The 69,564-nt window shown below is 47.9% G+C and overlaps 4 protein-coding genes across 7 annotated transcripts in view; 2 read left to right on the forward strand and 2 right to left on the reverse strand.

Moving 5' to 3' along the window:
• Positions 1–7,882, forward strand: part of FBXO10 (F-box protein 10) — a 41,410-nt gene extending 33,528 nt beyond the window's left edge. Inside the window, exons 8-11 of the mRNA XM_012721518.1 lie at positions 687–956; positions 2,325–2,638; positions 3,718–3,899; positions 5,759–7,882. Coding sequence (XP_012576972.1) covers positions 687–956; positions 2,325–2,638; positions 3,718–3,899; positions 5,759–5,933 — 941 coding nt within the window. The 3' untranslated portion in view covers positions 5,934–7,882. The remainder of the gene's footprint in view (positions 1–686; positions 957–2,324; positions 2,639–3,717; positions 3,900–5,758) is intronic.
• A 79-nt stretch (positions 7,883–7,961) lies between these two features.
• On the reverse strand, positions 7,962–21,412 carry POLR1E (polymerase (RNA) I polypeptide E, 53kDa). The gene is made up of 12 exons (XM_004677503.2): positions 21,250–21,412; positions 20,589–20,692; positions 19,798–19,874; positions 18,168–18,253; positions 16,426–16,481; positions 15,563–15,707; positions 14,583–14,690; positions 13,621–13,717; positions 12,889–13,022; positions 11,333–11,414; positions 10,478–10,609; positions 7,962–9,427 (listed from the first exon to the last, which is right to left on the reverse strand). Exons 1-12 carry the CDS (start codon positions 21,323–21,325, stop codon positions 9,268–9,270), a joined length of 1,257 nt encoding a protein of 418 aa, XP_004677560.1. The 5' UTR covers positions 21,326–21,412; the 3' UTR covers positions 7,962–9,267.
• Positions 21,413–26,622: 5,210 nt separating this feature from the next.
• ZBTB5 (zinc finger and BTB domain containing 5) lies at positions 26,623–44,179 on the forward strand. Of its 3 annotated transcripts, XM_012721651.1 has the most exons (3): positions 26,779–26,855; positions 39,785–41,697; positions 43,489–44,179. In XM_012721651.1, the coding sequence occupies exons 2-3, from the start codon at positions 39,789–39,791 to the stop codon at positions 43,584–43,586; spliced, it is 2,007 nt and encodes a 668-aa protein (XP_012577105.1). In that variant the 5' UTR covers positions 26,779–26,855; positions 39,785–39,788; the 3' UTR covers positions 43,587–44,179. The 3 variants fall into 3 exon arrangements, with proteins under 3 accessions (XP_004677561.1, XP_012577105.1, XP_012577104.1); XM_004677504.1 differs by lacking the exon at positions 43,489–44,179 and having other exon boundaries at positions 26,623–26,855; positions 39,785–42,096; XM_012721650.1 differs by lacking the exon at positions 26,779–26,855 and adding an exon at positions 32,739–32,884 and having other exon boundaries at positions 39,478–43,569.
• Positions 44,180–45,019: 840 nt separating this feature from the next.
• GRHPR (glyoxylate reductase/hydroxypyruvate reductase) lies at positions 45,020–55,935 on the reverse strand. 2 transcript variants are annotated; one of them, XM_004677505.2, is made up of 9 exons: positions 55,799–55,935; positions 53,698–53,828; positions 52,856–52,928; positions 52,244–52,360; positions 51,015–51,103; positions 49,388–49,492; positions 48,559–48,694; positions 46,995–47,125; positions 45,020–45,345 (listed from the first exon to the last, which is right to left on the reverse strand). In XM_004677505.2, exons 1-9 carry the CDS (start codon positions 55,879–55,881, stop codon positions 45,224–45,226), a joined length of 987 nt encoding a protein of 328 aa, XP_004677562.1. In that variant the 5' UTR covers positions 55,882–55,935; the 3' UTR covers positions 45,020–45,223. The 2 variants fall into 2 exon arrangements, with proteins under 2 accessions (XP_004677562.1, XP_012577121.1); XM_012721667.1 differs by lacking the exon at positions 55,799–55,935 and adding an exon at positions 54,924–55,169.
• Positions 55,936–69,564: the final 13,629 nt, after the last annotated feature.

Consider the following 69,564-nt stretch of genomic DNA (forward strand, 5'->3'; position numbering starts at 1 on the left):
GTTGGATTTAAGCTCTGGCATCAGCATCTAACTCCTCTCATCCTTTCTTTTGATCCAGAGAACTGAAAAATATCATGGGGAAAACAGAATAATCAGAGAGGAAACTGTTCTCAGTCATTTTGGGACTGTGGAGCAAACCTTAATCTTTCTGAACTGTATCTAATCATGAGATAATAGGATGACATATGTATTCAGCCCTGACGCTCTGCTAGGCCCTGTGTGTGCATCATTGCACTTACTCATGGCTGCTTTCTGAGTTGGTACCGCTGTTAACCGTGTTTCAAAGATGAGGGAAGCACAGTGCAGATTCGCCCCCTGCTCAGGGTCGCAGAGTTAGAGCACGGTAGGGTTGGGCTTTCGACTGAGGCCACCTCTGTTTGTGCCAGGAGAGATCGGACCCCTCTGGACTGTCACGATGGGCCCTCACGCTTCTGACCTGAAAGTGTGGCCCTGACAGTCCAGAGCACTGTCACACTGGACTGATGCTGGCACGGCTGAGCTGGCTGCTGCTGCCCTCTTGTGCGAGAAGCCTGCACCCAGAGCCCCCAAGTAACTTGTCCAAGGCCAATAGCAAATCAGGGACAGTCTTCTAGACTGATGTGTTTTTTGTTTCTCCACTTGGGGAGACACTGGGTGCTTCCTCACCCATTACTCAAGGTGATAACTAGATCCTTTCATTGTGCCAGCTAATAAGGGCTGTGGTGTGTGGATGATGTCGTCCAGCCTGCCCCATGTCACCAGCAACCATGTCAGCTACAATGGCCTATATGGAGTGGCAGTGTTTAGCCAGAAGGATGGCTCCAGGGAGTTCCCTGGAGGCCATGGGGCCCAGGAGAACTTCAGCGAGGACGGCGATGCTATTCTCTGGGAGACAGAGCTGGAGAAGGATGATGACCCACTGCGCCGTCCAGTCACCATCGCCCTGGTTGAGTCTAACAGTATTAACCACAATGGAGGTGAGTGCCTCATTCCCCTCAGGGCCTCTGTGCACTCTCACTGCCTTGTGGGCCCTTCACAGCCCCATCAGCACTGACCTGATACCCCAGCACCTTGGCTGTATGTTCCCTGAATGTGACTACATTCTTTCTTGACCGCTCAAGTTCTGCCTGAAATTCCTGATCTCCCCTCCAGATGTCCCAAACAACATGACCACCTCAAAGCCCCTTGGCACCCTCCATCCTTTCCTCCTTTCAACTGTGCGGTCTCTGCATCCTCAGTGGTTACAGGGTCTGAGACGGTTATTTTGTGGGCATTTCATCAACTCTGATTGGCTGTGAACTTGAGGGAAGGGACTCATTTATAAGCGATTTCTGAGGCATGTTTTTCCCACTTTAACATTTCTGATGACCTGTCTTGTAGTGGCATGTGATAGTTTAATTGGCAATGGTTTTGTACTGGATTATGATTTAAATTCATATTTGATGTTTATTAAATTGAAAAAAAAATGATTGTGGAGTTTATCTCCAGAGCCCCCAAACTTGGCTGGCTACCAGAATCAGTAGGGGGCTGGTGGAGGAAGGCCTGGGAAGTGGAGCTCATTTGTCTGGGAGTGGCAGGGGACAGAGGTGACCAGCAGCTCCGGCCCACTTGTCTGGAGCTGGGGTCTGTCCCCTCCCAGCGCAAGGTTCCCTCCACAGAGCCATGCTGTCTGCCAGGCTGGGCACAGCTGCAGGTGCCATGCAGAGGTTTGAACTTACAGACTGGAGGCTTAAGCCGCTCCCAGAGAGACCCAGGCATCCCACAGCCTCTTCCCAACTCCAGGCCCTACTGTGCTTTCCCGACCATGTCCTGGGGCTCTAAGGCTGCTGATTTTGTGCTTTTTCCCTATAAACATGTCTCTACACATACACAACCCCAACATAATTCTCTTCCCAAAATTTCTAACACATTTTAGGTACATGTTACTTAGCTTAATGAACTTTTCTACTCAAAAAGTACAGATTTCTCTTACGAAGAAAATGTCTCAAAACAGCAGGGAGGCAGGTTCTACCCTATTGTGGGAAGGAATACAAAAGCTCTCTCTCTCTGGCCAGTTGGTCCTCTGTGTAGTGTGAGTGGGCAGCCGCAGGCTGGTGGCTTGCCATAGGGAGCTGGTGCTGCAGGAGGCGTTGACACAGACAGCGCGTGCGCCAGGTGTGCAGCTGAGCTGGGTAGGCCCCTCTCATCGCGTTTCCCTGCTCCCCTTGTTATCCAGCTTGGAGGATGCAGTTCCTGTGGGCTGGCTCTGATTGGTGCTGCCTCTTCTCCCACACCTCTTTCCTGGACTGAAGAGTTCCAGGAAGGCTTTCCTGACCACCTTGTGCTCTCTCTGCTCCCACCTGTAGCCTCAGGACTCTATGTCCAGAGCAGTGAGGCGCTGCACGTCATCACCAACGTGATCCACGCTAATGGGGACAGAGGCATCACTGTGGCTCAGAGCAGCCAGCTCACCCGTGTGGCCAGCAACAGCATCTCCTGCAACCGCCAAAGCGGGGTCAAGGTCGAGGCCCAGTGCAAGGTGGAGCTCCGGGGCAACGGTATCTATGACAACAGAGGCCATGGTGTCATCACTAAGGGTGACAGCATAGTTGTGATCGAAAACGACATCATCGGCAACCGGGGCAGTGGGCTGCAGCTGCTGCCCAGGTCTGACACTAAGGTGTGTGTGCGCGTGGGTGTTTCCCGGGAGAGCCCACACACCCTCTGCGCTGAGAAGCCGGGCTTTAAGCACTCGGGCTGCAAGGGATACCATTCCTCCTGCCACATGCAACCTGGGAGATGCAGGCGGGGCTTCACACAGGAGGAGCACCTGCCTGGGTCCTGAAGGATAGGGGAGTTGCCACCTGGGATAGTTCTGTGGTCTCCAGGTCAAGGCTGTTTCAAGCTCCTTCCCCTAACAGAATAACCCTGTGGGGGAGCTGGTATGCAGTAAGTGCTTAATGAGAGAAGCCTTACTTTGGGGCCGTTACACACCCTACCTCCTCTATACCCCGAAAGACCCATCTCCCCTGTTTTCTATTGGGTTGTCAGAAAAATGTGTCATGACTTTTCCGACGACCCAATACTTTGGTCCAACAGCTTGACTGTCATTTCTGTAAGCCCCTCCTGACCACCTGCCACCCCAGGGTTTGAGATCACGTCTACCCCGGTCACAGAGCACTTCCCACAGCGCTCTATTTGATCCCCTGCTTGTCACCCCGTTAGGGCACTAAGCATTGAGCTCCATTTTTATGCAAAGCACTGTGCTGGGTGCTAGGGTTCAGATGAACTAAACAGACCCACCCCCACCCCCACCCTTGTCATGCGGTGATCCCTGAGCCTCGCTTTGGTTCCGTGGCTTCATAAGTCGGTAATTTAGGCAAGAAGTAAAGAATTCCTTGACTCTGCATCTGAGCACTATGGGAGCAGAAAGGGGAGGCAGGAGCATGCTGTCGCCTCAGTTGCGTTGCCACTGGCCCTGGCTTCTGACACCAGCTCCCCTCATTGCCAGGGCTTTGCACGCAGTTCCTTCTTCCCAGAACAACTCTCTCCCTCTGCACCTGATAAACTCCTGCTGCTTACCCTGTCACCTTCTGATTGCCCTCTCAAACCCCCCGCTGGCCTCAGTAGCCCTTCCTTGGGCTCCCATGGATCACTGCTGTTTTCTACCGTTCAGTTTTCTAACTAGAGATTCACTTGTCTGGCTCCTCCAAGGCTGGGAATCTCTGAGACGTGACAAGCTCTGACTACCTCTCCTAGGTCATAAAGAACCGGATCCATTCATTCCGGGCTTATGGCATCGCAGTGCGGGGCCGTGCCAAGGCCCTGGTACAGGAGAACATCATCTTCCAGGGCAAGACCAGTAAGACCATCTTTCAGCAGATCTCAAACAACCGAGACTGCATCATGCAAAACAACAAGTTCTTGGTCTTCAAGAAAAAGTAAGTATTGTTAGTGCTTAAACCAAACTTCTAGAACTGTGAGTCACAGACCCAGTGACTGCAGCTATGCCTGTTTCCAGCAGCCCTGCCAGTCTTGGACTCTGATCAGATAAAGCCCTGGGCTGAGGAGCTGTGCCTGCCTACATGGGAGGGAAGGGGCTTTGAATCAGAATTATGATCAGCTCTGCCAGTTACTATGTGACCTTGGGCAAGTAACTCAACATCTCTGAGCCTTAGTAAAATCTAGTCACTTATATTGGAGCACCAAGATAAAAGAAGACCGTGTACTTATAACAGGATGAGGTATCACAAAATGTTCATTGCTGCCACTACTGTTGCACACACCTTCCCTAAAACCTCTGCTCCCATTCTGATAGCATCACTATTCATTCTGTTCTGGCAGCAAAACCTTTGACTCCTCCACCTTCAGCCCTTTACCAGGTCCTCTTGATTTGCTTCTGAAATGTTCCTGTATCTGGCATTTCTTCTCCCCAGCTGCCACCACCCTAGTTCAGGTCTCAGTATCAGATCACCCCCACCCACCCCTACCACACCCCCCAAAGGAGTGGCTAATCCTTTGCTAAACTCAGTTATAAAAAATAATTATAATTTTCACTGTTGGTATTTCTCCTGATCTGTGCCCGCAGCCTCTTACCTGATCTCCCTGACTATAGACTACCCTTTACCCTCTGCTCCACCTCCCCTAGATACATATAAGACATTGTTGCTGACCTAAGCAACTTAGGATCTTGTGTATGAGGAAGGCGATTCCTTTTAACTCAAACAGCAAGCCTTGACCAAAGGTTCTCTATCATTGGTTTTCCCTGACCCTTTAAGAGCCAGAGGACCTAGAAAGCCACCAATTCAGTCCCCTGTAGATATGCGTATTCCAGTCTGCCCTATAAAAAAAAGCTCTTACAGAATGTAGTCTCTTTAAGTCTGGCTTCTTTCCCTTAGCCTGCTGCTAAAAGACCTGAGTTTCACCCATGGCGTTCATGTTGTTCTTTTTTTAAAGATTTTATTGATTTATGCATATAAGAGCTGGGGTATAGGCCAAAGGTGTGGGGGTGGGTAAGAGGATTCACCAGAGACAGAGTGGGGAGCAGAACAGGCAGATCTACTGAGATAAACTGCTGAGGGCAGCAGCTGATGAGACAGGAGAGGTCTGCTGCGCCATGTGGGTCACCTCCCACATGATTGAACTGATATGGCAGTGGCTGCTGCTTAGCTTCAGCTTAGCTGTCTCTGGTGAACAGCTCTTATATGCATAAATCAATAAAATCTTTAAAAAAAGAACAACATGAACGCCATGGGTGAAACTCAGGTCCTTTAGCAGCAGGCTAAGGGAAAGAAGCCAGACGTAAGCCCTAGGACTTAACTCCTCACTCGTGCGTCACCCAGCATGCCTTCTCTCCATCTACTGAAGAGTGGTATCCACTACATGGAGGTACCAGTTTTATCAGTTTATGAGCTGAAGGACACTTCAGCAGTTTTGGGTGATTATCAGTAATAAAGTTTATGTAAACATTCCTGGTCATACTGCCTAGAAAATGAAAGAAAAAAAAATTAGCCTTTTACCTTATCTACATCTTTATTTAAAGATGAGAAAATTGAGGCCCACAGAAGGAACTTGTCCAGGGTTCATGCCGAATTGAAGGCAGGCTGGAACTAGCAAATGGAGCATCCCCCTTGGTTTCCCAGGTCCCCTTCCTTGGGCCCCCAATGACTTAAGAGACAGGCAACACTAAGATCTAATTAACACCTGGATCCTGTGGTCGAGTCAAAGGTGACATCGTACAGGACATTCAGCAAGTGCTCTGGACCGTGGGACTTCATCGACTATGCTTTTGTATTTCCAGGTCTGATACGTGGCGCCTGGTGAACCCACCGGCACGGCCTCACCTTGAAAACTCTCTCCGAGGCCCCTCTGCAGCTCACAGTGGGCAGAAGGGGACAGCCATGGCCACCAGGATTACGGCCCGCGTGGAAGGGGGTTACCACAGCAACCGTAGCATTTTCTGCACCATCCTATAAGGATGGGGGCACCTTGGAATGGGCTAATGGGGTGGGGGTGGGGGACACATTGTCCAAAGACTTTAGAGCAGTGGCCACACACACTGCTCTCAGGCTTGGCCCTGATGGGGGCTCAGCCATGCCAAGAGGTGAGACTTGTGCGATGCTCAAAGCAGTACCTGCCACGGTGCCAGGCCTCTTCATCCTTACTCACTACCCCCTGAGAAAACAGGCTCTCAGGCTCCTGGGAACTAGTGCAAACCTCCCACACCCTTCCACTCCTTAACTGCCTCAGTGGGAAGGAACTTGGAAGTGATTTTCAAGTAGAAAAAGGAACAAGAATGGCAGGTTTCCAGTCACTCAAGACTCTTGTGGAGTGAGTTGGGGAAATGGACACTGAAAGCTGTTCGGCCAGGGTTTTCTGTCTGAGTTATAGGGAACTGCACTTTACACACACCAAACTCAGACTCTTCTCAGGAAAGAGTAGATTTACTCCTGAAGGAGGGCAGGAATTCCAGAGAGGTGGGAGGAGTCACTGCTCCAGAATTTTCCCTTTCCTAGACCAGCCTGTGGAGGGCGAGGCGGCGAGTTTGGCTTCCTTGGGGACACAGTTCTTAGACTTGAACACAAATGTATCTGGAAGAAAGGACCTTGGGAAGGAAGCCCCTTTTTAAAGGCTGCCCAGGGATGATAAGGGGCTTGCTGGAAAGGGGCCTGTGGAGAAAGCTTCCTTCAAGCAGCCCTGCCGTGCAGACAGATGGGCCTGGGTACTGTGGGGATGAGTGGGACTCCACTACCCTCCTCAAATCCCTGAACTCAGGAGGACATTAGCTCCGCACCTGCCACGCAGGGATTGTTCCCCTAAGCACACCCCCACCAGATGTCCCTCCTGGGCACCTGACTGCTAGAGACGGAAGTGCCTCGGGCCCCACCATGTTCTCATGAACGACCATCGGCCTTCACTGACCCCACCGTGACTCCCCACACTGTGCCTTGGCTCGTGCTCTCCCTCTTCCCGGCATGCCTTCTCTCCATCTGCGTCCCAATCCCACCCCTCTTCAAGGTTCAGCTCAGACACTGCCTTGTTTACCAAGCACTCCCCACCCTCCAGGTAACAGTGCTCGCCCCCCTCTGAGCCTCTCTGCCCCCTCCTCTCAGGTACTGAGCACTTTCTGCCTTGCTTTGGATTCTCCAGGTCCATTTCTGTCCCACTCACCTGCCCGGGAGCACTCAGGGTGGGGCCACGTCTCACTGCCCGTACCCCACTGCTGGGACTTCAGTAAGGCTGGTAGCCGAGTGAGGAGAGGAAGGCCGGTTCCCAAAGGGCTTTACTGACTCCTACTGTGAATGTGTCAAGCTTCCAGAGCCAGGCAGGCTCAGGCCCCAACTGCTTGAAGAAGGGGGCTGGGCTGGATGCAGGATTGCTCAGCCTGAACACTCTCCTTCCCACTCGGCCTTTCATGTGGGGCTCTCGCCAGCCTGTTGTGGTCACTGCACTTGGCAGTGGCTTCCCAGGCTGGTTCTGCCAAGGCCCCTGGTGCTGCTCTGCCTGGTGGGGTGGGAGGGGGCTAGAGGGACCCGGGAGTTCTCCCTGAGGACTCTGGCACAAGAGTGCAGGCCCCCCGTCCCTGGCGATGTCCTTTGCACTTATCTGGTGGCCTCAATGTGAGTCGCTGTACAAAATGCTGCCTTTATAATTTTGTAAGAAATAACTTTTCTGTGAACAAAGTGCTTATGAAAATCTCAGCAACCAAAATAAAGTGGTGTATTTTAAAAGTGCCTTGGGGAGGACTTTCCTTCGTCTGGGCACAGGCTGGAGTTCGGAGGTGGCTGGGTGCTGGACAGGCACTGCTGGCAGAGGCATTCCCACGGCCCCACTGCTGCAGTGGGGCAGGACAGCACAGAGTGCCAGGCAGTTAGCCACACTGGTACAGTAGGGTGAACGTTAGTCCATAGCTCTTTCAGATCTCCTCAATTACTACTGAATGTTTTTTTTCCACCAACAATCTTATTACAAGAATACTTTATTGAACTAAAATATTTGCACCACTGCCGTATTAAATGAAGATATTCACCAACTGTGACAATTACTTCACATTTTTACTGTCCTCACTAAGAATTACGTACTCCTATCCCACTCATCCAGATCCCATAAAATGTGACTTGACTTAGCCAATGAATGTGCACAGAAGCAGTTTCTGTGGCACTGCTGCACAGAAGCTTAAGAGCCAAACCCACCCACAGAACTTATTCCATCTGTTTTTCTTTCACTGAGCCAAAAGAAATCTCCCTGGCTAAATGCTACCCACACCCAGGACCTTTCTCCATCATCACATCTGTGGAACTCCTTCCCTGCTTTTCATTGTGCTGAGTCCCTACGAGCTCATACCCAACTCCACCAGCCGAGGGCAGAGTCCTCTGCACCGAGTGTTGATTGCCTGATGGCCCTCCTACGCCCTCCTGTGGCGCCACGCCCTGTGTCCCTATGCCCAGCACAAAGCTTGCCCCTCCTCTGCTACAGACCAGCCACTGTCAGCTGAGGCTGCTCCCATCAGCCTGGATTCCTATGAGAAGCTGACATGTGTCTTGATGTTTGGGCCATGTGTGCTGATCGGCAGGTGGGTAGAACAGTTGAGTATTGCAAGTGGGACGCACTCACATTCCAGCGTCAAGTCAGCAGTCCCATGAATCCAAGCAGCAGCTGTGGGGTAGAAGAGGCTCCTGACGCCTGCAAACAGCCACTCCAGAGGTGGCAACCTCACCCCACTCCTGCAACCCTTCAACATTCTACCCATCTATTAAGCTCCTTTTCTGAGATCTGTAACAGTAGAGTTCTGCACTAAACTGTGACTGATTCCTCCACCCTAAAAAGTGTGGCTTTCACAACCTATCCCTATGTGGCCAGAGGCCGGCACAGCACCTGAGAAGCGCCTCCTGCCTGCTGGCAGGCTCCAACTAGATCAGCCTGTTTCGGCCATCTCACTGATGAGCTGCAGTCTCCTCTCTCTGGACTCCACTGATCTTTCCAGACCTAAGCACAGCACCTTACAGTTCTCTTTATTAATCTTCATCCATGAGAGGTGGCCCAGGCTCCAGCCTAGTGAGATCTTTTGCCAAAACCCCACCCCCCCCACACCCCCACGTGTGAACCAACACCAGGAACATTGTGGAGGAGAAAGTCCATGGTGGCGGTCACATTCTGTCTGCTTGAGACCAGCATGACAGACGCTGGCTTTTGACTTCATGCCTGTGCCCAAACAGGGCTTCTTCCTTTGTCTTGTTTTAAGAATGAAACTGGAAATGAACAGAACGAGCACTGCAATGTGGCCAAATGACCAGTCTGGAAAGCACACCTCTAGGTAATCTTCCTCCGCTTTGCCTGGCGATCTGCATTCTGGGCCGGAGGCAGCGGGATGTGCAGCGTGCCCAGCTTGTGATCCTCCTCCCTGCCGTCGGCCAGAGTCACCTTTTTTTTGGAGATCCTGAGCCTCATGGCTTTTGCTATCTCCATCATCCTAAGGAGAAATTACACAAAGATGGAGTCTCCACAATGTGCCTGCTTAGGGAGGTCTGACAGGGGCCCAGGAAGACAGAACCTGAAGCAAAGCCCCCAACAGAAAGGCAGACGGGGCCCCTGGCTCCCACCCTGCACCAGATGATTTCATCTCAACGGGCTGTCACCAGAAAATGTCTATATAAGAAAAGGAAACATACGTAGATCCTGTTAATAATGCCGTACACTTTTATAACCTAGATTGAGCATTTGTTCAAATTCTACAGGCTCCAAGTATGTTTCTTTTCTTTTTATCCTCACTGCCTGTGAGACTAGCCCTCCGAATAATACCTCCAAGGACTGCGAAGATTCCCAATAAGGGTGTTTCCAGTTTCTCAGGGTCCTTGGATATCAGATACCCTCAAACCACCACCACTAAGGAAATGAAGAAGTCCCGCCCCTACAGTCTGAACCCCTTACAACAAGCCAAAAGGGCCTGAAAGCCGAGTCTGGTCAGAGAAGCTGGGAAGGCACAGCCCTGCCAACAGCAGCCCCATCTTGTCTTAAATACGTCCTAACTGTCCCGTCTAGCCCCGAAAAAGCCTTTTTTTGCCATGCTGAAATGGGGTTTTCTTATAACTCCACCCCCTGGTTCCATCATCACTCAGGAGCATGAGTTTTCCTCTTCCCTTGAAGAGCGTACAGACTGCAGACTGCTTGGTTAACAAGAACAGATGCAATGGGAAGGCTTTGGGGTGAAGCCCAGGTATCCCACTCCCTGACTGTGAAGTACTGCAAAGGACTTCTCTGAAACTAAGATTCTTCAACTGTCTTTTAGAGAAATCACTGAAATGTTCTGTTAATAGACTGAACACCATCCCTTGTTCAGAAAAGGCAACGGAGTATGTGGGTGCTCATCCAATAATTCACTCACTGAAAACTGGCATCTGTGCCCCCGTCTTCCCCATACTCAACATCCCCAGTTCCCTTGAAGGTGCCTCAAGCTTCGCAGTGGTCCGGGGAACACATCAAGGCAGCACGGGGTGCTTGGCTCTGGCAGGCTCAGACTCACCTCCTCTCACTGAGCTTCAAGTCCCTCTGCAACACTGTCAGGTCAATCTGGAAGTCATGTATGTGCAAGGCGAGTATGATCACATACGCAGTGATCTTTGCCTTCATAGAATCCGAAATGAAGTTCCGTAAACTGCAAAATTGGTAGCAGCAAAGGAGAGACAACGTTAAACTCCAGGATGATTTCTCCAAAGTTAGAATAAAAACAGTCAAGTTTGCCGCCCTGCCTGCTCCCTGTTTTCCCATCCTGGAGAAAGGAAAAGATATTCAAGCAACACCTCTGTCCTCTAAGGAGCACGAGCCTTCACACAGAGCAGCAGTGAGCCAATCCCAGTGTTTCCTCAAGGGGGAGAGAAAGCCGCAGCCACGCTCTCCCCAGGCACAGTTAGTGCCTCACAAGAGAGGCCCTTCCTCAGTGTGGCTGCCGTGAAGTCATCCCAAACCCAGCTGCCTGTAAATCTGCCAAGCCCGCTCCGAGCAGCAGACACGTCCCAGGTAAACAGCAGGAAGAAAGCCCAGAAGTGGTTTGGTCTTCTCTCCCCCGTCATCGGGCGGGCAACAGTGTGCTTCCATAGAACACTGAACACTAGTTCTCTGGGACATCAAGGAGGGCTGCCAGAGGTGTCAAGGGAAGTCTGTGGCAGGACATGCCGGCGCCTCTGGGTGACTTCGTCAAAGGGGACAGGGTACAGTGCTCCCTGAACTTACTCAACCCCAGAGCCCCTCCAAATGCAGTGCTCTCTTCAGCACAGCATCTCTGTGACTACAGAAAAAAATCCAAACCCTCCTCACCATGCTCACCCTCCCTACCTGCCTTCACCTATATAAGCAGAACCCCAAAATCAACCCTACTGACCTGCCGTTTTTGTAAGTCAAGCAGGTAAAGTGCTTCAGCAGTTTGGTGTTGATGATGTGTGGGACTCCAGGCCCCAGAGCACCTAAGATACAAAGATGAATTTAAACATTTTCTTGCAAAACCCTAGGACCACATGCCTCATCCATGTGTGGGGAGAAGGCAACAGCTGAGGCACTATAATGAACAGAACCATGTGGTCAGAGAAGCAGGGCCCAGCAGACCAGCCACGCTGCAGTGAAAATCCACTCAGGTGTGCTTCAGCCTGCAGACCATATGCAGCTGGAGAGAGCTGCAGTGTGGTGGTGACAAGAAAGACAAGGAACTGACTCCACAAAGGATTAAACACACACACACTATATATATATACACACACACACACATATATTTAAAAAAAATTTTTTTTTAAAGTTCAGAAGTAACAGCACCAAAGTGGACAGTCTCTAAAAGTATAGGAAGACTTGCTACCATTATTATTTCATCACAAGTAAGTCACTGGCAGACAATATTGAGCAATATTGTAGGTGCTGTACCTTATTTTTTTTTTTTTACCATCGTAATAATTATTAAAATGTTTTTGTATCAACCAATAAAAGTATAGTAAAATCTTATTTGAAAGAATACAGGATTCCAGATTAAAAAAAAGGAGGGGGGCTCTCCCCAGTGGCGCAACGGGTTAAAGCACCGCATTATGAAGCCACTGCAGCATGAGTTCAATCCCCAGCCAGGGAGCTGACCCACATGGCCTGGCAGACCTCTTCTGACCCGCCCGCTGCTCCCTTCAGCAGTGTACTTCGTTGATCTTCTGCCTGTTTTGTTCCCCACTCTGTCTCTGGTGAATCCTCTCACCCACCACACCTCTGGCCTGTACCCCAGTTCTGCAAGTATAAATAAATAAATCTTAAAAAAAAAAAAAGAATACAAAACCGCTATAGAGAAAGTCCAAGGAGAGAAAGGAGACTAGAATGTGAAAATAAGAATTAAGCAAATACTGAAAAACATGAAGAGACTGTGGGTACCCAACCACTGCAATGACTGCACTCACCCAGCCCTAAAACTGCAGGTGCCCCCTGCTGGGCATCCACCTCTGTGTACATGAGGGCAGCAGCTGCTCTCAGCCCCAGCTACAGCTGAGCATGGGGTGGGCAACTGAACACTCCATGAAGACATGAAGTTCATGTCTCCTCTCCCGGGCAGATATGATCTGGCACAACACAGAAACAACCTATCCCAAGCTTTTGTGAGCAAGGCCAAAGTTTCTCGCTGTGTGACTAATGTTTACCTAACATGCTCCCCAATTGTACCTGTCTGGCTGGGAGCAAATCCTACCTACTGCAGAACAGAGGTAATGAATGTCAGCCCTGAACCATCGTGTCATCCAACCCCTCCCTCTTCTCAGATGGGGAAGAGCTGGGAGTCCTCTACGCCCATAGTAGTGCCAGCAGGAACCTTGCCATTACAGGTGAAAATAAAGACCTGGGCCAACATACCCATTTCCTCCTCTCATCAGAGTTGGTCTAAAACTACAAATAAGGAACTAGAAAAAACTGTGGACTTACTTTTCCGCTTAATTACTTTCTGTGCTCGAAACTTGATGAGGGTGTCCAGAAACCACAGGCACCGGGCCTGGCGGTCTCGGCGCTCCTCGTCGGGTGGCAAAGATTTCAGCGCTTCTATGACAAAGCAGCAGTGGCTAAAACAAGGAAGGAACGGGGTGAATGTATCTGGTAAAGAATAGCTCTGTCAGGAGCCAGCACACCTCATGGCTGACACACACTTGGCAGCTGAGCAAGAGTCTGCCGCCAGAGAAGGACAACGTGGGTTTGTGCAGGGGTGGTAAAGGACTTGAGGAGGAGGAAGGAAAATAATGATTTAAAACACATGATACGTAAAATATGTTTAACTTCAGAAAAAGCTCGCCCAGTATGTGATCACAGACAAATGACCACTTCAGCAGGCACCTCCTCCCAGACTAGCACTCCTGTCCCGCCTGTGACAACCAAACATCAGCGTGATACTGGGGGACTCCAGTGTCTGGCCCCAGATCACAAGGCCTCACCACCCCCTGCCCAGTCACAGGGTCCACGCACTCAGAGGCCAACTCTGTCCCTTGAATGCCACATGGCCTTGGGACAACAGGCCCAGAAGCCCAAACGTTCAAGACAACACCAGCTCATTGCGCTCAGGTGCCAAAAGACCTGTGTCCTCTCCAACTGAGACCTATGTCCACTCTTGACTATTGCTGTGGCCCACTGGCTCCCCCAGACACTCCACTGATCCAAGTGGGGTACCTGTTCTCCTCGATCATCTTCAGTATTTCTTCTGACGTGACATTCTTAAAAGCTTCAGATGGGCTCTGAAGAGCTTCATATTCCGAAGGGGAAAGAACTAGTTACAGGTGAAGAATACAATCTGACCAAAAATGGAAACTTCCAACTAGCTCGATCAACCCGTTGCAGCCTCATTTTAGAAGAGAAAACTGAGGCTGAGAGAAAAGAGCACTCAGTATATGAGCAGGGCTCAGGGAGTCTCAGGGACTCGGCTGGCCAGACTCCCAGCCCAGACCTCCTTCCTGGCCTGTGCTTTTTTGCCTTCTCTTATCACAAAGCCGCTGCCAGGCACTTTCCATCTGACTAGACCCACAAGTAGGGACATTCTATGTTCTAACCCTTCCTTTTACAAAATCAGTCTGTCCTAGCACTTGGACAGGGGTAGAGGTAAGTGTCATATTTTGACCTTTTTTTTTTTTCCCCTATTCAAGGGTGGGGGGTGTGACCTTCCTGGGGCTGAGCAGTAGGCATCTGGTATTTTGCTGCAAAAAGATTTGAGTTGCACACTCTAAAGCTATCTGCAGCCACTGAAGCACCAGTTCAATCTCTGCACATGGTGCAGCAGACCTCTTCCTGTCCCACTCACTACTCCCCTCAACAGTGTATTTCAGTCAATCTCCCCACTCTGTCTCTGGTAAATCCTCTCACCCCCACATCTCTGCCCTATACCCCAGTTCTTGTATTCATAAATAAATACAATAAATAAATCTTAAAAAAAAAAAAGACTTGAGTTGCAGGTGCTAAAAAGCTGGTGCTGGAACAGGTCCCAGCCAAAGGAAGCCTAGCTCACAGCCCAGGAGGAGCAGGGCTCTAGACACAGCTTCTGTGAATGTCACAGGGCCACTGGTACTTGCAAAGTCTGGGCCACTAGTGTGTGAGCACCCTAACTTAGGAAAGCAGCTTTTCTAATGCAAGAAGGATACGGTCTTCAAATTTATACACGTCTTCAGGCTTGGCTGCATCAGCGTGACAGGGAGGGAGGTAGACGGAGTCATCTTGTGAATCATCCTGGATGGCATCACTGACCAGAGCTTTTCAACACAGGAAAAGTCAGTGTCAGAGTGGCTTCTGATTCTCCAACACTCTTTGTAAGCAATACACTGAGATCACAACCGATCCAGAAAACCCCTAATACAAATGTGTCTGTCTGTGAGGCCCAACTGCCCCAGCAGGCTGCCAGCTCCAGAGCTATGATGTCTACTCATGACACTCTTGGGAAGGCACCTACTGCACTGTCCCCCGAAGGAATCTTGCATTACAGTTTGGAGAGTCACGTGTGCTTATAAACATTTACAAGACAGTAACAGAGAAATTAAAAATAAGGGATATCAAAAAGCCTCTAATGGTTTAACTTGAGAAAACTTTTCCACGTACTAGGGAGAAACAGAAAAATATCCATATAACCACAGGGTATGGAGTTCCTAAAAATTACTAAAACTCCCTTTTAACAGAAACAACACAAATCCTACATGCCTGATCTCATTTTAAATTAAACAATAAATACATTTTTAAATAAGACAAATATTCATGGGGAGTTGGGGGGGGGGAGCTTGTGAGCTTTTGAAGTAGACAAAAAAATCTGCTCTCCTGAGGACAAACACCGCCTCTGGAGGCTCAGTTCATCATGGTCACAGCAGTATCTTGGGCCTTCTCCTTCCTCTGGCCCCGCAGCCTCGAGCCCAGGCACCAAGGACATGTGCATATATACATGTTCCCCAGTCTGTCTCCTCTAGCTGGCTGCAAGCTCAGGGAGCAGCTGTTCTTACAGCCTCTGTTCCCGAGGAGGCCCTCAGCAAGAGGCAGGAAGGAATCTAATTCCCATCACTTCCACCTGTGGAGTGGGAAAAGTTCTGAGAGGAGAAAGCTACTTTAGGAACCAATTCTTGCCCCAAGACTTCCTTACCAGTTACACCCTTTGTATCGATGATACTCTCTGCTGCTTTAGCAACTGCGCGGTTCAAAGAGTCACTGCCAACACTGTTCATCCTCCTGGAGTTCAGCGCCCGCTTCTGTTTGGTGGTACCAAAGGCTTCAATGCAAGAGTCCATCTGTGCAAAAGACAAACTGGGTTACTGGGAGGCCCTGCTCCTCCCAGTTGTGTGACTCCAGAGAGACTCTAGGCTTCTATGAGACATTCTCTCACCTCTAAGTCAGGCTGAATCCTGCCTATCTACTTCATAGGCCTGCTGTAAGAACCAAATGATATAAACAGATTCACTGCAAACTTTACAAATTGTAAAGATCTATTTGTAAGTCAACAGTATCTCCACCGATAATAGAAAAACTCGACTACAATTAAGGTTGGTAGAACTACAGGCCACAGTTTACTGTTCCCCTATCCTATATCCACAGCAGACACTGGGAAGTCCCTCTGCGTCTAAAGGTAGCCTCACACCTCTTCTCAAGACAGAGGTCCAGGCAGTGCTGAAGAGTCAATCAAAAATTTGCCATCCTGGGATGAAATGACCTTGGTAGGAACCTTCTCTACTGAAAAATTCTAAAGTTTACTTTTACAAGATAGTTTACAGGTGACAGCCAATATTCTGCAATACTGACCTAAATCTTCGAAGCAAGTGTTAGCCTACACCGGTTATCAGTTCAGGAACTGGTGCCAAACCTCATCATGGTCGCTACAGAGAACCACAGGAATGCACTAGAGCAGCCAGGCAGACCCTGCATTCCATCAGCTCATTTTACTGATGGACCAACCTAAGCTTTTGAAGGGATTTTGCTAAAGGCCCCACGATTTAGTTCTGTCACACTTACCTTTTCTCTGAAAGTTTTGGTCTGATTCTCTGTAGATTCACTCTCCACTGATTCATCTATGAGAACAAAACACAAAAATACAGAAAAGAAAGCAAACTGTAAGACCTGCAAATACTAACAGCATTTATGTTTTTCAGATAATCTAAGAAAAACAGGCATCTTTCCACAGAGCCTCCCAGAGCTTAACATGTGTACTGTGAACACTCAGTCAATTAACTTTAGTATGTAGTCAGAGATAAATTAAGAAGTCAAATAAGGGGCTATCTGTTGCTACCTCAACATTTTGCAAATCACAAAAATGAGCCTCCAGATGAAATGACTTGTCCCAGGCAGTTTATTAGGCAGTGACAGACACATTTAAGTCCTCAACAACTTCTGATAAAGCTTTGCTCTCCTAGTAAAGACCTAAAAACAAGCCTAAATATGATGTATCATTTACACAAGCTTCTCCAACCTCCATTAGGTGTTCACAAAGGGCCAGTCTTATCTAGTAGACAGATCGACTTCACCGAAATTTAAATCCCAGGCTCATGTAAAACAAGCAGTATGTCCCTGCTGAAGAATTCACCTTGGTGCCAAACTCATCTTTAATAAAAAAGGAACAACACTACCACTGAGGGTTGCTCTGGGAGTGTTGTGGTGCACTGAGGGGTATTGAAAGTACTGAGATCAGGGCTTCGCAAGAAACGAGGACCCAATACGTGTTTGTATGAATGCACACAATGACTAGAATAAACCAGCATTTGCAAATTTTTTTTACATATAAAAACAAACTGTGCTTAATTAGCAAATCAGTGAATACTTTTCTCTGGTCTTCTAAATACAACATTTGGCAGATAATTTAAATGTAGTTATTTGTTTGCAAAACAGGGAATTCTTGCCCTAGAAACTAAGGACCTACCTGTAAGAAAGTCTGATGGATGGGTTTTGGAACTCAAGAGTCTTTTAAAACTAGAGGCAAAAACTCCTATTTTTTATATATTAGGTATGTTTCTGGAAGGTCCCAGTGCTTCTCAGATTCTTGAAAGGAATAGCACCACTGCTTTGAAATACAGTCGAAGTTAATAACGAAAACCTCTGGGGGTAGCAGTAGATTTGGTCACCTTCCCTACCCTACACCCTCCAGCCATGGTTCTCAGTATTAAAGGTACAGGAATAGGAAGGAGTCCCTATTATTTCAGAAGAGCCCACTCTAGCCCTGAACAATCTAAGGTCCCAATGCAGAGAAGCAATGCAACTTCTCTCACTGTACTAGGGGAAAAAATAGAAGCCCTCCCAAATTAGATGTGCTTTCATCACCCTGGAAGTTATTGTCCAACCTAGGAGCAACTTCCACTGCCTACCAGAGAGTCTAAAAATGCTACTTCAACAGCTAATGCCTAAAAAAGGCCTCTGATGGGAAAGAATGCCAGACATGCCCTCAATATTCGGCTCTGGTCATGTTCACTTACTTTAACTACAATTCACTTCTGATCACAAGTCTGCAAATGCTGTGGAGATAGATCTGTGTCTGCTTTACTTACTACTATAAGAAGAGCTCCTAATTTGTGCCTGGTGTACAGCAGGTTGTCACCCGGTATCCTAAAAGCTTTCAAATGAAAATGACAGTAACAACAGACCCGGCTGGAAAACATCACTTTAGAAATAACTACAAATTGTGCTTCACAAAACAAAAATTCACATAAGCTCCTCCAGGAAACCTAAAATACAGTGTCTCACTGAGCCTTCAGTTTGGGACCTACCTGAAAACAGAGGCTGCATGTTGAACAATTCAGCATCATACACTTCCATTTGACCAGAGGTCTTATTCAAAATTCCCACAAAGTGCCTTAATACAGAAGAGATAACACCAAAGACAATAGATTATTCAAAAGACAGTTTATATAGTTTCCTTTTCCTTCTTTAAAAGTTCTCAATCTTCTTACAGCCCCCTTCATGACTGAGGAATGAATGGTATCACGCTCATGAGTAACAATTACCACTCCCCCTCCCACCTTACCAGCATACACAGCAGCATTTTGGTGGGGGTAGGAAATAGAAGGGCTCTCTGGTGAATCCTCTCACCACCCCTGCACCTCTGGCCTATACCCCAGAAAAAAAAAAAAGAAAGAAACAGGAAGGGAAGAAAAGGACATGTGAGGTTGTTGGGGGTGAGGAGAACCAACCAGGTGATTCTGGTAGCCGACCACATCTGGGCTCACTGCTGTAATGGGGAACCCTTTTGGGATGTGAGAACCTAGAATTACACTAGAATTTATTTCACACATAAATTTCATGGCAGTAAAGACAAGTGAAACCTTGGTTAAGTATAGGGAGAAGGCCAGTCTGATCTAGAGTTTCTGCCAGGAATGATGCAGTGTTAGGAGGGCTCCCAAAAAGTCTTGTTTGAGGTTCACTGTTAGGTATCATCACAGAGACACTCTGCACTAAGCCAGACCCTATAGTTAGAGACTGTTCAGGCTGGACAATCTTCACTGTACCAAGGGGATGAAGGGAGCGAGGAAGGACAATGAAGGTAAGGTCACTCAGCGAGCCAGTGGAAAGCTGGACAGAAAGCCCAGGCTGCTCTCTCTAAGAGAGTGGTGGAGTCTTTGACACCACCAACTCTTTCCTTGTAGTCAGTTCTAAGGCACACTGCAGGCACATCCTGGCCTGCTCATTCCATATTCCAAATTACTGGAGGTATATGGAGAAACCAAAGACAAACTTTAAAAACAACTCTTGACACACGGGACTATGGTGGTGGCACAGGGGTGATTTGGTGATGGGAAACCCGTGGGGATTACAATTGAGATGAAAAAAAAATGTGCAAAATGATGTAAAAATAAACTTTTTAATAAAAAAAAAAACAACTCTTGACAACTGACTATAGTTCTGAGGTATCAGGAAAGGAGGAGTAGAGAAGGTGAGAAAACAGTTATTGGGGGTTAGAGTGGGGGTGGGAGAGCACAATGCAAAATGGTGGAGGACTATGGGTGTTTTGGTGGTGGGAAAATTATGGTAACCACACCTGAGGCAAGAAATCCTGTATTGTGAAAAAATACACAAGAATGATGCAAAGGTGTATCACATCAAAAAAAAAAAAAACAAAATAAGTTACTGGAGACAACTGCCTTCTGGTAACTGGACAGATGCAAACAGGAATATTACATATTAGTGAGGAATTTAGAAAAACTGAACAAATAAGTTATTTTTCTTTCCTGTATGTCCACAGTGTGGTATGAGGCCTCCGGGTCTGGAAACACAGGGGCCCGATACACCTCACTAGAATCTCCCGCTGACTACAAAATAAGACTGAGAACAGCAGTGCTAAGGCCACCACCACTACCCTCCCATTCCCCACTGTCTCTTGCACAGTGTTGCATTTGCTACCTGCACAGAGTGTTGCATTTGAGGGCTCCAGTCCCAAAATTGTTTCCCACGTAGGAAAGTCTATCTGTTTCAGCTGCCTAAAATGTAAAGAGGGAAAAGCTGCATTTACAACCAATATTGAAAGGCATTAAACATCTCACCTTTTTTACATATGCAAAAGCTTAAGCATCTAGAACCATGGTAGATTCAAACAAGATAATCCAGCTCCACTATAGCTAAGTCAAACTGGGTGTCTCTGGGAAAAAGGTGTAAGGACATTTGAAAGGGAAGCCCCAGACAACGCTGTCTTCTAGGTGGTAAGAAAAGTCCTTTGGTGGCACAAGGGCTTAAGACACAGCACTATGAAGCTAACAGCAGCCACTGCCGCCTAAGTTTGGTCCCCGGCCAGGGAGTGACCCACATGGCATGGCAGACCTCTCCAATCTCTCTGACTGCTCCCCTTCACAGTGTATTTCAGTAGATCTGCCTGTTCTGCTCTCTACTCTGGTGAATCTCTCACCCCCTGCACCTCTGATCTGTTCTTCAAATGAATACTAAGCCTCGGCTGTCAAGTGTTCCCCATCCTATAGGGCTCAGCTCCAATGCACCTTCCCCAGGATGGCAATCAAGTAAGCAGCACCTTCTCCCACTGACCTCATTCGGTCATGCCGGTACTCATTTTCTCTGGGGCCCTGAGCTTTGTCTAATTGTATGGCCCACATCCATCAAACCCAAGGGGTTTGATGATCCATTAAACCCATCAAACCCCTAAGACTTGCAAAGTGGAGGCAACTGGCCTCTGCAGCACTTACCAGGATCCGCTGACTCCTCTTCCTAGGGTTTGTGGAGTCGCTGCTCTTGTACAAGGTAAAGCGCATATTGCCTGGATTTTGCAGCTTCCCATTGGAGAACTGGACTGTAAGATTACAACACAAGAATGAGTTGAGAGCAGAAAGATCCACTGTACGGTGAGAAGGAATTGTATTATCGTTGGGAGAGAGTGACTGTATGATGGCGATGGCAAAGAAGTCCGGGATCCTTGACCTAAAGAGGTTCTGAAGGAAGTCCTGGTGCAGTTGGGAAGAGAGAATGGGGAAGTGAGGGGAGTCTGAGGGAGAAGCTGTGACTGGCAAGCAAGACTAGGGACATGGGGCTGACAACAGCGGTCAAGAGAAACAGAAAACCCCTGCCTAGTGGAGAAGAGGGACAGGTTGGCCACCTGGCAGGCGAAGGATGACAGGATCTCGGGTACAGTCCTGGAGTGGGGACAACTGAGGTCCCCCCATCCAGCTGGGAAGTGGTGGTTAAGACGGGATGAAAACGCCCTTGCCGAGCCCCAAGTGGTGCTGGCGACTGGAGGGGAGCAGTCCTGGAGCAGCTAGGGAACCGGTTGGAGGGGGCGAAAGGGCTGTAGAGGTAACGAGACGAAAGGTACGGTTAGGGCGGGGTATTTTCCAACTCCGCAGCTTTTACCCAGTACAGCTCTCTGGCTTTTGTCCGGCTCCCCACAATACTGCCACCTCGCGCTGGGCAACAACTGCGCCGCCATCCCGTTCGTCTAGACGCCAAGACCAGGAGTCCGGAAGCAGCAGCCACGAGCGAACTTGTTATCACGCGGGAGAGCAGGTAGCGCGGCCAACAGGAAGAGGCGTGTTCTCGCCCGGCGCACGAACACACGTGGCCACGCTACATCCGCCCTTTCCGCCCCCTTCCTTACTCGCTAGCTGGGTCACTAGAGGAGCGAACACCCGCCCACTCTTCGCCCCGCCCCTTCGCGCAGTAAGGCGTGGTCTCCGCCCATACTGTGCTCCACCCCCTCCGTGGTCGCCTCTTTCAGGCGTGCACCTGATTGGCCCAGCGCTTATGGAGGTGTGGCTCTGAGGGTTTACGCTTTGTAAGCCCTGCAACTTGAACTTGACTTTTCTGTAAGTTTTCCCTGCACTGCACTGTCTGACCAAAGTATGGGTACAAATACAGCCATGGAGATCCAATCCTGAAATCTAAGCTTCGTCCACAACCCTGTAAATAGCCCCCGCCATTATCAGTTCTCCGGCCTAGACCTGTGGCCCTATCAATTCTGGGAGGATGGACCAGGGGAGAGATCCACCAGAATCAAGGGCGTTTGGGCCCGATCTGATGGATATGTCTGTCTGCTCCCTCAACGTGGAAGCAGGAGGAAGGCCACAGTCCTTTAAGCCCACTTTAATAAGTTCACCGATTACCCTATAGCAAATCATAAGTCCAGAATCGCATTTAGTTGTAAGCTTTTTAGTCTCCTTCAACCTGAAACAGTTCCTCACTCTTACTTTGACTTTCAATTTAAATGTTAGTTACAGGCCATTTGTTCTGTAGACTATCCCTCAATCAGTATTTATCTACTATTTCCAAGTGATTAGTTTCAGGTTATACAACTTTGGCAGGAAAATCGCCGATATGGTGCTTTTATCTCTGTATCCTATCAGGATATATATATCCAACATACATACATACTTTCAGAACTAAAAGTGAGTTAATAATATTGGTGATTCGTTTCTAAAATTTAGGATTTCTAAATACATGTATACATAAAACCATGAGTACACAATGACCTCTAATTCCAACCTAGCACCACAAGGTTCATTCTTCTTTATCTTCAGGTGGAGGAGTAAAGAGTATCAGACATGAACTGAGACACAAACTTCCAGAATTAGCACTGAAAAGAACTTAAAGTTACAGAAGTTCTGTCTGGGGAGGGGAAGTGTTAGGGCCAGGCACTCCTATATTATTTAAATTAACTATTTAACAATGATTCCAAACACACATTCCATATATATATATATACATGTTTATATAACTGGTGTGGGAGCAAGATGGATGTAGTCGGTATTCACAAAGTAACCAAATGTAAAAAGCTATAGGGACTTTTTCTAAATTAGAATAGGGGATAATCACAGGCAGAATTTACCATAAATGCTTGTTTATAAATTTAGTTTGGAAATTCAGAGACTTCTGAAGTTGTTTTGGTATCATTTTTCAGAGGAGGAAAATGGCATTTTGAGAGTAAGGAGTGGGGAGAGGCATTGTACTCCTTTCTTGGGGTAATATCTCCATCTGCTGGTGTTTTAGGATATAGCTAATGAAGACCTGAAAAGGCAGGTCAGATTCTACCTTGTGTTGGCAGTAACTCAGCATACTTTCAAAACCATTTCTTCTGCCTCTCCATTGCTCTTTATTTCTTTGCTTCTGCCTCTTACCCCCTTCCCTTTTTCTCTGTCTCACTCTCTCTTGATGCAGAATCCTCTTATATACCTATAGACACTGATAATCATTCCTATAAGGCAGATACTTCACCTTGAACAGGTCCCACAGAGCTGTCTTCTGTAGCGTCTTCTTGTAGTTCCTGTTCTGCTTGCGAATGTCACACAGAAGACAATCACCTCCTCTGCTCTGAGTCCTTTAAAAGCCTGAATACTTTGCCCTTGTATTTACCTACTCCTCTTCTCACCAGCTCCTTGGCCTCAGACATCAACATTTACAGGTCTCTCTTGACACTGACCTATCTATCCACCACTGCTGGACACAGAGCAGTATGTCTACATCCTTCTCACACATGTTAGGTCTGGGTCAATACTTGAGCTTTGAGCTGTGTGGCACAGAAGGAGAGAGGATCCCTGTGCTTCACGCCATGCCTCTCCTAAGGAAACCAAAATGTGCATTTATTCTAAGCACCAATATGTTAATTTATTTGGAGTTAATGATAAATAAATGTTTTGACTTGGTTTCTGCTAAGTCACATCCTGGCCTGCAACATGGTTGGTTTTTTTTACAGTTCTTAAGAGTCCTAATAAGAAGAACGAAGGGGAAGAGAAGGAAAAATGCGACGAGATGCAACAGAGACCATAGATGGTTGGCAGCCTAAAATACCAGCTATCTCTTTACAGAAATGTTTGCTGATCCCTGCTAAAAGGTTTACAACATGCATTTCACTTTTTTAAAGTGAAATAACATTTTTAACTGCGATAACAGTGTTTACAACACTGTGTATGTTTTATGAGTACAGGGCCACCACCAAGGTACCAAAAACCCCTCCACCACACTCACTGGACCCTGTCCACCCATCAGTCCCACCCTGCCACCCCTCTGGTAATCTCAGTTTTTCAGTAAAATCTGAGGATTTCTTTTGACTTACCTATTCCTTTGCTTTGTTTCTTTATTTTGCATATATGAGTGAAATTCCATATTTATCGTTCTCATTTTATGTAGCCTAATTGCCTCCAGTTCTATCTCTGTTGTTGCAAATGGCAAGACTACATTTTTTACTTAGCATTCCATTACAGAATATATGCTGAATACTGTACATATATACTATTTATATATAACACACATATATGTGTATCTCATATCTTCTTTATCCAGTCATCCATCAATATATATTTAGGTTGTTTTCAGACACTGTAGTCATTATAAATAGCACTATGATGAATAGGAGTACATCTATCTTCAAATTAGATTTTATATTTTTCAGATAGACATCTAGAAGTGGAATTGCTGGATCAGATGGTAATTTCATTTTTAATTTTTTGAGGTACTGTCATAGCGACAGTAAGAGGAATTCCTACCAACAGCATTCATGTTAGTAAGGTTCAGAGTTGAACCTGGTGCACTGAATGCCTGCCAGAAGCAGCTATGCCTTGTCAGTGATGGGGATTTGCAAAAGGAACTCACCCTCTGGTTGGATCCCTGTGAGGTGGGCTACTGGAGAGAAAAACAAAGACTTCTTACTGCCAACTTGGAAAATGAGGATGAGAACAAAGGCAAAAAGAATGTGTATGTTATTTGTGTTGTATAGAGTGTTCTGTATATACCTCTTAGATATAATTGATGAACTGTGTTGTTTAATTCGGCTATTTCTTTACTTGTCTTTGGTTTCATTGTTCTATACATTATTGAGCATGGATTATTGAAGTCACCAACTATTATTGTAGAACTACTTTTCCTTCAATTCTGTCAGGTTTTTGCTTCAAAAACCTCCGAAGTCACTTCAACTGCAGGTGGAAGTCTCAGATTAATGGGCGGGGTTGGGGAGAGGTATGATAACAATGGCTGCTGACTCTTCGTCTACACCTCTCTGATCACAAATGGCAATCAAGGTGCCTTATATTTGGAGGACAGGGCCTTTTTAGCCCACCCTGATTCCCATAAGCTGGTGCAAGCTATTCCAGGAATCTATGCATATGAACCTGTCATGTGGCTGAGGGTTAGGCTTGGGTAAGCTAAGAAACCAAAGTTAATTACAATTTACCATCCAAGCTTTTCCCTGGTAGTTATAAATTTTCAATAGACCTGAGATTCAAGATATTTACTTGTATTACACAGATTCTACCAGTGTGATTGTTGTCTAAATGGGGAGACAGATTCTTGGCACTTTCGATTCTGTCAACTTCCAAGAATCCTCTCTCCCAGTTTAAAATAAAAATAAAGAATTATGAAATGTATTTTTTAAATATTTATTTATTTATGCATACAGAACTGGGGTACAGGCCAGTTAAGTTCCATGTAAGAGCTATACAATATCAGGAAATCTTAATGGACAGACTTCACCTGATCAGACTTCATTGACGTCTTAAGGAAATAACCCCCAGGGACATTTCTAACATGTAAAGGCTGAAGGGAGTAGAATCAATTGTAACGGCATTTGGTTGTTAAATTCTAAAGCATTTCCGCTCCATTTGGTAAAGACAGCCTCTTCCCCGCCTCCCCAAACCCTGTCCCCGATACACACACCCTAAAACAGATGCCAGAGCGTTGTCCAGCCTGACAATTCCGGTGCCATTCCTGGACAGCTCCCGCCCGGTAGGCCCCTGGCAAACCTGCTCCTCTTCTCAGGAGGAAGGTGGGCGTCTTCCTTGCCCTAGGACGCGGCAGCCTCCAAGGGGGGGGGGGGGGGGGGGCGGGATCGGGTCTGCTTCTGGATTGGGGCTCTGAAACCAGGCACACACCCGGGAGCCTAACACGCCTCGGTGCTTGCTCTTTGCTGACAGTTTCCTATAAGAGCTCACGATCCTTCCACGTTTCCGATTTTGTATTTTGGGAGGGTGATTCTGGAGACTCGTTTAACCTACCACCCAGACTGCTGAGGGAAATGAGAATCGAAAGCCGGGAGCGCGCCTGCCGGACTCCTCAGATACCAGCACTCTGAACCGCAGTCTCCTGGACTGTCCGAGCCAACTGTCAGTCCTCAGATCGCATTTTTGGTTGATCATTTTTAGCCAGGATTTTGGCTAATAGAACCTAGACAACTTGAAGTTTATTTTTTCTAAAGTCTACGAGGTCAAAACTGAACCTCTGATTTCGCGTGTGCAGGTCCCGCGCAGAGAACTTGTTTGGGGAGGGAGGGGGTGGTTCATCGAGAGGACGAGAGCCCCGAGGGTGGGAAAGTCTTTCAGGCTCAGCCAATGCTGATGGTTCACAGATTAAAGACAGTTGTGCTTGTGATTGGTGGAATTAGGCGGAAAAACCGCTTTTCTCAGCTATAATGGTTCTTGATTGGCTATGGCATGCAGTCGCTTTTCTCTAGTTCAAACCGCTCGGCGATAAATCCCGCCTTAAAAGGCGTTTGATAACAGGTTTACGTGTTGTAAAACCAACCGTGATTGGTCACAGAGCTCAGGGATTCGGTCGATAGTAAACATAGCGAGGCTCTGGGGACCGTGATTGGTCAGTGTTCCGTGGGGCCGAGTAAATTCCTCCGGATTACGCGTTCCGGCTGGCTGTTCTTTAAGACAGGCCCCGCCCCGTCCCTTGATGATTGGCTGCAGCTCTACAGGAGGGGGCTAGGAGAGCAGTAGGCGATCTCGCCTGCGTCACTTCCGTTTACTGTCTGCCGCCGCCGCCGCTGTATTCTCTGAGTACGGCGGCGAACGGGCTGAAGGAGCTGGCGGACAAGAGGCAGGGTGGGCGGGGGGGGTGGGCGGAAGGGGAAGAAAATCCCACCACGGAGACGCCAGCCTGGACGTTCCCACCTCCTCCGCCACTGTCGGGTCGGCTCGAAGAAGGGTCACCGCCTCCTCCAGTGAGAAGGGGGGCGGAGCCCGGCTCAGGTGAGGCGACCCTGTCAGCGCGGGCGGTGGTGGCGCGCGCGGGCGCGTTCACGTGTAGACGGTTGGGCTTCGGGGGCGTTGGGCGGGCGGTGTCTGTAGGGTCGCTGGGAGGCTTCGGGGCGCGCACAGATGCGTACGGCCCCCCTGCGGGTCTCTCTGAGGGTTATTGTTACCCTTCCGAGTCGAGGGACCAGACCGGTGGGAGGCGGGTTCTTCTGCGCAGGCGTCCCCCGTGTCCCGACGCCAGGCAGTCTGCCGGGTGGGGCGGGGGCTCTCGCCCCCTCGGATCTGCGGGTGCCGGTCGTTGGTTACAGGGATGGGGTGGGAAAGGCCTCCCGACAAACAGCCTGGTGGAGTGAGTAGAGCATCTGTCGCCCTGCGGGCTGGGACCGAGTGGCTCTTTGCCCTCACCCCGGGTCTCCTTGAGCGACGGGATTTCATTTACCCCGGAGCAAGACCAAGACGGTCTGGAGTCGGCTGCGGGCGGCTGACCCAGGATGGGTGGAGCCGGGGTTTTGCAACGCCCCAACTTGTTATCTGAGGACCGAAGTGTCTCTAGGCATTTATTGAAAGTCCACTACTCCCAGGCTTCTAGCTGTGGGAGATGCGGTGTAAGATCAGCCGTTCCTCTTTAGCTTGGAGGCCGGACAGATTTGTCGGAGAATAGATAACGCAGAGAATTAAGGGGATTGAAGGTTCGTGGTGATTTTTCTTTTTTCCCCTTCTTCCAGGAAAGATTGTTATTAAGTCCGTCTACATTCTGGCATAACGGAGAGTCCTATAGAGTCTGGATAGCAGACAAATTCTGAATATGGATTTTGGAGGAAAAGTTTTAGATAAAGATGGAGAGGAGTCTTGTTTACTAACTGGTCTATTTGGATTCTGGTTGATTTGAATGTATAGAAGAAACGCTTCATCTGCAAGAATTGAAACTTTTCCAAAGTCTGTTAATAGCTTTCTTTAAAGGCTGACGAGAATGCTGTGCCTGTGTCCACTGGTGATTTGCTGTCCTGGTGTGGGCTCTTGTGCCTTAGATTATTTCAAAAGGGTGGGCTGGGCACCTTATTTTCTGAACTTCCTTTTCATTTGGTAAAGTCTTGGCTATTTCTGTGGTGGAGACAGTTGGCTGTAAACTCAAAGAGTAGGAGAAGGTGGGGGAAGAAGCCAGAAGAGGAGAAGAGAGAGATTAAGAAAAACTCTAAAACAAAGGAGAACTTTCCGCTATTGCTTTCACTCCCTCTGGAAATTACTGTAAATTAGGGAAGACAGGTCTGGCCACCACGGCCAACTTGGTGACCTGCCAGGTAAGACTAACTGGTTGGGGATCTGTTCTGGGCCCTTGAGTTTTGCTGAATAAATGAGCCAGAACTTTTAAGAGTCCTGAAATCAGCTTGTTTTCTGATTTGCCTTTTTTCTCCTATTAGTTGTGTCAGGCAGTATAGTTAGCTGGAGGTATAGCAGACTGTTTTCTGGTTTTGAGGTGTCTCTTGAAAAATTCTGAAAATTGGGATTTGTAAGAAAAACATAGTGGGATGTTTTCCTAAGTTTAGAGGTCAGTACAGTTTATTTTAAAATCTCGCTTAGATACAAGCACTTAAAGACTTTATGATAGTATTTAAGATACTTACACTTTTTTTAAAAAAGATTTATTTATGCATACAGAACTGGGGTACAGGCCAGAGGTGCAGGGGCGATGCAAGGATTCACCAGAGCAGAACAGGCAAAGTACACTGCTGAGAAGAGCTGCGGTAGGTCAGGAGAGGTCTGCTGCACCATGTGGGTCACCTCCAGGGGAGGGATCAAACGCATGCTGAAGTGGCTTTAGCTTCTTAGTGCTGTGCTGTAACCCGCTGTGCCACCAGAGAGGGCCCTTTTCCTTTTTTTTTTTTAAGGCTTACTTAAGCACGCGAGCTGGGTTGCAGACCAGAGGTGTGTGGGGTGGGTGTGTGGTTAGTGGTGAGAAGATTTACTAAAGACAGTGGGGAGCAGAACAGGCAGATCCACTGAATTACACTGCTGAGGGATGTAGGGTGTGAGACAGGGGTCTGCTGGGCCAGGTGGCCAGGATCAAACTGGTGCTGCCCATAGCTCTATAGTGGTGAGACTTAACTCCTTGGGCCCAAGACTTCAACATATTATATGTACAATGAAATCTGACAAAGGTGGTTGATGTAGAACCTTGCCTCAGTTTCTCCTTGGAAAGGAAAAAGAAAACCCCAAGGTATCAATTGGCTGTTAACTTTTATTTCTTAATATAAGAAAATAATATAACATTTAACTTTTATTTCTTAATATAAATCTGTTGTAAACACTTTTCTTTTGTCAGTTTTAAGTATAGAATTTCACTTTTCCACTACTCAGATATGGAAGCTGTTCAGTAGAGCTACTACTTTTCCTTAATGTAGCAGGTGGAATGAAATCTAACACCACCCTGTACCTTTTGTCTAAGCTTGAAGTAACTTTACATATGCTAACAGACCAACTGCTTCTGAGTCAACTCTTGCTCTTTACAGTTGTTTTCATCATTTTGTTACTGAATAGTGGCTTTTAATCTCCAGATCCTGTTTTGGGAGGTGCGTTTCATTTCATTGATTATACATATATTTGCTAAAAGCATTGAGTTACCTTTGGCAGTTAAGATAGATTAGGATTTCTGTTTGAATACTGACTTTATTATATAACATAGTAGGCATAGATAAATTACTTTTTTAGCTTCCAAGATTATCAATAGATAATTTTCTAACATTTTAATTGTATGTCTAAGGTCTCCATATTTTCTTGGTTGTAACCCACATATAGTTCACATTTTAACCTGGAAGACAGGATGCCATAAATAAGCATTATGCATAGCTTAATTGGCAACTTTTTTCTTCCTAATGTTATAATGTTGCATTTCATAGTCACTGGCACCTTAGATTTAATGAAATTCAATACAATTAAGACTAAGTGTACTCAATTAATTTACTGTAATTGTAACCACTTCATTTTCCAAATTTGGTTTTGTGCCCTGAAGAAAGTTTGTTATTGCAAGGAATCCCATTGGAAGTGATATTTTACACTTAAAAAATGGAAATTAGCAATGAGTCTGCATTTTGGAAATTTTACATGTTCAGCTGTTACTGTGTACTTGATAACAACAGTGTATTATTTCCAACGTAATAAGTTTAAAAAGATTAGGGTGAGTCGCCTTTTCCCCTTCTGTACATGATACTGTTAATTTGGCATAATTGATTTTTCAGTACATCTTTGTCAGCTGTAATTTCAAATCCACCCTTAATTTTTTAATCCTCTCATTACAGTTTTAGTCTATTGGATTTGAGGTAGGATAGGGAGGAGAAAATACAGTATTTTCGGGTTCATTTGTGAGAGGAACCTACAGTATGTATAAAAATCTAAACACATTTACTAACATACATTGCATTCTTTATTTTGAGTAGGTCAAAAGCAACTTAGCAGGTTACTTGTTGAACACTACTAATATGATAAATATTTCTTCACACATCTAAAAATTATTGATAACTTTATGAGTTATAGTATTTAACAAATTAGAAATTAAAATTCAGAAAAATGTAAGCGTTCATGTTAATATAAGTGACATATTTTATGAAAATAACCTTTCCAAAACAAATAGGTAGTGAAAAGAGTGGCATTTTAGAAAGACCTTTATTTTTTGCAAAGATTTTGATTTATTCAAAGATTATAAAGATAGTAGAGTTGTCGTATACCCATTCCTAGTTTCCTTATTATTAATAACATTAGTATTTTGTAACTAATGAACCATTACCAATACATTATTGTTAACTAAAATCCATTGTTTATTAAGGCTTTCTTGGTTTTCACAGCTTGTCCTTTTTCTGTTTTAGGGTCTCACCTAGGGTACTTTTCTCCTTTAGGCATTTGTTGTCTTATGACAGCTTTCATTATGTTCCGGTACTGAGTTTTAGAAATACTGGTCAAATCTTTTGTAGAATGCCCCTCTCTTGGGGGGGGGGTGATGTTTTTCTGATAATTCGACAGAGTTGCTATGGGTTTTTATGGGGTTATTATTATTTTTTTTAACCAAAGAAGTAAAATGCCTTTTTTTATCAAATCTGCATATGATGTGTATACAGTTATTATGACTTGCTACTATTGATGTTGTCCTTGGTCCAAACCATTTTCATATTTATATTGAATTGAGAATCTTTTTTTTTTTTTTTTAAGATTTATTTATTTGTGCATACAGAACTGGGGTATAGGCCAGAGGTGCAGGGGAGGTGAGAGAATTCACCAGAGACAGAGTGGGGAGCAGAACAGGCAGACTGTCGAAATACACTGCTGAGGTGGGTCAGGAGAGGTCTTCCATGCCATTGGGTCACCTCTGGGGCAGGTGGAGATCGAAGCTTCTTAGTGCAGTGCTTTAACCCACTGTGCCACCAGTTAGGGCCTGAGTTGAGAATCTTAATAAATTAATTGCACGAAGTAAAAGGTAATATATATTAAATAGCACAATGCCACATTCCAGTATGCATAGTATCTTTATCTTGAATTCTATCATCTCACCTGCAAGCACAGATTATATCTGTTATTTTTTTTAAGATGGGATAACTCAGTCTTAAATGATTAACTTGTCTAACATCCAAAGTTGGTCAGTGATTAATCTGGTCAAGCACAAACTTTTTCCAGCTGCATTAGCTGTTATGTTAACTATCCCACAGTTATCCACTGAAATAATGGAATCTGTTACTAAAAAGGAGCAGTCCTATCTATATTCTCCAGTAAATTTGCCAGAAACCTGGAATAACAGACTTTATGTAATTACCACAAGGGCATGTTAAGAGTGGTTAGCATTTTAAATAACCATAGCTTTTCATTAAGTTCTTGTGTTGAATGCTTTATTAATACCACATTACTAGATAAATGAACAAAAAAATTGTTTAAAGTCATATTTCATTAGTATTACCAATGATCTCATCACAAATGAGATTTTTTTTTTTTTTTGAGGATTGGAAAACTGTCAGATTGACAATGACAGATGCAAATTTTCCAAAACTTTATAGTTTTCACCTGAAAGCTCTAATTTTGTCAGAGCTAACAATACTGTAAATTGTTTCCTTGAAATACAAGCTCATTTCATTCATACAAAGCTCAGTTCCACAGCATACAACCTTGAATGAAGTAAGCACTTCAAAACATTGGGTGATTGAATTTGTATACCAAAAACTACAAGCTTCATCAGGGGCCTGTGTGAGTTCTAGGGCTACACAGCCACTCACCCTCTTTTCTCCCCTAGGTCAGCTGTCTCCTGTTGCATCACCTACTACTCTTTCTGGATTGCTGCTGCTCATCATCAGTTTGGAAACTAAAAACTTAAATTTTTTTGGTGGTAAAAATCACCATGAAGGTTTGAGGGATTTTCTGTGAGGAAATCTTTTCTACAGACTTTGATCTTTATTTGGGATATTCTGAGATTTTTTGCCTCTGGTTTGGCTGATTTTAGAGATGAGAATCTTAGAAAAATAGCTGTTGGGTGGTGCAGAGGGATAAAGCACAGCACTAAGAAGCTAAAGCCACTTCAGCATGAGTTCGATCCCCGCCCTGGAGGTGACCCACATGGTGCGGCAGATCTCTCCTGACCAGCCTGCTGTTCCCCTCAGCAGTGTAATTCATTGATCTACCTGTTCTGCTCCCCCCTTCTTCTCTGGTGAAGCCTCTCATCACCGATGTACCTCTGGCCTGTACCCCAGTTCTGTATGCATAAAGAAATCTTAAAAAAAAAAAAAAAAAGCTGTTGGTTATGGTGTTCAAGTTCATCCTACACAAAGTTCATTCAAAAAAAATTCACTGTGCTGTGTATTAGGCACTTAGAGAGGAAATAATAGTCCTTGCCTTGAGCAAACTTTTTTAGTAGAAAAAGCATTTTATGTTTGCACTGGGAATATATAGGGCATTAATACTTTTTTGTGTACAGAGTTAGAAAGTTTTAGGTCACTTAATCACCAGAAATTTTGAAGTGGAAAACAAGGGGAGTTAAAGGATATGGTGAGATGGTAAGTGTTCAGGCATTATTTTGACTTCCCCAGTTGTACTGACTTTTATCATTGATGGATTCCGTTGTTTATAGACTTACTTTATCTACTTTCTGACTGAACCCTGAGAAAGCAGGCCCAGAGAGATTATGGAATTAGTTGTGCTGACAGATTTGATTTCTAAACTTAACCGTGGACACCTGTGTGCCCATGTAATCCAAACCTTTCCCTCTTATCACCTAACTATAGTTGGTGAAATCAGAACAATGGAGGAATGTTCTAGGCCTCCAAGATTGTAGTTTCATCAAAACCCCAGCCTATTTGAATCTGACCTTGCCAAGTTTTCTCTTATTTCTATTTTATCTGTACAAGCAGAGGAAAAGTTCTGTTTGGTTATTTTTCTGCTAGAGTTTTATCTAGGTTAGTGAATGTTAAGAGTTCTTGGAATAGTAAGATACTTTCGGAAAGTGGCAGTTTTGCCTGGCACACAGGCAGTGTGCAGGCTAAAGCTGAAATTTTGCCCCAGATTGTACCTTTGATTGATTGCTGTTGCTTCCCTCTCAGTACCTACTCCCAGTTTCTCCTCAGAGCACCGCGTTGATAAAGCACCAACACTTGAATCCTCTCATGGTCTGCTTCTGGGAATCCCTGCCTAAGACTGTGAATCCAAGCCTTCTTCCTACTTGTCATCACTTTTATGCGTCATAGTAATATGTTGCTATTTCCAGCTCATTCTCGGAATAGTGACTTAGGGGTGACCAAAATGTATATTAAAAATCACATTAGTGCATCAACTGAATTTCTCATTTTGTTTAACTCATGTTCAACTGAGTTATGCCTGTGTTATTTAGATATTAAACAGTCTCTCTTAAAAGTCAGAGCTGGGCCCTCCCTGGTGGTACAGTGAGTTAAAGTGTAGCACTATGAAGCCACTGCAGCATGAGTTCAATCCCTAGCCAGGGAGCTGACCCACAGGTGCAGCAGACCTACCCTGTCCTCTGCTCCCCATTCTGTCTCTGGTGAATTCTCTCGCCCTCTTCCCAGCACCTCTGTTGTATGTATAAATACAAAATAAATAATTTTTTTAAGATATTCTTTTCTTTAACAGTTAGCACATACACAGCAGTAGACTGTTTTTCATTATGCATAGCTCATTTTTATTCATTGAGGAAGGTTGATCAGTATTTAATTGCATTGGTTGGCATGTAGTAACTATTTCACTATTCCATCATAGGAAACTGAATAATTAGGAATTAGGAAACTGAATAATTAGGAATTAGCATTTCCATAGCATTTGATAGATATTTCCTATAAAAATATTAGAACTATTAGTATTTATGTCTTTTCTGGGGAGAATAATTTTTTGGCATCTTTTTCTAATTTTGGGTGTATGTGTACATTTATGGCTTGTTCAAGCTTTCAGATTCTTGAAAAGAAATTTTACCAAATTATATGTAGTTTCTAAGTACACATTACTTTGAGAGTCAAATAGTTCACAAATTTTGTTAAAACAAACACCTTAGCCTTCCTGTTTCTTATTTTTGTTCCGCAAGTTTACCACTTTCAGATATTAACTGTTTTTTAAGATTTACATGGGCATATTAAATAGTATGCATATTCTAGCAGTTTTTCAGCTTAGGCTTTATCTATTGACTTCCCCTTGGTTTGAGACAAGTTTGCTGTTTTTTAATGAATTTGTCCATTTTTTTATACTTTGTACATTTCAATTTAAAACCCCTTTCCTCCATCCTCCCACTATAGTTAGAATTTTTGTTAGATTGGCAGTTCTCAAAGTATAATCCAAGGACACATAATATCCCCTGAAACCTGTGATGTCAAAACTATGTTCATAAGAATACAAAGACTTCTTTTTTTTCCACTTTCTTAAGTGTACAGTGTTTTCCAGAAATCATGAGATGTGATACTATAAAGACCTGAATGCAGCAGCAAATACAAGAATCCAACTATCTTCTGTTGGTGCAAAAAATGTAAAGCCATGACACCCACTATTCTCTTTATTTGAAAACACATTTTCATAAAAGTTTTTTGTTGACATGTATTGGCTATTTAAAATTAAATCAACAAATACTTATTTTTTTTTCTTGGATTTAAACTTCCTAGATTGCACTGTATGTGTGTGTGTATTATTTAACCCTAATTCCTTAGCATAGCCCATGGGACAGGAGTCAGGGCTCAACGAGCGTTAGATGAAAATACCTGTGCTGCCTTATACACAGGTGGTAAAATGGTAACTCACTGGTTTCCTGCTCTTTTGGTTCTTTCACTTCTAGGATGATCCCTTCTTTCCCAGCACAGCTATACATTTGCAAAGTCACCAGCCCATTACAGGCAGTAGAGGGTTCTGATTGTCAGAAGGACATTGTAGTGCACATAGGACATTTGCAGAGGTCTGGGATCTTTTGAACATCTTCTTTACCTTTGGATAGCCTACAAATGGTGAGTCCCACATTCCCAAGATAGAATCCCACATTCCCATCATTATAATGCAGGTATAAGAACTAGGTTCTCTTTATCTCGTACCTTAGGTGAGGTTTTGTTGTGCAGTATGAAGTAGTAGGTAGTGAGCATTTAGAACTGTTCTATCCAGAACAGCAGCAATTAAATAAAATAAAAAACTCAGTTCCTCTAGCCCCATTTTAGGCACTCAGTATCCACATGTGACTAGTGTGCATCATGCAGTTATGCTGCTGATATCCATCACTGCAGAAGATCTGTTGGTTTGAACTAGTCTAGATGGTGTGATGGCAGCTCCTCTCTGAGCACCTAACCTCAAGCATGACCCCACACAAAGCAGCAGGTAGCAATGGCAGTAATGGTTTATTTAGAATGGTTCTGTGATGTCACTGGGTTTCTAGGGTGCCTAAGTATACTACTCCCACCCTCATGAAGATTTTGTGAATTTCCTAACGTCATTTAATCACAAATGCTTTTGTCTTTCACAGTGCATAAGTTGATCAGTACTTAATTGCATTGGTTGGCGTGTAGAAACTTTATTACATCATAGGAAACATTTCTGCTTTAAAATGGTAATTAAATCAGTTGAGTGGACTCTTGTATTCATTTAGGAACTCTGAGTTACACTGAAATGCTTTTTGACAGTCTTGATATTACTACTGAGATTAGCTCTGATCTTAGTGTACTCGATTTCTGTTGCTAATCTGAAGGATCATAAATTGACTGATTACATAATATTGTGGTGAAAAATATTACCAGTAAGGAAAATTTAGAATATCTTAAACAGATAATGTTAACTAACTTAGAGGACAGACATTTCTCCAGGTTTTGATCATATTGGTTTGTTTATTACCATGTTGGTATCAAAACTTCCAGAGTTCCTTGAGAGGAAATGAATTAGCTGAATTCTTGTTCTACCTTGAAGGTTGCCTGCAACATCACATAGCAGGAAGTTCCAGGCATCCCTCAAGTGTTGTGAGGAATCTGGAGTACTTGAATTGGGGTATGTGAGGGCACATAGGCTAGGCAGTGGGTCTCTAGGACTGTCATTTCCTTACTGCTTGTCCCTTTTCTATATACTGTGGGGACTGAACAAAATAGAATTTGACATTTCAGTGAATGCTAATGCTCTTTATGGGAAGGAGTGGTAGTTTCTTATACTCAAGATAACTGACATTTAAAAAAATGATTTCTCAAGTAAATCATATTTCTGCTGCTTCTTTTCTTTCAATATTGGTTTGCTTGATCGAAATATTTATTTGGGAAGTTCATCTCTTAGGTTCCCCCTCTTTGGGTAAGTTAGGGTAGTAAGTTCAACCTAGCAGGATTATTTTGAAGTTTAGAAAGAATGTAAATAAAAAGTACATAGCATAATGACTAACACACAAAAGATTTTCACTCCCTGGTTAATTTCTTTAGCTTCTTGAAAGAGAATGAGCCTTTCTTCCCTGTTCCTGTTATAAAATAATCGCCTCCTTGGCACATAGCACTTTGCCTGAGTTTACCCTATAAGTCAGGGACTACAGATTTGTGAGCAACAACTAGATTTTGTTCCCTGGGTGAGTTGGGTGGGGATCAGAAAGGTGTATGCTACTGCCTGCCCCTCAGGGCACTAGTTTCTGGCAGAGAACCTTGATAAAGATGATGGAGGGGGGAGGGAGTGTGTGTTTTAGTGATATATTTTGTTGTTGGAAACTTAATCAAAGGTGGAAAATACACAGGTCGTTTCCCTTGAGGACCTCCTTGGAGTTTTCCCGTTTTCTCCTCCAGTCTGGACTGGTTCCTCCCCAGCCCAGCTGCCGTGCTGTCCCCTTGGCCTCATCTCCTCTTCGGCATTGTGCCTGTCTGCAGTGCTTGATCTCCAACTTCTACATTCTTTGTCTTCCTTTTTTAGTTTATCCCCACACCCACATTAGTATAGAACTCTCTCTGTACTATGTGTGTGTGTGTGTGTGTGTTTTTCTTTCATGGTATGGTGTCATCTCTGTGAGGATGTTGTATTTTTCACCTCCTGTTTTCCTTTTTCCTCTGCATTGTTTCCTTCAGTTGCTTGTTTGGTGCTTTTTCTTTAAGGTCAGAGATCTTCCTGTCCCTCCAGTCTGTGATGCTCCTTAACTGTAGATATTTAAAAAGCCCTAACTATTGGAAACTGAATGGATGGGTGTTCTTGAGGAGTAGTGGGTTTCCCCAATGAAAGATGGGGACTGGGCTCTCCCTGGTGGTGCAGCGGTAATGCAACACTAAGAAGCTAAACCACTTCAGTACCAGTTTGATCCCCTGCCCCAGAGGTGACCCACATGGCACGGCTCACCTCTCCTGACCCGCCTGCTGCTCCCCTCAGCAGTGTACTTAGTCAGTCGGTCTGTTCTGCTCCCCACTCTGTCTCTGGTGAATCCTTTCACCACCCCTCTGGCCTGTACCCTAGTTCTATATGCATAAATAAATACATCTTTTTAAAAATTTTAAAAAAATAAGGGGGAACCTAAGTAATCTGGCTGCTAGTCTTCTAGTAGCTGAGCAGGTATTGGAGGGGGGTATGCATGTCTTACCTACTGTGTGACTTTAACTTAAAGTTCCAGTTTTCAGTGTGGCAGCTCCTATGTTCTGCATTCAGTGTCTTTCAAGTTCAGCCCTAAGCCCAGCAGAAGAATGCAGACTTCTTCCCAGGGGACCTTCCATGCGCCCTGGCCTACATAGTACTTACAATACTTTATTGGCGTTAGATTGGATCTGACTTGTTGAACATTCTCTCTCTAGTGCCAGGCACAGTGGATATTAAATCTGCTTACATTTGTATCCTGGGGTGTAGCTGTTAGGTTCTATCTTGCCTCCATCCCAGAAGAACAGAGGTTCATTCTCCTGGGAGGAAAAAATGGGGTTTTCGACTTTGGCTCCTTCAACTTCTGCAGAGTAAGTGGCAGTGTGCACCAAGGAGTAACATTTTGGGGCTATTGACCCTGTTTACTTAACTACATGGAAGTCTTTCAGGAGGATTAATCTGAGACTGAATCGGCAGCCAAGTTCCTAGGAAGTATAGCTGGTTCTTAGAAGAAAATAAGGCAAATTCTTCTTTTTGTAGAACAGGTGAAAATGTACAGGTATTTAATGATTCCAATTCAGCCCTGGAAAATGATACCCACTAAGCCATGTGGACTCTTCTTTTCTCCCTCTTTTTAAATTTCAACACTTCAGAAAAATTTCATTTACATCTGCAAACATTGGACTATTTTGCCTTTAAACAGTACTCATAAAAAAAATCTGAATGCCATTATCACATTTAAGGAAAAAAATAACATTAATTTTGTAATATCAGAGAGAGATGTGATATTCCAAGCAGTTTAGTTTTATGGACACCCTACAGTTCAAAATGAAAAACAGGTTTTAGAGTTTGTCCATCTCGATTTTTCTTTCCTTAATTTTAAAATGTTGTAGTATAACATGAGTTTTTGAAGTACAATGCGCACACCATAAAATGGCCTTGTTTTAAGCTTACAAATCAAACATTTTTAGAAAACTTACAAATTGTATTATCAGCATAACCAATTTTAGGATATTACCACCTCCTTCAAAAAAACGCTTTTCCTTTTTACTGTCCTTCCCCCTCCTACCTCCAGCCCCAGGTAGCCCTTAGTCTATTCTGTTGCCGTAGGTTTACCTTTGCTGTGGTACAGCAGTACATTGTACTATTTATTCACTAGACTTCCAGCCAGTTCTCTTGGTTTACAGGCTCCTCTTCACTCTTCCCTGTACCTCAGCACCAAGTTCTCTAACCTTTAATGGGAAAGGAGCTTTTCTATATAACGTCAGGTAGTTTACTACACCTAGTTTAGGATTTAGCTTCTCAGATGTGCTAAGTCAGCACTATTTACCTGCTCGCCAGCTTCCAGAACACTATTGTTACCTTTCATATTCTTTTTTTTCCCTCATGGGTTTGTTTAAAATAACAACAAAACCAGAAAGCTTTAGTGTCTTTTTAACTGGATTTTAGGAAGGAGTAGAAAATAAGTGCATTTATATCAATACAGCCCACCACCAGGAACTCTTCTCCGCTAATAATGGATTTGCCCTTTTCAGTTATTTACTAAATTACTAAAGATTACTAAAGAGTGCAACATCTTGGACTTTTTTACTGTCCTCAGGATACAGAAGTCTAACCAACTTGGGGCATGGATGCAGCTCACCCATGTTGGTCTTTTTCACATAAGTGTTAAAAGTGGGCTGAAGAGGAGCCTGTAAACAGCCAGTCGTTGCTCTCCATGTGTGCATGCTTTCCAGGTCTGTTAGCTAAATTGGCATTTGTTCTTTATTTGACAGGTTGTTAGTTCATGTGCCCATTATTAAGCTCTCGGAGACCAAGGTTCACCGTCCATGTGTCTCTTTTTGTCATCCCGTGTGTTCTGACTTCCCCTGAAGCTTTCCTAAGTCTCAACACTTTCTTTCTTATAGGATCATGGATTTTCCTGGACACTTTGAACAGATCTTCCAGCAACTGAATTACCAGAGACTTCATGGCCAGCTGTGTGATTGTGTCATTGTGGTGGGGAATCGACACTTTAAAGCTCACCGCTCTGTACTGGCAGCATGCAGCACACATTTCCGAGCTCTGTTCTCCGTAGCAGAGGGAGATCAAACCATGAACATGATCCAGTTGGATAGCGAGGTAGTGACAGCGGAGGCCTTTGCCGCACTGATTGACATGATGTATACCTCCACCCTCATGCTGGGGGAGAGCAATGTTATGGATGTCTTATTGGCAGCCTCTCACCTGCATTTGAACTCTGTTGTTAAGGCATGTAAACATTACCTAACAACAAGGACGCTGCCCATGTCTCCCCCCAGTGAACGCGCTCAGGAGCAGAGTGCCCGCATGCAGCGCTCTTTCATGCTGCAGCAGCTGGGACTAAGCATCGTGAGCTCAGCCCTCAATTCCAGCCAGAGTGGTGAGGAGCAGCCGGCCCCCATGAGCTCATCAATCCGCAGTAACCTGGACCAGCGGCCGCCCTTCCCCATGAGACGCCTTCATAAACGCAAGCAGTCTGCAGAGGAGCGGGCCAGACAACGCCTCCGGCCCGCCATGGATGAGTCTGCCATTTCTGATGTTGCACCCGAGAATGGACCATCGGGGGTTCATTCTCGAGAAGAGTTCTTTTCACCAGATTCTCTGAAAATTGTGGATAACCCTAAGGCTGACGGCATGACTGACAACCAGGAAGACAGTGCCATCATATTTGACCAGTCTTTCGGGGCTCAAGAAGATGCCCAGGTGCCCAGCCAGTCTGACAACAGTGCCGGCAACATGGCACAGTTGTCCATGGCCTCTCGTGCAACTCAGGTTGAGACTAGTTTTGAGCAGGAAGCCGTGACTGAAAAAAGCGGTTTTCAGTGTGAAAATCCTGAGGCTGGCCTTGGTGAAAAGGAGCACATGAGAGTGGTGGTAAAATCTGAGCCCCTGAGCTCTCCTGAACCTCAGGATGAAGTGAGCGATGTGACCTCACAGGCAGAAGGCAGCGAATCTGTGGAAGTGGAAGGAGTTGTGGTCAGTGCCGAAAAGATAGACCTCAGCCCTGAAAGCAGTGACCGGAGTTTTTCAGATCCCCAGTCTAGCACTGATCGGGTAGGTGACATCCATATTTTAGAAGTCACAAATAACCTAGAACATAAATCCACTTTTAGCATTTCAAATTTTCTTAACAAGAGCAGAGGAAGTAACTTTAGCACAAATCAAAACAATGATGATAATATCCCAAACACCACTAGTGACTGCAGACTGGAGGGTGAGGCCCCTTACTTGTTGAGTCCAGAGGCTGGACCTGCGGGAGCGCCCTCCTCAGCCTCTGGCTCTCACGTGGAAAACCCATTCAGCGAGCCTGCTGACTCCCACTTCGTTAGACCTATGCAGGAAGTGATGGGCCTGCCTTGTGTGCAGACTTCGGGCTACCAAGGAGGAGAACAGTTTGGGCTGGATTTTTCCAGGTCTGGTTTGGGGCTCCACTCCTCCTTCTCTCGGGTAATGATGGGCTCCCCGAGAGGAGGAGCCAGCAACTTTCCATATTACCGCCGCATCGCGCCCAAGATGCCAGTTGTAACTTCTGTCAGAAGCTCACAGATCCCAGAAAACCCTGCCAGTTCCCAGCTGCTGATGAATGGAGCCACATCCTCATTTGAAAACAACCATCCTTCCCAGCCTGGCCCTCCACAGTTAACCAGGGCGTCTGCTGATGTCCTGTCAAAGTGCAAGAAGGCCTTATCAGAGCACAACGTCCTGGTTGTAGAGGGAGCTCGCAAGTATGCCTGCAAAATCTGCTGCAAGACTTTTCTGACCTTGACTGATTGCAAGAAGCACATCCGTGTTCACACAGGTGAGAAACCCTATGCCTGCCTGAAGTGTGGCAAGAGGTTCAGCCAGTCCAGCCACCTGTATAAACACTCAAAGACTACCTGCCTGCGCTGGCAGAGCAGCAATCTCCCCAGCACTTTGCTCTAACCCCAGTTTCTTGAGATAGTGCCCATGCCGGGTGTAGGACTGAAACAAGTCTCATGGTTGGCGGCTGATGCCACTAGGTGTAGGCTTTAGGCTGCCCTTGCTCTTGCAAGTTTTGACGAGTCATAAGTAGAGAACTAGGAACTTGTAGTGCTTGTACCATTGCATTTCTGTTGAAATGCGCACTCACAGAGGGGTGAGATCGCGGAAACCAAGTTCTTCATTAGGAGTGAGTCAGAAAGTAGTTTGTAACTGATGTTGTTAAAAGTGGCACATTAAAAAATTAAAAACTGAAGTGCAAAAAAAATTTTTTTTAGCAATTTTTGTAAAACTCAAGCATTTAATGGAATTTCCTATACTCCCGGATGGGAATATTATATACCTGTATAGCGATGCAAAATGCACTTACGTGTAACAGTGGCACTTTGTGTCTAAAGGAGGACCCTTGAAGACATGCCTGTCTGCCACAGATGCTTTAAAGTGTATCATGAGCTAGTCCTAGGCCTCAGAAAGTACTGTATTTTTTATTTGTCTGATTTGCAGTCACAAACACTGCACTCTGATGGTGCTGACACTGGGTCCAGAGTGAACATTCTCTGGACTACTAGGTGTATATACTTTTGAAGACATCACTATTGGATAGATGTTTTAACAATTCTTCCGGGTTTTAAAAACAAAGCTGTAAATGGAGTGTGTACTTGTAGGGAGTGACAAGTAAGGTATTGTTTCTGTATGTGCTGTTTTAGCAATATTTTAACCAACTTGTATTACATATGTTACAGTCCCATGTTTGGAAGTCAGAAAGAGCTAGTGTTTGTCTTGTTTTTGATGATACAGAGTCACGTTTTGTGGGGCGCGGGCCCTGGGATCTTCCTTGGTGCGTTTACCCTTCGCCCATGCAGCCTGGCCTGACACTCACCCGGTGACAACCTGCCCCATTCTCTGCTTTGCCTCTTCACACTTTCATGCCCCAAATACACCTTCCCCAGGCCTAAGATTATTTTCAGTTACAAACTCACCAAAGGTAATGTCAGACCCCCTCTACCTTGGGTTTTATTGCTACATACTGTGGTTTACAAGTATAGACTCTGAATTTTTGCTTTCCCCAACCCAGTAATGTCTGTTTACACCTGTTGGAGACCCAGCCTTAGCAGGGCCCACACTTATATAAGGTGGTCGGGCAGCCCAGGGCACAGATGTCACCAAGTAGCATCTGAGACTGTTCCTGGAGATACCTGGCTCACTGCCAGCTCCTCTCTGGGCACCCCCTGCCCTGCTTCCCCCGCCCCACCTGGCTGTTTTCTGATCTTGTGCCATCAGGGCTAGGGTGGCACTTGTGTTTGGCTACACCTGGCTCATGTCTTTCCAGGGAATAGCACAGGTTAATGTGTCTGCAGTTTTAGTTCATGCATGAACATGAGTTCATTTCCTATCCTAGTGTTTGTAGAAGACACTGGACCACAGTGCATAATTGAGAGAAACCCTTTGGTTCTTGTTAGAAAGCTCAGTAGGTATAGCTAAATCAAAAACTAGCGTGTGTTTTCTCCTCTCAGTCTAGTGTGTGCAGTTAAACATCTGTGGATAAACTCATAATGTTCATAGCATCTCCTATGAACTGATTCCCAGGGAGGAAAGCCTAAGGGAAACCTCTGATTCCTCTCCTTTGCAGCAGACGTGGGGAAGAGACGTTGGAAGAGATGGGATCACCTGGGAAATTCAATTGTGTGTGTGGCTAATTGTTGGCAGTCATGTTCTGACTTGACGTGAGGCGGCTCGGCACCCACCCTCTACATGACGTGGAGACCATTGTCTTGTCAGATTAACCTTGGGAGGCAGGTGGGTCGGCGTGGAGAACGAGAGGCCCAGCTTGGCCTAGGGAGAGGAACCAGTGACAGCGGGAACGTGGTGGCAGCCTGCCTCCTTGGCCATCGTGAGGAGGCCGCCTGGCTGCCTCACCTCAGCTCAGGCTCACGCGGACGCGGCTTTGGAGCCTCCCTGATGCAGCGGTGGGGCCCTCCTCTCCACTGCTAGCTGGAATTTGGAATCTCATCTACCTCTTAGTCGATCAGTTGCTACATGTGAGAAGAAAGCTGTGGGCCAGAGTCCTTGTACGTGCTGTACCACTTAAAATTTAATTCAGAGATTCCCTGGGAAACCAGCTCCAGGGTTCTTATGATCATAGTTCCTATCTGAACTCTAACTGGTATCGGGTACCTGGATTTTGTTGGTTAGCCTTAATGAAAGCCTGGCATAATCATTCCTGGTGATTAAATATCAAAGTTCTATCAGGGCGCCTATGTCAGTGGTGCTATGCTAGCCAATAGTTGGGATTTTGAAATAAAAAACTTACCACATTCCTGCCTCTACCTAATATGTGCTTTTTCTTTGCTTAAGTTATTAAAGTTAAAACAAAAAAGGGAAGTACTGCTTAATCTGCTAACCCTGTTTTTTATCTGTGTCTTTTTTTTAAAAACTTTACTTAGAAAGTACTCTAAAGCTGTCAGTTAAGTAGCAGCAATTACTGGTCGCTCCCCTCAGTTTAGTCCCTCTGCCTTCCTGCCCTTTGTCTCTGAACATAAGTAAGGCTTTGTTCTAAGTCCACCCAGGCTGATTGTTAGAGGACCTGCTTTCTGCTGCTTGCTTACCTGCCCCCAGGTGGGAAGCTCCATCTGCCAGTTTGGCTTGGCTGTGGGAAGAGCCGGAACCTGCCTTTGGCAGGAGCTGGGCCTTGGTAGTGCTGGTGGTCAGGCCTTGGGGCAGAGCAAGTGAGTGAGCAGATGATTAGAAAAGGGCATCACTCCACAGGGGGTGCAGGTGGGGGTGGAAGAAGTGGACAAAGGGAACAAAATGTGAAGATGCGAAAACATTTTAAAACAAAAATTAAGAAACCTTCGTACCTGCAATTCTTCTTGACCAAAAAAAAAGGTTTGTGACTTTAGGTAGCTCTCTGTTGACGGTGCATATTTAACTTGGTCCAGGCAGCAGACACTGGATGGTCACCACTGGGTATAGCTGTCTTGTCTTCCATGAGGGACACAAGGAATATGAGATGGGGAGGGGTGAAGTGGCTCGGGCAGGTTCTAGTAATGAAAGCACCGAGGCATGAGGGTGGGGTGGGCAGCAGCCCGCCAGACACTGGCTTTCCCGACAGAAAAGAAAGCTCTTTCCTCAGCTCCTCCCAGTCACAGGCAGAGACGGTCTCTGAGAGAACCATTTAATAGAAACACACGCATTTGGCTCAGATGTTTCCAATCACAGATGCAGCAAGCACAAACCTCGGCACCAGCCTCCCTCCACACAATCAGTACAGATCAGGTTTTCTCCCTTGGCTCTCATCCTGTGGGTCCAACCCAAGACACCTGATGGCATCTGTTTTCTCCTGACCCTCTGGGTTTCCTGTCTGGTTACAGCTTGAGTTCACTCGGCATCGGCTCCCCTCTCAGGCCAGCCAGCAAGTTGTTAGCTGCCAACAAAGACATGGTGTTTCGGGTTCCGTGGGTGGCGCTGCCAATGTGCGGCAGGATCACTGGAAAGGAGCAGAGGGAGGTAAGGGTGGCTTGAGAGCCTTTAAAGCAGGCCTTTTGCAGGGTCAGGGTTTGTCAGTAAGAACAGCGACCGTCACCATTTGCCTTCCTACCTACAGTCACTAAACATCCCACCCCTGGGGCTGAGGCTCAGAGTATCAGTTAAAGGATGCCAGGCCTGACCTGACCATGAAACACAGGTGCAAGGGCGGCAAATACGCGAATGCCACGCTGGCAGAGCACTCAAGCACTTCAGTTACTGGTGAGGTGACAGTATGGCTCAGGAATTTCTGCATTATCCACTTTCTGCACCCCTGAAAGTGGTCCACAGGGCTTCTGATCCATACAAATGACATGAGATGCTGGACAGGCGAGCTTCCTTTGGCCCCTCTGCAGCAAGTGAGATCACTTGCCCCAAAGAACACCTTTTCAAAGCGGTACCCAGAGCCTGAGCTCAAGTCAGAGGCTCTGGGGGGATGGGGATAGCCGTCCTGGCTGTGGGCGGGCCTGACATCACAGCCAGTCTTTTCATGCTAGCCCGGGGGTGGGAAGGTAGTTCTCAAGGGCTAAGAATGGGAGCATTCATGGTAGGGAAGGCAGGCAGTGGCCTCTGGGTTTCCACTCCATAAAGTAAAGGACAGGGACAGGCCCAGGCAACCTAAGCACTCAGCTATGTATTAGTCTGGAGACAAACCACACCAGCTACCTTAAGTGAAGTTAATAAAAAGAACTGTTAAGTAGGTATAAAGGTAACTAGACAAATAAGGCTAAAAGAACCACAGAGCAACGGTCTCGGTGTGGCCCCAGGCGGCAGCAGCAGCAGCTGGGAGCACATCAGAGATGCACATACTCAGGTCCCAGCAGCACCCCATGGGGACCAGGCACCCTGTGCTCCATCAGCCCTCCAGGTATCTACCACAGGGTAAGGCTGGATGAGGTCAGGTAGTGACTGTTTGAAGCATCTATCTGCCCCAGGGCTGGGGGCAGAGGGTGGGGACGTGGGGGACAAAGGAAAAGAAGACTGAAGGAGGCCCTGCTGGAGCTGTAACCTGCGGCTGGGACTGTGTCCCTGAGGAGGCACGTGGTTAGCCAAATGCTGCCAAAACTAAACCACATTTACCAGCTGCTAAAGGGAGGAGCTACTGCCACCAAGTAAGATTGCCAAGTGCCGCTGACAGATGTGAAGGCAAGTCCTGCTGCCTCCAGGCTCCTCACTGACAGGGCCAACCCCCTGCAGCACAAAGCAGAATCTATCAGGATGGGTTTGGAGCCAAGAGAGAAAGGCTTAGTAACTGGCATGCGTCGTAAAGGCACAAAGTAATTGTAATTACACCTTTAGTGGCTCACATTTAGACTAACGGGTTTACCAATGGCCAGAGGGGCATGGCAATAGCGGTGGGTATAGGACACACAATTATCCACACACTTTAAACAAATCCACTCCCCCTACAGGTACTTCTCGAGGGACACTGACAGTGAAACAAGCGCGCAAGGCCTCTCCCTGCTGTAGAGCACCAGCGCCGCTGACCTGCCTGTGTCCCTTTGTGTTGGGTGCCCTCAAGGTGGCCTCCCATCTGGCACCTTCAGCCTGCCTAGAGGCCTTGTCCTATAGGGGCGGTGGGGTCCCACACTAGACAAGAACACGTCTTACCACAATTCTTCAGGGTCAGGAGAGGGTGGTTTGTAGGCAGTGGTTCGGGGGTCGTCACATCCAGTCCAGCCCCTGCAATCTGACCACTGGTCAAGGCCTGGTACAGGTCGTCCTGGTTAACCACGTCTCCCCTGGGGATGACAGTAGAATTTGGGTGCCTCCACAACCTCCACCCAGGTCACCTCTAGGGCAGAACAACACACAATGAAATTCTCCACCGGTCTGGGTCTTGGCACTGACTTTTAAACCAGTCTTCCAAGTATACCTACGGGAGGTCATATAGGAGAAGGGGGTGGGAGAGAGAGGGGAGCAGTGGGCAGGTCAGGAGAGGTCTGCCACGCCATATAGGATGCAACTTGTGCTGCAGTGGCTTCAGAAAGCTTCACAGTGTGGTACTTTAACTTGCTGCACCACCAGGGAGGTGGTAGGTCATATAGGAACCCAGCCCTGCCACTTGGACTTTGGGCAAGTGTGTCAAATTCTCCGTGGCACAGGTTCTTCCTATGTAAGACAGGGAGTGCTACCTACTCCCAGGAGGAAACGGAGGGTTCCAGCTTACCTCCTCAACAGAGCTCAAAAATCTGCATTTGTTGGGTCCCTTCCAGGGGTTTCTGATCTGGTGGTCCCCAGGGCCCTGGCTGAGAACCACTGCAGCCTGCCATCAAGCACCTGCCCAACTGGGAGCAGAGTCACAGAACAGACCCAACCAGACCCAGCCGAGTGAGCAGCCATCCTTCCTGTGACTGAAACACTGCAGTCAAGAACAGATTTGCTAGAGACGAAATAATAACAAGTAACCAGAGCGCAGTGCCCTGCCCTGCACCTGCTATGTGTGGGGCTCAGTGAGCAGAAAATATGCACTGCTGGCTGTCAGCATGAACCCTGTGTTCCTGAAGTTTCACTCCACCCCTTGTCACCTTTTAGCTAAACATTAGTGACTACAGGGGCGTCTGGCTAGCCAAGCTCCCAGGGTAACCTCATCTAACCCCCTCCCTCAGCCCATCTTTGCCTCCAAACTGTTCTAAGCAGGTTCAGAGGGTGCCTGCTAGGAAGCGAGTGGAGAAACAGGGAACAACGATCTGCACCCACACCATGCTCAGTAGCCTGAAGGTACCCCAGAGACGTTTTGAAGAACCAAGACAACCGGGTATGGAGTCTTAACGCCCCCGGAGCACAAAGTTCCAGCTTTTACTGACACACAGACCCAAGTGGAGCACAGTGAAGCCTCCGAAGGTATCTGAGGACAGTTGAGTGATGCAATGTAACCAGGCCTGCCAAGGTCCCTGCTAACTCACTGCCATCACGCCTTCCTCCCCAAACCAATGCTACTGTGTGCTGGGTCCAGGCAAGGCTGGGGTACCGAGCATGTTCTGAGAGCTTGTCCCCAAGCCTGGAAAACATGCTCAGGGCTTTTACTGTATTTCTGGCTTGGCTGATAGGTTAGTTTATGTAGAGTAGTGAGCTCAGCCTCAGACTTCTTGACAATCCAGGGAGGAGGAAAGCCAGCCCCCCCGCACCCCCAGGACTGCCAAGTGAGCCTGGGATTTGGGAGGCCCCAGGCTACCTGCTAATATTGACAATCACAGCTGTTTTCTTCATCCGCTGGAAGAAGTCCTTGTTGCAGAGGCCCTTGGTTGCAGGCGTTAAGGAGCAGGCCACAACAATGAAATCAGACTCAGCAGCCAGCTGAGAGGCGGGCACTGGGGGAAGACAGGGCGCCATTAGAGGCAGAGGGTGGGGCCCAGACCTGTCCTCCCCACAATGGAAACTCCCAAGATGCTTCCGGAAGGCCTGGAGAACTCTGATAACTACAACATCAATAGCTGCTCATAAGCTTCCCAGTACATGACATCATTCACCCACCCTCTGGCCTAACAGATGAGGTCGTTAATAGGAGAAGAGCAGAAACTTGTTCAGGGTTACAAAGGGGTCTGGCCACTCTGGTTCTTGCTACCCTCCAGGCCAGATATGCCAAGGAGGCAAGGAATGGCTGAAATCCAGCCGGCTCTCACCAAGCTATCGCCCCTACCAGTGAGCTGAACGGGCACCTGGACAGAGGGCACACACAGGCTGGGGGCAGGGCCCATGAGTTAGCTAAGGACATCAGAAGAAGTTTCCAGCTCTTCCCCACATCTGTCAACACCCCTGCTGCTCTGTCCACACACCCACGAGGGGCTCTGAAAGACAGGACACAGGTGCTCTCCTGGCACTGACAGACTCTGTGGCGCCTGGGTGAGCACTCTCAGGCTGTCCAGCTGACATCACACCTAAGGGAGGCTGCAGGCCCAGGAACCCTAGAGCTGTGTTCACGCTCTGTGTGTAAGTGCTGCTGCCTCAAAAGACGGAGAGGCCCTTGCCAGACGGGCTCCCGTGGAAATCAAGGTTTTACTTACCAAACTCTGCCTGGAATTCTGCTGCTTCCTGAGGTCTGGGCTGGCGTCCTGCGTACAGAAATCTCTGGACGCCAAATGGTTTCAGGCGCCGAGCAATGGCCTGGCCTGTAGCAAGGAGTCAAGGTCACAGCTTGCCCCCCGCCCACCACCACCACCCAGGAGCTCCAGGGCCAGGGAGAACCTAGTGGCAGGTCTTTCATCAGCACAGTGCCACATTTCCTAATCCTTCCTAGGGTAACTTGCCCTCAGCCAGACATTGCAAACACAGCAGCCCCATGGTTCACAAGAAACCTTTCACCTCTGGAGGCAGATGCTGTCTGCCCATGGTCCAGCCCTCTGGGGCTATTGCCAGCCTTTCCAAGAAGCGGACCGGGCAACTTTGCAGAGGTCTGACCAACAGTCCCCTCCTTCCTTCGTCACCCTCTGCTTCTCTTGCTGTTTATTATTATTTGTTTGTAAGAACTGGGTTCAGGCCAGAGGTGCAGGGGGTGAGAGGATACACCAGAGACAAAGTGGGGAGCAGAACAGGCAGATCGGCTGAAATACACTGCTGAGGGGAGCAGTGAGCAGGTCAGAGAGGTCTGCTGTGCCATGTGGGTCACCTCTGGGGCTGGGGATTGAACTCAGGCTGTGGTAGTGACAGCACTGAGACGTAATCCTAGGCCACCAGGGAGCCCCCTCTGCTTCTCTTAATGCAGCTTCAGTACCCATTCGGCCTTGTGATGGCATTGCCAAAAAACCAATTCTCCACAAAGACCACTTTATTTATGCTTAGGCTGAGACAGAATTGGACAATTAGATTTTCAGACTCAGAACATGTGCTGAGCTTGGTAGCGTCCTTCAAGCACTCTACTGTGATGGCAGGTTGCTGGCTCTTTCCCTCTCACCGCTGCCCTAGACAGGAAGTCAGGAAACCTGTCAAGCCTTTCCACAAGAATTCTCTAAACAGGCCACCAAAAGAAAAGCCCTGTGCTCACCTGTGGAATCCCAGGTAAACTCCACACTGGACCCTCTGGTTCCTGACTTAGGACTTTACAAATGAAGTGCCTTTCAGAACCCAGGCCTGGGGAGCAGGCCCCAGCCCAGCCTTCATAGCTCTAGCCTGACCGGAGCCATAATCATATAGAACCCCGCTCTTCCAACTTGTTTCTAACGTCAGGTGAGTTCTTAAGTAACTCACGGCTGGTTTGTTGCTTTGGCCTGAAAAAAATTTTTTTTAAGGTTTATTTATTTGTTCATACAGAGCTGGGGTACAGGCCAGAGGCTCAGGGGTGGCGAGAGGCTCCACCAGAGACAGAGTGGGGAGCAGAACAGGCAGATCGACGAAGAACACTGCTGATGGGAGCAGCGGGCAGGTCAGGAGAGGTCTGCCACGCCATGTGGATCTCCTCCAGGGCAGGAGGGGATCGAACTCATGCAGAAGTGGCTTTAGTTTCTCAGTGTTGTGCTTTAACCCACTGCGCCACCAGGGAGGGCCTGGCCTGAGATTTTATGAGGCCACATCTTTGCAATACAAACAGAGGCACTGACAACTAGGGCCCTTTGCAGAGGTGGAGAAGTGGAGTGTTGCAGAAGTGGTGTCCAAACCCAGAAGCCGGGGCATGCAAGCAGGTAAGTGGAGCCGTACCTATACGCCCCAGTCCGATGATGCCGACGGTGCTCTGTGAGAGGCCGTAGCCACACATCCACAGGGGCTTCCATGAAGTCCAGCCACCACTGCAGGAGGAAATGAGGTGGGTGAGCCCTGGCCTTGTACAAGGACAAGGGCCCCCTGGAACACACAGGCCAGGCACCGCCAGGCCAGGGCCATGGTCCAAGGGGTCGACCTTGGCCTGCAAGTCAGAGAACTGAGAGTGACATGAAGAACACCCACGGCCACTCAGTGCTGCAGGTAAGCAGCAGGAATAACTCATCCTTACACATCACTGGGGACACAGACCTGACAGAAGAGACCTGAGGATTTCCAGTCCCATCCTGCAGATGGTGAAACTGACCAGAAAGGAAAGAGAACTGAGAGTAAACTCAGGTTTAGGATTCCAAAACCAGTGTTCTCAGGGCACCAAGGAAGCAACAAGAAACCATATCACCCCCCAACCCCCTGGATGAAAGGCAGAGTCACCGACAGTGAAGGTGCTGGCTCCCTAGGTCAGAGTGGGAGCAGAATACTGGGTCTAGTCACCCCTCAATACCTCTGGCACACTCCCTCCCGACCCTCCAGCTCTGGGCTCTCACAGGCTGCATTTGCATGCCTCAGGACTTTGCTCCATCCAGTACCCCTGCTCCTGGAATGCCTCCCCAGCTCTGGATATACAGGCCCAGATCCCTGATTGAAACCCTCAGGCCAGAATTGAATTTTTCAGCTTTAGAGAGGTGATGTGGTGCTTATGCTGTATGGTACAAAACACCCACAGCCACGCGAGGGGCTGGGGAGTACTCTGTATCAAATACAAGTGCTTCTGCAGCAAAACTTGAATAATCACATACTGAGTAGGAGAAATAAAACACAAAATATAGCCTCCTATTATTTCTGGTCAGGTTTGGCCAACGAAAGACTTATGAATCTTCAGTTTCCAGAGCTTTCTGCAAGGTGGGATGGTAGAAGTCCCCATAAGTGCTGAGAAGTTACTTCCTCCAAGAAGCCTTCCCTGATCCACACTCCTTCCACCTGACGCTATTCTCTCACAACTTCCATTCAGACTGTTTATTTCAGCTCTGCCTGGTACTCTGAGTCTGTCCCCTCTACTTAAATGGCAAACCTCTGGATCTAAGGGGTCACATCTAGGCCAGGACCATGCCAGGTGTTCCAGGAACTGGCTCTGTTAGGCAGAGCAGACCTTCCCACCCGGCAAAACTCACTTCTTCACCTCCTCGATGGCCTCTGGCAACCGGCGACAGGTGGTGAGCAGCAGGGAGACGGCAAGTTCCGCTGTGGCGTCTGTCAGGACATCTGGGGTGTAGCCCACACGGATCCCGCTATGAACCAAACACTGGTGGTCACACTGGCCTCAAGCACCTTCACCAGTTTCTACTGCAGGGACATTTCCATGCTGCTGCCTTGCTCCCTCTGTGCTGCCTGGGAAGCTCAGAGCTGTAAATGAGCACTCACAGGTGGTCAGCCCTCACTCGCATGCTGACTACCTCCCACTTGACAATGATGAAGGAGGAAGGTCAGGGCCCAAAGTCTGGGGTAGAAGCTACCTAGCCTTTCTGAATTTCCTCCTCTAGAGGGAAATAAGAAGACCCCTGTTCTACTCAGGGGAACAGTGTTCAGGGCAAACCCAAGAAACACGTGAAAACGTGCTACCTGCACAGGTGGTCCCACTGTTTCTGACCTGCCAGCTTACTTTAACTGGCTGTGTCCATCAGCCACCTCATTCCCACTGAGTGGTGGAAGGATATGAAATAAAAACACCCTCTTTCTCTGGGCCCCTCGCTCCCGCCCCCTCCCAGAGTCCAAGCTGCACTTACCGTTTCTTGATTTCATCCAAGGCCAAGTGGTCGACACCCACGGACAGTGTGCTGATGACTTTGAGATTGGCTCCTGTGGAAGAGGCACTGTCTGTATCTCCCCGTGGGCTCCAAAGCCGGATGCTGGGGACCACTGTGGGGTGTCTGCTTACTACTATTTCAGAACAAAAGACTGACGTACACCTCTGTATCTCAGTGAAAATCCACATGACGCTATTTGAGAGGCACCGGCCCTGCAGGTCAGAGATGTTACGTGGCTTGCCTCAGTCACCCACTGCAAGTGGCAGGGCTGGGACTTGTGACACCAAGGCCCTGCTCTTACCAGCCTGCCTGTCCTTCAGCCACCCAGGGACCTCCCAGTAGGAACTCTGAGAGCTCTCAAAGGCAGCTGGGCATGGCCTCATACCCTCACCTCTAAGTTCTGGGCCAACACTGGGGCACCGGATGATGTTTACCTTGCCCTCTGCTGAGACCGTGGTGACCCATCCTGGGGCCTGCTGGTACTTGGCACTGAGCCTCCCTCTCCCCACAAGGGGGTACAGGTCCTTGCTACAGGCCATAAAGTCAGACTGCTACAGGGCTGGCTGAAGATCCAAGGCTCCGGGTGCTCTCCCCAGCCCTGGCTGCCCCCACACCTCCGTCTTTGCCCTTCTAGGGCCTCCCCACAAATTCACAGCCAGAAGAAAGAGCAATTCATGTGTCAGGAGGGGAGGCCACAACCACTCCCTCTGGCCTGGTAGTATAATGACTGCCCTTGGGATGTCCTGCAGACCTGCTCCAGCAGCCAGCAGCAGGCTGATGTGCCCTATTGAGCCTCCCCGGGTCCTGTCCATTACACAGACCTGCCGCGTCCAGGAGATTCTTGTCCACACGGTCAGAGAGCAGGCAAAGCAAGCCATGGGCCCCGGCCACGCCTCGTTCCAGCTCCTTCTTGGGGATGGGCTCATCCGAATCCCATTGCTCCACTTCACAGCTGAAGACAGGAAAGACTGCTGAGAAACAGAGAAGCCCTACAGATGTCCCCGGGGGCCCAAAGTCCCCCAGCCAACTCTCAGAGTGCATGAGTTGCCTCTGCTTGCTCTGAGTCAGGGTCTGCGGAGGGCGGCCTTATAATGGTCCTGCAGGGGTAGCTGAAGGGTAAATGGCTGCCATAGAGTAGAGAATACTGACATGGGCTTTGGAGCCACCCAAAGCAAAAAGGAGAAAGTCAGGGGAAGGCTCTCAACACAAGGAAGAGCTTTCTCACCCTTATGGGGCAGAGGTCCCTGGCTAGGGTCCACAACTGATGGGAAGGAAGACCAGTGAGGGTTTGGGGGAGCCCTGCATCTGACAGAGCTTGGATTCCATGTCCAATTGCAGGTCCTGGTCAGTGAGTCCAGGAAATGGAAAACTCTCATCAAGATCAAGGGATGATGGAGAAGTTTTAAGGCACAGTTCTATGGCAGCCTGTGCGGGGGCACAATGCCAGCCTCCCAGCCCTTGCCATTTTATACATTAAGCCAACATGTATCAAAAATGGCCATGTATCTGCCTGTTCTGCTCCCCACTCTGTCTCTGGTGAATCCTATCACCCTCCACATCTCTGGCCTGTACCCCAATTCTGTATGAATAAAAAAATAAATCTTTAAAAAAAAAATGGCCATGTATAACACATGGGTGTGGGCCCTCCCTGGAGGCTCAACGGCACTGTGAAGCTATCCAAAGCCACTGCACAGGTTCAATCCCCGGCAAGGGAGCTGACCCACATGACCTCTCCTGACCCACCTGTTGCTCTCCTCAGCAGTGTATTTCAGTCTATCTGCCTGTTCTGCTCCCCACTGTCTGGTGAATCTTCATCCCCCACACCTCATGACTTGTACCCCAGTTCTGTAAGCATAATGAATACCTCTTAAAAAAAGAAGAAAAGAAAAAAAGAACCCATGTGTGCAGGACAAGGAGTGCTGCTGGCACCTCCCAGAACACTCTGCAGCAGCACCTGGTCACTCTGCACCCGCCTTTCCAGAGTGTGACACACACACACACACACACACACACACGATAGCAGTGTAACTACTGCCATTGTGACTACCATTGTTTCTGCCTTTGCTGCCTCCCCTGCAATCCCATTGCACAGCAGGTACCCAGTGAAGGTTCTGTTGCATTGAACGAATAAACATGTCATTTTCTCCAGGAGCTGGTTTCGGGGGCTGGATTCCACTTTCTTCTCGGTGCCTAAGAGGCAGAGCAAGTCTGCATATAGCAGTGCTCAGCCCGCAGTCCCACAGAGCTGAGTTCAAATCCCAGTTCTGCAGAAAGGGATGTGACTTTGGCTTTTCTCGGCTGTAAAATGGGAACTGCAGTAAAAACTTCCAGTGCTGCAAGGATTAAAAGGGTTTTATGTATATGAAACAAGGCTGGCGGGCAGGATTCAACTTAATACGGATCACCAAGTTTCCTGTTAACTGTCCAAAGGTGGCTGCCAAGGTCCCTGACCCTTGCAAGTGACCTCGCAGGGTAAACATTAACAGCCGGGTCCTTGTATCACCAGCAGACTCCCCTCTTCCAGGCCAAAGACTAGTAGGGTTCCTGCCGTTCCAACGTCCCCACCCCCGCCACAAATGGTGAAGTAATTAGGTCTCCGCGAACTTTCTCTACGCTTCCCTCAAACTCCTAGACCGTCCCGGTCGGGTACAAGCTGGAAAGTACAGTCAAGGTCAAAGCCCAGGATCCGTTTCTCTCTGGTGCCTAGGAACACTCGGTCCTACTCATCACAGAAAACTCGGAGTAGCCGGAGGCCATCCCTTGCCCGCTCGGGTGCAGCCCTCCTCGCCTCCACAGAAAAGGCCGGCCTGGAGCCGCTGGTCCAGCTTGTGTGCGGGCAGCCGGAGATCCAGGGAGGAGCCCGGGCCCGCAGTTCCTTCGCCGAGCCCACCCCTAAGCGGCGCGGGGGCACCGGACTCTTACTCTGCGGCCTTGGCGAGGGCGGCCCTGCCCTCCGGGGGTATCCTACGAGTGACGAACACCTTCATGACTCGTACCGCTCTCATGCAACCAGCAGATGCTGGACACTAAAAAGTGCCCAGGACCCCGCCTCCCGGAAGCCGGACGAGACGCGGGGGGCGGAGCCAGGAAGGGGCGGGCCGGTGCGTTAGGGGCGGGGCCATAAAGGGGAGGGCCGGGCTGTAGGGGCGGGGCCACGAAGGGCGGACCGGGCTGTAGGGACGGGGCGGGGCCAGGAAGGGGCGGGTCGGCGCTGTAGGGCGGGGCCAGGAAGGGGCGGACTGAGCTACAGGGGCGGGGCGCTAGGGGCGGGCGCGTGAGGTTGCGGCTGCTCTGGGCTGTGTGTGTTCAGACCCGGGCAGTGACAGCCTTTGTGTAGGATGGGGCATAACTGTCGGGCTCTGAGTGTGCGCCTTGTGCCTTGCAGGTGTGTTATCAAGCCTAAACAAAATTGGGACTAGTTCTGGGTTGATGGGGCCAGGCTTGTGCCTTGGCCCCGCCCCCCAGAGCCTCCCTCTGAGCACCCTCTGCTCCAGAGGCCAGAGACCTGCAGGGGTGCCTAGGTTGGGGAGAGTAAAGAGGCACATAGGGGAGAGTCCTCTGTGAACATGTATGGAGTGTGTTGGGGGAGGGGATGGGGTCAGGACTTCATGCTCTTTCATGGTCACCCTGCTCCAGGTATGGGCCTTCGGGCACACAGAATGGACTGAGACCGGCCCTTGGTGCATAGAAAGCTGACCTGGGCAGTCTGATCTGGGAATGATTTCTAACACTTGGTGCAGTTCCCATATGAAGCACAAAGTTAACTGGTCATGGGCCACCCAGCTTATTAGCCGCCTGTTCACTGGCTGGAGGCATTTATTCATAAGACCAGGGCTAAGGTGCTGGGTAAGCCCCTATGGGGTCAGGGAAGAACCTGGGGTTGCAGTCAGAGGGACCTGAGTCTGAATCCTGGCTCTGCTACCTACAAGCTGTGGGGTTTCGTCAGTTCACATTATCTTACTAAGTCTCAGTCCCTCAAGAATGGGTCTCACATTTGGTTCTCAAGCAAGCAGCATTTGCATTACTGAGGTTATGGAGGAGTTCAGGTTCTGGAGTCAGTGTTTAAACCCCCGTTCTGTCACCCCTAATAAGTCAGTAAGCTTCTGTGGGCCTCAGTTTCCTCGTCTGTAATAGGAGGATAATGGAAGTACCTGCCTCAGAGCTTGTTGAGGGGATGTACGATGTATAGAGCCTATGGCCGCACGTAAACATGTTAGTGGGTGCTTGGCACCTACACTCTGGCAGCTGGTCAGAGATGCTGAAGCCAGACTTGGGGCAGGTGGGAGAGACCCAGGCCTGTCTCTCAGCTCTACGGGCTTCATCTCTGCCAGAGGCTGTTCAGGTACTGTTGCCAGGCACGGGAGCATCCAGAGGGCAAAAGTCCTGCCTGTTGGTCTTCTTTACTGCCTTTACCTGAATCCATTCTACCTCTAGGATTCCAAATAAAACAGAGACACACAGAGAAGGGACCTCTCCAACCTGGGCACACAGCAAGTCACTAGAGAGGCCAGAACCAGTCCGCAGGGTTACCTGGACTCCAGCCAGTGCTCTACCCCACCATCCAACTGCTCCTAAGTGACACGTTAATGAATGGCTCAACCCAGACTACTATTTACACTGCTAGGCCACCTCCGGGACAATTTCTGAAATACTTCAAATATTGACCAAACAAAGTATTTTTCTATCCCCAGGTCAGGCCCTTTGGGAGAGAGCACAGCCATCTGCCTCCATCTTCTGTTAATAAGTGGTCACACCTGAGCCCTGCCCCCCCCCCCAGCTGAGTTACTCCAGGAGAGAGGAGCACTGGAGGCAAGCAGGTCAGCAGGGGCAGGAGAGGGCACAGTGCTTGCATGCAGCTCAGGAGAGGGCACAGTGCTTGCATGCACTTCCCTAGGGGTAAACCTCAGTAAGTGCTACCTGCGGAGCGCCTGGAGCCAGAACACCAGTGAGCTGAGAGCTGAGAGCTGGCCAGGAGGGCTCTGGAGAAGTGATGGGAAAAGAAAGGGTTCAAACTGGAGAGGGATCTGGCCTTCCTGGGGTAAAACTGTGGGTCAAATAAACAGCAAGCTATCTGAAGCAATTTCTAGGCATGTTCTGAGCACTGTACATGACAGAACATGGGAACTCACTCTGCCTCAAGCCCCTGCAAGTCACACTGTTGCTTACCTGGCTTTGTCTTACAGTAGTAACAAAGAGGCAGAGCTAGATTAAGCCCCTGTGAGTCCAGAACCAAGTTTGTAATCTCTGCAAGCTGTGGAAGTGCGGAGGGTGTCTTAGTCCCCTCAGGCTGGTTTAACAAAGTTTCATAGGCCTAAACCAAGAACATTTCTTTCTCATGGTTCTGGAGCCTGGGAATTTCAGGATTAAGTCACCAGCAGATTCCATATCTGGTGAGGGACCATTTCCTGGTTTATAGAGCGTGGTCTTTTTGCTGTGCCCTTTGCAATAAAAAGGCCAGCACCATCTCTCTGGGCACATCATCTCTTCTAAAGGCACAAAACCCACACAAAAAGCTCCACCCTCATGTTGGAGCCCAAAACCGTCATTGTCGTGGGGGCAGGGAGACTCAAACATTGAGACCATCGTTGAAGGTGAAGGGAGAAGTGAGATGTGACTTCTTGGGAAAGACTCTTGGAGGTAACTGCCACTTTTTCAATGGGATAGATCCCATTCCTGGGCGCAGCCAGGAGAGGCTGAGTTCAGCTTGGCAGGAGGAGAGTTCCAGGTGCGTGGGGATGTCAGGTGGAGGAGACCTGGAGCAGGGGACGCCACTGAGAGTGTGGCAGCTGGATCTGATATTCCAGGGTCATCAGTGTGCAAGTGGGGGCCTGGGAGCGACCTGGTGACCGAAGGGCCGGGCGACAGCTCCAGCAGTGGACTGACATTTAGAGTGAGCAAACTTCAAAGTGACAGTAAGATAGGGCCCTCCCTGGTAGCACAACAGATTAAAGAGCAGCACTACGAAGCTGGCCGCAGCAGCTTCAGCTGAAGTTTGATCCTCTGCCCCGAAGGTGACCCACATGGCACGGCGGAACTCTTCTGGCCCGCCTGCTGCTCCCCTCAGCAGTGTACTTCGTCAGTCTGTTCTGCTCCCCACTCGTCTCTGTACCCCAACTCTGTACGCATAAATAAATGCCTGTACCCTCCACTCGTCTCTGGAGAATCCTCTCAACTGGCCTGTACCCCAGCTCTGTATGCATAAATAAAGAAATCTTTTAAAAACCCATAATGACAATAAGATCATAAGTTTCTATAGAACTTTTATAATTTCATGTTTACATTTAAATTTTAATCCATTGAAGCTTTTTGTGTCAATAGTTTGAGGTGAAGCTCTCCTTAATGTTTTTCCAAATGGTCAACCAGCTAGTCAAGTACTATTTTTAAATGAGTGTCTGTAAGGTGAAAATTGGCTCTCTCCTACCCAGGCCCTCACCAGGCCACTCCCAGGGGAAGTCACATCTCCCCAGAGATGTTTAATATCCCTTAAATAGTGGCACCCACCCTTTGCTTCACCTAGGTTTTTTATGGAGTAGTGTATCTCTGTGATCATCTCACTTTAGCACACAAAAAGGTGACTCATCAATTTGGCGTATTAGATTTATTTATTTATGCATATAAGAACTGAGGTATAGGCCAAAGGAGCAGGGGGTAGGAGAATTCACCAGAGACAGAGTGGGGAGCAGAGCAGGCCAACTGATGAAGTACACTGCTGAGGGGAGCGGCGGGTGGGTCAGGAGAGGTCTGCCGGGCCATGTGGGTCACCTCCAGGGCTGGGGATCGAACTTGTGCTGCAGTGGCTGCTGATATCTTCATAGAGTTGCGCTTTAACCCCTTGTGCCACCAGGGAGGGCCCCATGTCAACGCTTTAAAACATTAATAATGAGGAGCCCCCTGAACATTTGGACCCTTTCTAACTGCTATGACTACAACGCCACAATGAAGAGCCTTTGGCAGTCATCAGATGTGCTAATACATCTATAAGATAAATTAGCACATATTAGATGTGCTAATACATCTGTAAGATAAATTTCTAGAAGCAAATTGCTGGGTCAGAAAACACATGCACTATAAGCTTGGGCAGATACTGATAAAATGCCTTCTAGAAGTTTTTGATTTACTTTTCTACCAGTAGTATATGAAAACAGTCATTTCTCCGAGTATATTTTTTTGTTTGTTTTAAAGATTTATTTATTTGTGCATACAGAACTGGGGTACAGGCCAGAGGCTCAGGGGCGGCGAGAGGCTTCACTAGAGGCAGAGCCGGGAGCAGAACAGGGGAGCAGAGGGCAGGTCAGGAGAGGTCTGCCACGCCATGTGGTCACCTCCGGGGCAGACGGGGATCGAACTCATGCGGAAGTGGCTTTAGCTACTTAGTGCTGTGCTTTAACCCACTGCGCCACCAGGGAAGGCCCCTCTCCGAGTGTATTTTTTAAGGGCACCTTGCTGTAATTTTAATTTACACTTCTCTTCTGCACCAAATGAGCACTCCGCATATGTTTAAGAGCCATGCTTTTTTCTATAAGCTAGCCTTTGCTGTCCGTTGCCAGTTCAGGAGAACAGGGTATCTCTGTCTTTGTGATTTGTAAAAACGATTCGTACAGTAAGGAATTTAGCCCTTTGTAATCTGAGTTACAGATACAGTCTTTATCCAAGTTTGTTGCTTATAATTATTTTCAATGTAGATATATTTTATTCTATGGCTTCTAGGTTTTGTCATACACAGCATATGAGGTATGTGGTGCTGCATAAAGAATTGTTCTAAAATGTACTGGCTTTATGCAGCTACCACTGCGTATGACTCTGGAGGTAGCTGGGCTCAGCTAGTGCTGCTGTCTCAGGCTCTTTTATTCTGTGTAGCTAGAAGCAGGTTGTCTGGAGCCAGCCGTAGGCAACCTTGCTCGTGGGTTGCTGACGCTGGCTGTGTAGTTCCTGGGCTGCACAGCCACAACACCTCTCTGAAGGTCTTCCTGGTGGCTTGGACCTCCTCACAGCCTGGAGCCTGGGCTCTAAGCAGGCGCCAGTCTAAGACACAGGAAGAGCTAGCTCTCCATCTCTTAAGGCCTGAGCTGGACACGGTGCGGCATCACCTCTGCCAGATCCTGTGGGTCAGTCACAGTGTCCCCATTCCAGGAGAGGCGCTGACAGACCCCCATTGTTGCTGTTGTTATTGCTTAGCGCATACCGCAGGATGTTTTCTCTGAGATGCACAATCACTGTTAACCCCCACCTTGAGCTTCAGACCTCTCTCTCCTAGCTGCCCCCATCCCCAGCAATTTCTGTACCAGATTTGAGTCATGCAATTTGCCTCCATTGCCTTTGAGGTCCTGCACCGACAATAAGAAGGTGAAGTGCATTGCACCAATGACCTATTCTGATAAAGTAAAACTTGAGAGAATGTATTGACCCTACTCTTTATGGGAACAGTATGAAAGAATCTAAGGGTCATGTTTTAAAACTGCCACACATAAAAAGGCCTTTTTTCATAGAAAAAGTCTCAGCATTATCAAGCAATCACAGCCATTGCAACACAAGTTTGATTCCTGGCCAGGGAGGTGACCCACATGGTGCAGCAGACCTCTCCTGTCTCGCCCACTATTCCTCTCAGCAGTGTACTTCATCGATCTGCCTGTTCTGCTCCCCACTCTGTCTCTGGTGAATCCTTTCACTCCTGTACCTCTGACCTATACCCCATGTGCATAAATAAATAAAATAAATCTTAAAAAATTTTTTTCAAAGGTATATTTCCTGTTTTCTAGAGCTGGTACTTTTATGGTTTGATTTTTTATGACATTTTGATCCATATATATATATTTTATATAGTAAGTCATTCAACACCTTTTATGAAATAATTCCTCCTTCCCCTACTGATTTGCAATTCTACCACTATCTCATACTAAATTTGCATCAATTACAGTCTATTTCTAAACTTGATATTCTGTTCTGTTCTATTGAGCTATCTCGTCTTGCGTGATTAGTCACTTGTGAGATAGAGGAGGGTGAGGAAGCCGCTAAGTTTGTGCTTATTTGTTATGCAACAACAGTACACTCATAGAGGTCAAGGCACACCCTTTAAAAGTAGAACGTCAGGTACTGGTGGCTGTGTTGCTTCCAAGGTTTCTGGAGAACAAGGCTGTCTTGACAGATCTGCTCTGGCCTCACAATGGCCCGGAGGCCATTGGTCTGAACAAACCACAAAATGCAGACAAACATTTGATGTCTTGGGCCTGTCGGTGCTAAAGGTAGGCCTGGGACTCGGGGTGCACAGGTGATGGTGAGTCTCCCAGGCACCTGCATGGTGCCCACTACTGATAGGCATTTTCCCGTCACCTCCTACAGCCCTTCACCTTGTCCTACCTCCCAGCCTGCAGCTGCCCCCTGGATGTTCCACCTTTAGGGGTCTCTGGGCCACACACTCTGGCTGAGTCAGTCAGAGCCCAAGTGGGTGTGGGGAGCGGGTGAGGTCACAAGGTCAGCTTGAGGTGGACTCACAGCATGGCATCACATGGGAGCGGATAGGACAGGAAGATTCTCTGGCATCTCCCAAATCTACTGAATTAGACCCTCTCCTGCTGGATGGGGAGCAGAGGCGATAAGAGCTCCATCTGCAGTCATTCATACTTTAATTTAAACATCAGTCACTTACTAGCTATGAGACCATGGCAAGTTTCTTCAAAAAAAAATTTTTTTTTTAAGTTTCTTAAATTTTTTTAAGGACTTATTTATTTATGCATACAGAACAGGGGTGCAGGCCAGAGGTACAGGGGTGTTGAGAAGATTCACCAGAGTCAGAGTGGGGAGCAGAACAGGCAGACTGACAAAGTACATTGCTGAGGAGAGCAGCAGGAGAGACAGGAGAGGTCTGCAGCGCCATATGGGTCACCTCTGGGGCGGGAATCGAACTCGCCCTGAGGCAGCTGCAGCCAGCTTTGTACTGCTGCACTTTAAACCACTATGCCACCAGGGAGAGTCAAGTTTCTTAGGGTTTTTCCGTTTCCTTACCACACTTAGAATAGCCAGGAGCTGGGGAAACTTCCAGCTTGGCTAGTCTCAGAGATTCTGAGTGCTGCTTTGATTACCCATCCTGCTGTGTATGAAGAAATGCTCACTCACAGGTCTGCTCGCTAGTGGACCCTGGCATTTTCTGCACAACTTTCAGCACTCTCCTAAGGTTTTCTGGCCTTATTTATTAATTTCCTTATTTTTGGTGGCGCTGCTTACCTCACTAAACCATAAGCTCCTTGGGAGCAGGGACTTTGCTTCTTGCTTCTTTGCTCGGTGTCCAACAGCCTGCACATGGTAGGTGCTCAGTAAATACTGGCTGAAGACATGAATCAGTGATGCAGTGGCCGGCTTCCCCTTATTGAGATCTCTGCGGGGATTCTGTCATTCTACCACCACCTAGTGGGCACCTTTGTGAACTGCGGGGTGGGGGGAGGAAAAGGCTCCACCTGTGTTTGAAGCCCCAGGCTGCGGGAGAGGGGAGAGGGGGCAACCGTGGACTGGAAGCTGCCCCTTCTGCTGCCCCTGTTATTTGCACTCACGTTTGCTGACACAGAGCTCTTTGGAGGAGATGTTTTTTGAAAAGGCAGCAATAATAAGATTTGGAATGATGGGAATGGAGGGAGGGAGAAAAGACATTCCTGGAGGGATGAGCAGCATGAGCAAAAGCCTGGAGGCTGGAAAGCATGCGTGGGCCCAAAAGGCAGAGAAAAAGTGTAGATGAGATAGGAGGTGAGATATGAAGCTAGGCTATGAGATAGGATGAAGGAAGAGGTCCCAAGGAAAACCAGTATTTGATCCAGACTAGGAAGAGATTAGTTTTAGGCCACCCTCTCCCACCCCGCGCACACACACTTTACAGCTGATAAAACTGACACACAGATTAGTAAAACTGACTTGCAAGTCACATGGTATGCCCGAGGTCAGCGGCATAACTGGATTTGAACCTAGACCACTTGATGGATTCTCTCTTCCCTGATGTGGCTGCTTGCCCTGGTTTGTGCTTGGAATTGGGGGTGTGTCGGGTGTATGTGAGAGGTCAGGGCTGGTGTGCAAGACACCCAGAGCCTCAGGGCTCCCTTTTGTGTCCTAGACCCTAGGCTGGGTGGCCGGATGCCTGGGTAGCTGTAGCCCCAGACCTGCCTGGTCTTCCCTCCCTCAGGGCCACGGAGTAAAGTACTATGGTGACTTATAAAGGGAACAACACAGAGATCACTTGTTCTGCCATTATACAGACATGGAAACTGAGGTCCTGAGAGGGATAATAACTGCCCCTGTGGTTCACACTGAGCTAGGCTAGCAACCGGAAGCTGATGCTATCATCCAATCAAAGCCTGGGTGCAGAGGGTCACAGAGGACCCAGTTGTCCCCCCTTTGGGCACACTGGGCCCCTGGGAAATGTGTCTGAGTTTCAGTTCCCAGTGAGGTAGGTATCTGAGGATGGGCTGAGTCTGTGAAGCCACAAGCTAGGAGCTTGGGGCCTCCTTGAGGCAGGAGGGGAAGCTCAGGAGGACTGGCCCCACATGTGGGACAGGACTCAGCAGGGCAGAGGGAAGGACTGGAGGGCCACCCAGCTTTCCCAGCTGGACGGCCGAGAGGGGTGGCCTCCAGGCGCCTGTCCTGCCCAGCCCTGCTTCCCACCACCTGCCCTGCATTTAGTCCTGTGGCCTGATCTGGGAAGCCTCCCTGTGAATCAGCCTCAGCTTCCCTGGCAGCTGTGCTGCCCAAGGTCCTGCCCACAGACCCCCCACTTGCCAGTTTGGGCCACTTTTCTATTGGGCAGGCTGAGACCATGTTGCTGATGCTGGCTGACCCTGGAGTGTGAAAACAGGTGGGATGTGCTGGGAGGAGCCAAGATTTATTTTGAGAGGCTTCACCCGAGATGTGGGAAGCAGAACAGGCAGATGGATGAAGTACACTGCTGAGGGGAGCAGCGGGCAGGTCAGGAGAGGTCTGCGGCACCATGTGGGTCGCCTCTGGGGCTGGGGATCGAACTTGCACTGAGGTGGCTGCAGCTCGCTTGCAGTGCTGCATCCTAACCCACTGTGCCACCGGGGAGGGCCCTCTGTTGAGGATTTTTATCAGCACCATTCCCTTAGTCACTGCTCAGGGCATGTCTGGGGTTCAGTCATGAGGTATAGCAACCAGAATATTTGACTCTGTGAGCGGGGAACAACCGTTCATTCTTTTTTTTTTTTTTAAGATTTATTTATTTATGCATGCAGAATTGGGGTACAGGCCAGAGGTGCAGAGGCGGTGAGAGGATTCACCAGAGACAGAGTGGAGAGCAGAACAGGTACACTGCCGAAGGGAGTAGTAGATGGGCCAGGAGATGTCTGCCACGCCACGTGGGTCACCTCTGGGGCAGGCGGGGATGGAACTCATGCATAAGTGGCTTAAGCTTCTGAGTGCTGTGCTTTAACCCGCTGTACCACCAGGGAGGGCCCCAACTGTTCATTCTTAAACTGGCCAAGTTCCTCTTTTTTTCAGCTGTCCCAGGGTGGAGGTGGGGGCAGGATCCAGGACCAGAGCATTGCTCACATGGGCCTACCGCCTCGTTATACAGATGGCACCCCAGGGAGGCTGGCAGGTGGGGACAGAGTCACCAGCTGGGGGCAGGGCCACAGTGTACAGTCTGGCCTGTGCTTCAGGGCAGAGCCAGTGATCTATCCAGGGGGTGCTCAAGGAAGAAATAAGATAAAGCGCCTGAGCATGGACAAGCAGCCCCATTTTGGGGCAGGTCCCTCAGGGTAGCTTCAGCCTGATCCCACAGCTAGAGGCGGTCAGAACCCCAGACAAGAGAGCTGAGCTTCAGACTCTGTGCTCCAGGGAGGTTTGGGTAGAGGACAGCTTCCTGGAGGAGGGTGGCCTGGCCACAGGGTGACAGCAGAACAGGCGGGTTCTGCTGAGGGCTTGGACAGTACAGGAATTCTGATGCTCCAGAGGCCAAGGCAGCCACTTCCCCTCTGGCTGAGTGCCAAGGCTCCACCCCTGATTTTAGACAGTCAAGGAGGAGTGTAGAGCTCCCGGAGGGGGTTGACACCCTGCAGGCGCGGGTGCTGTTCACTCAACTGTTTCAGCAAAAGCCCCATAAACTACCTCTGGAAATCCCTCTCTCATTTGAGATGTTTGGGGCCAAATCCCTAATATGTCATGAGGAGGGCTAAACCACTCCTGTGAAAGGCAGAATTGTTTTATTTAACTAAAAATTTTCAGAAATGAGTCACTCACCTGATTTGGTCTCGAGAGGCTGCACCAACAAGTGCTCACTTTGGGGAGCCAGACAAGGTGGTTTCTGGTCTGGTCCAAAGGCAGGGCCGTAAGTGACGAGGGCCGTCCCAAGGAGGTTGATCCGTATTACTCAGTGCAGTTCCCGGCCTTCCAAATAACTCCACTTCTCTTCTACCCACCACGAGGCCCCACCGGGTTATTGGCCTTCAACCTTGCCTCCAGTCTCCTAGAAATGCCAGTTTTCAGTCCCCTCTGAAAAGTAAATCTGGGCCTGGCATCTCCTTTGCCTGCCACTTCCCAGGGGTCCCTGTTGCCTTCAGGAGAAAGATCAAAGCGCCAGCGTTCCCCTAAGCCCTCTCCTGGTGCCGAAGAGCCATCCCCACAGGTACTGAGAGCAGCAAACTCAGGCAGAAATCAGGAGTGGGCAGCAGCTTCTCTGGGCCTGCAGGGCATTGAGGACGGTAGCCTAACTGGGAAGAGCTGCCCCAGACGGTCCAAGCCTCCCCCCTGGGCTTTGCTTCTATAATTAATTTATGGAAAGCATCTAAATTAGGAGTCAACACATTCTTGCAAAGCTCACCTAATCCTGCCTCCACCCGAGGGAGCAGTGCTCCAGAGGTGGAGCTTACTTACAGTGGTTATATTTGGTTTTATTTCAGGAAAACAAACAAACAAACAAACAAACAAAACCAGAAGCATTTAAGGTCTGACTTCACAATCACCTGCAGAAGGCGATTCCCAGTGGTGCTGGGTGAGGCCACAGGGAAACTGCCTTCTGTGGCCCCGGGAGGGCTGGGGGTAGCTGCCTTTGGCTCTCCCTTAGGCACACTGAGAAGCCCTCTCTCCTGTCTCCAGCCAGTTCTGAGCAGTCATCACCTCTGTGCAGGGCTCCTGGCACAGGATTCCGTTTCTGCCTGCTGGATGCCAGTCTCTTCTCCCAGACAGACAGGCCATGTCACCCCTCTGAGAAACTCTCCATATCTCTCGGGGAACCCAGAGTCCTATCCTGGCCTATCCACCCCCATCATGCCCTCTGCCCCCTCTCCCCCACCTCTCTGCTTCCCAGGCATCCCTGTTCATTGTTTAGTTTCCCTCTATTCCTACAGTCTGCAAACTCTGAGAACACAGGCTTTGTTTTGTTTGTGGCCGTATCTCCAGTGCCAAGTGCAAAGCCCAGCTAGGAGCTGGTGCTCAATAATATTTATTAAATGAATGAATAAAGCATAACTGTCATTTGAAGGAGAGGGTGGGCAGAGTTCCCCAAGATGCTCTGGGGCATCCCCTATGTATGCGTGGAGACACCCCCTTGATCATGCCTGCAAAAGTCTTCAGGCCATCATCTATATGGAGTTCCAGGATGTCCTGGCTGCAGGCAGCAGCTCTGGTCACTCAACAGGACTGATTTTTCTTTGGTGCAAATACCACCTCTTTCAGGGAGTCCTCCCAGCATGTTTCCCAAGCCTCAGGCAGTGTTTCAGTTCTCCCCTTTCCCCTCCCCTCTCCATTGCCGCCACCCCCCAACCCCCCAACCTGGCACTTTCTTCTTTGTGGTCTGTCTGGGAGTGAGCAGCAGGCCAGAAAGTAGGTACCTGAGTCATACCCAGAGCACACCTGGGAGGCTGCTTCAGCTCGGCTTTAAGGCTGCCACTGTGGCCTCAGCCACACCCTTCTCTCGGAAGCCACACAACAACCCTCCAAGGTGATCATCATTATCCCCATTTAACAGATGAGGAAACTGCGGTCAGAGGCCACAGACGTGACTTACCCCAGCCTCACGCCGGGTTCCAGGTGGAGCGGAGCCAGCTTCCTTTGCCCCAAGGCTGCACGGTTGCTTTCACCGTCAGGGCTCAACAAGTGTCCGGAGAATCAGTGAAAGGGCTCAGCAAGCACTTAAGACCTGTAGCCACAACCGGTGCTGGCGGGTTGCGCACTGATCCCGTTAGGCTGAGCCCATCCCCCCATCCCGGACTGATACTCTCGGGTTGTGTGTGGAGGGAGAAAAGGCAGTAACTTTCCTTTCCAGGAGACCGGGAGACTCTCTCGGGGGTTGTGAGGGCACCCCTGGCTCTCAGCCTCTCTGGGGCAGAGACAAGGGCTAGGATTGGGTGACCAGCTGGAGGTGGGGCAGAGCCACCCACCTTGGCTGGCTTGACGCCTGCCCTGCCTCTTTCTCAGGTCCACCTGGCAGATCACAAGGGCTATATTCCTAGGCCCTGTGCCTTAGTAAAGTGGGAAAATTGTGTCTCCCTAATAGGATATATGGTAAGTTAAATATCACAAGAAAAGAGGCTGGCAGGAAAGAAATTCTTTTTTTTTTAAATTATACACACACACACACACACACACACACCATTCTTCATTTTGAACATATATATATATATACACACACACACACACCATTCTTCATTTTGAACATTTTTTCATCTCAATTGTAATCTCTGCAGACTTCCCACCACTTCACCCATGTGCCATCACCATAGTCCCGTGCGCTTGTCCCGTGCGCTTTTCCCACCCCAGTTTTGACCCTGTTCCCCTCTCTGCCCAGGTGGAATGTCTCTGGTTTATAGTTGTTTCATTCTTACTTTGTTACAATTACTTTTTTTTTTCCTGATTCCTTATACTCCTGCTATGAGTGAAACCATCTGGTGTTTTTCTGTTTCTTTCTGGTTTAAGAAAGTAAAATTAAAAAAAAGATTTATTTATTTATGCATACAGAACTGGGGTACAGGCCACAGGTGCAGGGGGGTGAGAGCCTTCACCAGAGACAGAGTGGGGAGCAGAACAGGCAGCTGGGCAAAGTACACTGCTGAGGGGAGCAGCGATGAGGGGAGCAGGGAGACAGGAGAGGTCTGCAGCACCATGTGGTCACCTCCAGGACGGGATTAAACTCCACTGAAGTAGCTGCTGTTCACTTGCAGGGCTGCTGTTTAACCTGTTGTGCCACCAAGGAGGACCAAGAAAGTAAATTCTTTTTTTTTAAGCGAATAAAATAATAGTTTATATAATAGTTTACATCACTTTGTGCATTTTTCCATCTCAGTTGCAATCCGCATGGACTTCCCATCACCAAATCACCCATGTGCCATCACCATAGTCCAGCGCAGTTCCCTCCCCCCACTGTTTTTGATCCCATTCCCCACTCTGCCCCCACAAAATGTCTCTGGTATATAGCTGTTCATTGTTATTATTATTTTCTCACCTGGTCCATTATCTTCCTGCTATGAGTCAAGTCATCCGATATTTTCCCTTTTCTCAAGAAAGTAAAATTCTTAAGAAATGGTGCACACAATTTTCAGCTGGCTCCAGGAGAGGCCGCAGGACACATACAGCACCTTCCCTCCCACCTGACAAAGACACCAGGCCTGAGCTGCAAGCTTAAGTGCTTTGCTGGGGAATTTATCCCGGTGAATTATCCGGTAAAGGCAAAACTTTAAATACAGCAAGATTTTTATTAATGT

The sequence above is a fragment of the Condylura cristata genome, unplaced genomic scaffold, assembly GCF_000260355.1.
Source record: "Condylura cristata isolate star-nosed mole 26May11 unplaced genomic scaffold, ConCri1.0 scaffold00006, whole genome shotgun sequence".
Taxonomy (NCBI): Eukaryota; Metazoa; Chordata; class Mammalia; order Eulipotyphla; family Talpidae; genus Condylura; species Condylura cristata.

What these genes read in the sequence shown, in the direction of transcription:
- POLR1E (XM_004677503.2), bottom strand. Translation starts at nt 21,325, where the DNA reads ATGGCGGCGCAGTTGTTGCCCAGCGCGAGGTGGCAGTATTGTGGGGAG. An exon ending in CATGCAGCCTCTGTTTTCAG is followed by an intron (nt 16,482 to 18,167) that starts GTAGGTCCCAAA and finishes TTGTTCTCATAG; the next exon opens with ATGAATCAGTGGAGAGTGAA. An exon ending in AAGATGATCGAGGAGAACAG is followed by an intron (nt 13,023 to 13,620) that starts GTACCCCACTTG and finishes TCCTTGTTTTAG; the next exon opens with CCACTGCTGCTTTGTCATAG.
- ZBTB5 (XM_004677504.1), top strand. Translation starts at nt 39,789, where the DNA reads ATGGATTTTCCTGGACACTTTGAACAGATCTTCCAGCAACTGAATTAC.
- GRHPR (XM_004677505.2), bottom strand. Translation starts at nt 55,881, where the DNA reads ATGAGAGCGGTACGAGTCATGAAGGTGTTCGTCACTCGTAGGATACCC. An exon ending in TTGGATGAAATCAAGAAACG is followed by an intron (nt 52,361 to 52,855) that starts GTAAGTGCAGCT and finishes TTTGGTTCATAG; the next exon opens with CGGGATCCGTGTGGGCTACA. An exon ending in CATCGGACTGGGGCGTATAG is followed by an intron (nt 49,493 to 51,014) that starts GTACGGCTCCAC and finishes TCCTTGCTACAG; the next exon opens with GCCAGGCCATTGCTCGGCGC.